The 70,455-nt window shown below is 47.3% G+C and overlaps 4 protein-coding genes across 8 annotated transcripts in view; all 4 read left to right on the top strand.

The window, feature by feature from the left end:
* Positions 1-6,681, top strand: part of LOC115531538 (mitogen-activated protein kinase kinase kinase 14) — an 11,806-nt gene extending 5,125 nt beyond the window's left edge. The window contains exons 7-16 of the mRNA XM_030340884.1: positions 320-448; positions 901-1,005; positions 1,408-1,571; positions 1,828-1,978; positions 3,112-3,248; positions 3,391-3,736; positions 4,251-4,351; positions 4,655-4,775; positions 5,160-5,260; positions 5,448-6,681. Of these exons, the coding sequence (XP_030196744.1) occupies positions 320-448; positions 901-1,005; positions 1,408-1,571; positions 1,828-1,978; positions 3,112-3,248; positions 3,391-3,736; positions 4,251-4,351; positions 4,655-4,775; positions 5,160-5,260; positions 5,448-5,618 (1,526 nt within the window). The 3' untranslated portion in view covers positions 5,619-6,681. The remainder of the gene's footprint in view (positions 1-319; positions 449-900; positions 1,006-1,407; positions 1,572-1,827; positions 1,979-3,111; positions 3,249-3,390; positions 3,737-4,250; positions 4,352-4,654; positions 4,776-5,159; positions 5,261-5,447) is intronic.
* Positions 6,682-7,071: 390 nt separating this feature from the next.
* On the top strand, positions 7,072-12,812 carry LOC115531119 (ADP-ribosylation factor 2). 2 transcript variants are annotated; one of them, XM_030340178.1, is made up of 5 exons: positions 7,072-7,354; positions 8,236-8,393; positions 8,990-9,100; positions 10,270-10,394; positions 10,814-12,812. In XM_030340178.1, exons 2-5 carry the CDS (start codon positions 8,246-8,248, stop codon positions 10,973-10,975), a joined length of 546 nt encoding a protein of 181 aa, XP_030196038.1. In that variant the 5' UTR covers positions 7,072-7,354; positions 8,236-8,245; the 3' UTR covers positions 10,976-12,812. The 2 variants fall into 2 exon arrangements, with proteins under 2 accessions (XP_030196038.1, XP_030196039.1); XM_030340179.1 differs by having other exon boundaries at positions 7,268-7,430.
* Positions 12,813-13,179: 367 nt separating this feature from the next.
* Positions 13,180-23,460, top strand: grb7 (growth factor receptor bound protein 7). The gene is made up of 15 exons (XM_030340828.1): positions 13,180-13,345; positions 14,350-14,524; positions 14,976-15,105; positions 17,644-17,800; positions 18,504-18,625; positions 19,258-19,332; positions 20,019-20,156; positions 20,356-20,466; positions 20,734-20,832; positions 20,973-21,053; positions 21,455-21,565; positions 21,823-21,961; positions 22,153-22,240; positions 22,566-22,659; positions 22,907-23,460. The coding sequence occupies exons 1-15, from the start codon at positions 13,321-13,323 to the stop codon at positions 23,051-23,053; spliced, it is 1,692 nt and encodes a 563-aa protein (XP_030196688.1). The 5' UTR covers positions 13,180-13,320; the 3' UTR covers positions 23,054-23,460.
* Positions 23,461-35,489: 12,029 nt separating this feature from the next.
* LOC115531332 (SRC kinase signaling inhibitor 1) lies at positions 35,490-68,608 on the top strand. Of its 4 annotated transcripts, none has more exons than XM_030340526.1 (18): positions 35,490-35,785; positions 41,528-41,554; positions 49,108-49,309; positions 49,784-49,913; positions 50,737-50,902; positions 54,022-54,998; positions 55,231-55,320; positions 55,885-55,925; positions 56,214-56,237; positions 57,913-58,073; positions 58,427-58,602; positions 59,148-59,278; positions 60,598-60,745; positions 61,250-61,538; positions 61,793-62,132; positions 62,715-62,857; positions 63,246-63,389; positions 66,010-68,608. In XM_030340526.1, the coding sequence occupies exons 1-18, from the start codon at positions 35,510-35,512 to the stop codon at positions 66,172-66,174; spliced, it is 3,630 nt and encodes a 1,209-aa protein (XP_030196386.1). In that variant the 5' UTR covers positions 35,490-35,509; the 3' UTR covers positions 66,175-68,608. The 4 variants fall into 4 exon arrangements, with proteins under 4 accessions (XP_030196386.1, XP_030196384.1, XP_030196387.1 ...); XM_030340524.1 differs by having other exon boundaries at positions 61,223-61,538; XM_030340527.1 differs by lacking the exon at positions 66,010-68,608 and adding an exon at positions 63,871-64,529 and having other exon boundaries at positions 61,223-61,538.
* The last annotated feature ends 1,847 nt before the right edge of the window (positions 68,609-70,455 follow it).

Below are 70,455 nucleotides of genomic sequence, written 5' to 3'. Positions count from 1 at the left end.
TCCAGCCTTACAGTGTCAGAGTGTCCTAACGCCTAAGCACTACAATACAAGCCATTTCAGAATCCACGCCATTCCTGACATCACAAGTGGGAGTGTCCACCTATGATCCAATTGGATCACTCAAAACCCAGCCAAACAGTTGGCACAGTCCACTTGATATATACCCAGACACCAGCCTGGTTCCTTGATCTTATCTGTCATCAGGGGGGGGTGTACAGTCCCATTTGTGATGGCTTGTGAGGACGTACGCACATCTCACGCCTTGAGGTGATACAGGGTCCCTTTGACGTCTGGTTCCCCCTTGGTCTCTTACCTGCAGGGTGTCTGGCCCAGGTGTTGAAGGAGCGGGTGAAGCTCCCTGAAGACCTGGCCCTCCACTACCTGCGGCAGGTGCTCTGGGCTCTGGAGCACCTGCACCGGCGCCTCATCCTACACCTCGATATCAAAGGTCTGCCGTCAGACCTCCATGAACTACGCACTGGGTTTACTGGCATTTCTCATCGTTTATTTTCACTGTATCACCTGTTGATGTCAGACAGATAGGACAACTTGCTCAGAGGTGCCGGCAGGTTCTATCTCCTGTAGGCTACGCCCTCCAGGCTTCACCTTATGGGCTTGTCCCGTACACGCACCCGGGACAAGCCCATAAGGCGAAGCCTAGGCGGCTACGCCTACAATCATAGAACTAGAGTTATAATAATATAACTATCGTTATTATGAAGACACATTCTCCATTCGTATGCATTGTGAGGACTGATGCATGTAACGGTCAGAAAGCACCGTGGAGAAAATGCTGTCCACACCTCCCTCTAGTGTCAACACACCGGAACTATCACCTTCTGTAAGAAATGAACCAGTCCTCTGAAATGAATGCGTCTGTGTGTCCCGGTTTCGTTCCAGCGGACAACGTGCTGTTGTCAGCGGACGGCAGGAACACCTTCCTGTGTGATTTCGGTCTGTCAGAGAGGTGCGATCAGAACGGGAAGAGCACCAGGACCTACCGGGGTGAGCAGACCAAACCAGAACCAAACCAGAATCGCACAAAACCAGAACTAACTACTAGAACCAAACTAGAACCAGACCAGAAGCTTGACTTAACACTGGAAAACAGAGGACATGCATGTTATAAATAAAGCACACACAAAAACCGTCGGTAAGTCTAAAATAAAATAAAATATTTGATACTATTATTGTAGTGTATAATAGTACAGCAGAGTAAAATGTTACAGTATAGTAAAATACAGAAGAATAGGCTGGTAAATGATCTTATTGGATAACCTAGTAGGAATCACACATTGTATGAAACTCAGGTAATAAATGAATGAAATCCAAAGCTCAGGATGATGATGATGATGATGATGATGATGATGATGATGATGGTGTGTTGGGTTATGTTTGTGGCCCCAGGGCCCGCCTTCCCGGGGACCGAGACCCACATGGCCCCTGAGGTGGCCGGAGGGGACCAGCGATGCTGCAAGGCGGACGTGTGGAGCAGCTGCTGCATGCTACTGCACATGCTCAACGGATGCCCGCCCTGGGTCCGCTACTACGCCCCGCCCCTTTGTCTGAAGGTGAGCCACGCCCCTCACTCCTGATAGGACGACTGTGGTCTGTATGTGTGTCCTTCACCGACCAAACAAAATGTATTTTTGACAGGTGGTTGATGTTTGTGACCATTGACATGTTTGTTGTGATCTTTAAGATGGGTTTAGGATGTGATGTTTGCGATGTTCAAGATGCGTTTGTCACGCGTGTTTCGTTCATGCGATCTTCTGATGAGACGTCACAGAGTTGGTGGTGATGTCGTGTTGTCTGTTGTGATGTCAGATCTCCAGCGAGCCCCCGCCCCTGTGGGAGGTCCCGTCCCGCTGTAACCACTTCACCGCCCGGCTGCTGAGGGCGGGGCTCCGGAAGGATCCCGGGCGCCGGGCGTCGGCCCGCGAGCTGAGGAGGAAGACCACCAAGGCCCTCCGAGCAGGTCAGAGGCGCCGCTGGCTCTGCGGTCACTTTTCATTAGTTGGTCATTCAGTGACTTTGCATGTCATTAAAGGTGACATACTATACCACAAGGTGTGAGTGTGAATAGCCGCTACAAGCCGTTTTGAAAAACAGCCTCTTCTGACATCACAAGTGGGCGTGTCCACCTAGATGTGTGCTGAATAGATCAGTCTACCAGCCTACCCAGTTGACTGTAAAAAGCGTTGCTCATCTATCCGTCATACATCTATGTGGACGTACTCACACCTGGTGGTATAATATGTCACCTTTATAGCTGGGGAAGGCCACATATTTTAGAAGTCTTATTTGTTTAAATTCTCCCAACATCCTAACAGCAATCAATATATATATTAGTAAATTAAATACCTGATCACTAAAATATCTGTGGCTGAAGCAGGCCTGGAATAAGACCATCCAATAAATTTGTTCGGCCCGAATGAAATGATGGTATGGCCTACTTGTCTACCTACCTACCTACACAGGTACCTGCCCACACTGTGCTCTTGCACTCACGGGTCATGTGCAATCAGCTTTCTATAGCTCGCAAGCTAGTCACATGTTTTGGAGGAGTGGCTTTGGAGGGAAGCCTGACATTTTTCTCGCTCTGACACATTCAGAATCTAGCATATTCTGGTAGGTTTCTCCAAATGGACAAGGTTAAAGTAGTGTGTCGGGCTTAGGGTTCATCTTGCTCTAGAATGCCTAAGGGTAGACTGAGGACATTGAGGAATTGAGGAGCACCCTTCGACTTGGAGTCAAACAAATTTAACCCTTAGGCTAGACTTAACTGCTTCACTTTTGCACGCTTACAGGGACACTTGCATGAGCTAGTTTGTGTGTGTGTGTGTGTGTGTGTGTGTGTGTGTGTGTGTGTGTGTGTGTGTGTGTGTGTGTGTGTGTGTGTGTGTGTGTGTGTGTGTGTGTGTGCGTGCAAGGGTGTGTGTGTGTGTGTGTGTGTGTGTGTGCGTGCAAGGGTGTGTGTGTGTGTGTGTGTTCTAGTGTATATACTGAATATGACATGGCTATTACGTAAAGCCCTTCCTCTAGGCAGGTTTAGTCCTACCAAGGGTTTAGCAGATCCATCTCTTAACGGGGAACCCTTTGGATCCACAGTGGGGGGCCTAAATCCCTCATCTCTCCCCGGATCCGGCCCTCTCCCCACGGAGGCCCCGCCCCCCCAGGCCCCCATGTGTTGGATCAGCCCCTGGAGGGTTGCGGCGATACAGCAGGACAGCAGTGAATACGAGGAGGTAGTGAAGATAATAATAATATTGTTACTCATTACGTATGTGTTTGCCTGTCTCCTGTCATTCTTGTTGCCCATGTGTCATTCATGCATGCTGTGGGCTCCAGCTTCCCTTCGAGGGTTTAATAAAGTGTATTTTATCTCAGGCTGTGTCGGGACTGGATTCTGATGAGGATCAGGAGGAGGATCGGGACCCCCACCCTAGATCCCTCCGGGTCCTTGGGTGGGGGTCGGACTGTGACCCTGAGGTGGACATCTACATGGGAGAGGAGGAGTTTTGGGAGAGGAGGGGAGTGCTGACTCAGAGAGACAGGAATTATGAGGGAGACTGGGAGGAGGAGGAGGAGGAGGAAGAGGAGGAGGAGTGGGAGTCTTCCTCTTCTCCAGGAATGTTCTGTGCGTTGAGGGAACACTTCCCGCTGTTGAGGAGCGGTGTGCAGAGGACCCGAGCATCGTGGGGATCTGAACCGGAGCTCACACACCTCAGAGAAGGTGAGACAGACGTTATACATACATGCGCACACGTTGACGAACATCTTCACTCAGTTAGTGGGACAAACAGTATAAAGGATTTAATGTTGAGGATAATGCCTTTCCTGCTTTGGAAGCATAATAATAAGAAAAATATAGATTAATATCGATGGTATATGAAAGGAAAACGTGATGTAGTTTGTGAGCTAATGCTATGGATTGATCCTGGTCAAAAGTTTGAATTAAATGCCAAAAGTTTTAAAAACGTAGGATAAGATGTGTTGACTTTGGGTCAACCGAATCAGTTGGTTGCGAGTGGAGACAATGAAAGCCTGAACGGCAAGATAGCTCCTCCCCTAAATTACAAAAGATGTTCTATCTCTCGTTCACTAGATTATATATCTCTAGATAATTTTCTAGTTTATATCTTTTGTTGACCAGATATTATACTGTTGACCATATGTTCTAGTGGTGAGTAAATGTTTTTATGGTTACTAGATCTAGTTCTAGTGATGTTCTATTTTGTGCCGACTAGATGTTGCTCCAGACAACCCAGTGGTCAACCTCTCGCCAGAACCTCGGGACTATCCTCCATCCTGTCTGAGCTGCACCGACTCGTCACAGATGTCCGACCAGGTATTCATGGAAGCAAACACTAATGTAATTTTTGAAATGGGCCTTATCACCTATAGTGGCCATCTTTTTTTTTAACCGACATTTTTACAGGTGAGTACCATTGAGGCCTTTAGCCACTTTTCAAGGGAGCCTTGCAGCCATATAGATATTGCACAAAAAACATGACGAAACATAGAAACAGAGCACCTAGACATTGCACAAAAATAAGATGATACAAAGAACCTTCTTGGTTCTAACCATTGGCTGGGTGGTAGAACTTAATGCAAAAGATGGTACCAACATTAAACTGGTTCTGCTTGGCAGGACTCGGACCGCTGGTCTGATGATCTGAGCTCCGGAGTGTTCTCCTCCTACAACAGCCAGAACGATGGACATATGGAATGGATGCTGTCAGCCAATCAGCCGTCCAGTCACTGCTTTGAAGGTACACACACACACACACACACACACACACACACACACACACACACACACACACACACACACACACACACACACACACACACACACACACACACACACACACACACACACACACACACACACACACACACACACACACACACACAAATATTATTCAGTATGTTAATGATGGTTGCACTGGTGCATGTAGGAACTAGCTAATACAAAGCTCACAACACAGGACTGGCTAATACAGAGATAGCAACACAGGTCCTGCTTAAACAGAGCTGGCCACACAAAGACAGCAACACAGGGCTAGCTTACACAAGGTTAGCCATTAAGGGCTAGCAACCCAGGGGTAGCTAACACAGGGCTACCATCATGGCTAAGTGCTCTATCTCTCCAGGTGTCGACATCTGGATCGAGGACGTTCACGGAGCATGCCTGAGGATCCGGGAACGCCGGCGGGTCAACGTGGGCCATGTTGCCATAGGGATCAGTGACCAGGTCAGAGGTCAAAGTGATCATGATCATTCCAGTATTGTTTATGTACCTAATCGTTAATTCATCATTATTCATTTATACCTGCATTTTTAATTCATGAATGCAAACACGCGAGCACCTTGAGTCAAATTCACAACGCATGAAACTGTGTTGCGCTGGGGTTGATATTAACACTATGTCCTACAATCAGATCTCAGTGAAGGCCTTTACCCTGGAGACGCTGGACAGGAAGTTGGTGTCCTTCCAACAGGAAGTGCAGGAGTCAGGGTTGTGGCTGCGCTGTGTGCCGGCGCCCGACCGATGTCCTCGCTGGTATTGGAGGATCAATGATGGGAAGCTGGACCTTCGAGGCGCACTTTAACAACTTCCAACACCTGACCCATATGCAGTGCCCGTCCGTCCATAGAGCTGCTCCTGGCCGTGACCCAGGCGACCATTATGATGAACGGACAATTGTGCATATTCCTGTCTGACCATTTTTGAAACCAGGGTGCTACACATTGGTGCTAGATCGCTACAGCACTGTAGTGCCCGCCTTTAAACATTAAGAAAGATTCATAAAAACAAGCTGACTAAAGTGCCACAAGGGGATCGTTAAGTAAACCGAAGTATCTGAATGAGCGGTGTTTGGTACTTGCTATCTTGTTTTGTATGTGACTGACTATGATGTTTGTATTGTATATGTTGGGGGTAGACTCGCGAGACCGGCCTGATCTTGCAAGTTCACATTCTCTGGCCACAAGCTTGTTGAAAGCCTCTCCCAGAAATACCCCAAATAATAGAGCAATGAACAACGTTTTATTTGATATAGACTGAATAACGATGTTAAATGACAAACATACGGTTGCACAGAAGGCTATTCTACGCGGTGAAGATGTTTTTGGTTTACTTTAAGTGGTATTCGGCAAGGGCGATGAGAGCAAGAGCATTTCAGACAAAATAGAAGCATTCGCCCCTATGCAGAGATCAATTGCTGGCAAGCTAAGGCCATGCTGATATTGATGATATTGATCTAGTTTGCGATATGCAAACTTGAATAACTTTATGGTCTCGTGAGCCTAGTTTGGTTAATTATGCTCAGGGAGTCATAAATTCCCGAACCGTTCCTGCCCATATGTCAAGTAGCTCAAAATTAGAGTGTTGAATTGTACATAGTTGATTACATTGTAAAATTAAATTTGCAGATATTTTGTACTTTTAGAAATCGCCTGTGTGCATGGATTTTATAATAAAATACCATGTCCTGGAATGTCCAGGTAATTATCATTATGAGCATTATAATGTTGTCAACATATAGACCTAAGCAAGTCTTAAAATGTGTTTGTTGGGGATAAAAGCATTAAAATACTTTTAACTTCCTGTTGTTCATCACATGAAGGCCAGTGTTTCTTTATGCAATATTAAAGATAAGAGGTAAAACGTTATTGATTGATTTTTTTTATTTGATCATTTAAATCGAATTCCCAAATTTGCAGCCAAATACTATTAAGTATCAAGAGTAACACACAAAAATAATTTGTGTTGTGGAGTGCTTTATCTGTTCGTAGATGTGGTTTACGATTACAACAGCAACGAAGAACCCGAATGACCAAAGAGGTATTCTTGTCTCTTTAGTGGGCTGATCTGCATAGCCACAACCGCCACTCTGGCCTCGATTTCCAGTATCACTGTCGTTGAGATGCTGGAGGAGGACCCTACCCATTGGGGCAGGCCAATCGGGTGGCGCTAGACCTGTGATTGGGCGTGACATCCTAACCCCTTTATAGTAGAAATATAAAATGAATAGAGGGGCCTACTGAAATTATAACTAAAACAAATAATCTTGTTTTACAAGCCAACTGAAACCTGAAACTTCCTAACTGAGATGTAGGACTTCACTTATTCATCGACATCGTGGACAACCTGCAGTCAACCCCAGTGATAGGCCACACGGGAAAAAGAGGCGTTTCTTTTTTCTACGATGCTTGACATGATTGGGCAGGACTGTTCATAGTGGGAAGTGCGATACGCCGGTGTAGTGTCCGTAGGTTGCGCCAAACGCCATTTTGAGCTAACTGGTGAACGAAGAGAAAGATCCAGAAGCTGTCTTTCTGAAAGGTAAACCGATCCTCCCGTTCAAAACGACACGGACTTATCGTCGAGGAACCACCGATATACGTAGATTTAGCAGAGGGTGAGAACACATCGCCGTGCGTTTATTTCACGTATCGTGGCTGTTATCGAAATGACGTCACCGTTTCCCCTTATATTTTTACACTGACGCGGCATTCGGCCAACCGTACCTTAGCCGCTAGCCCGCAGAGCTAACGATGCTAGGTGGCTAACTGACGGCTTACTTGATAAACAGATGTGTGGGCGATAACCGAATGAAAGGATTATATGCTACCGACACTATCTTTGACGGCTTCGTGTGACGTCATATACGAAAAACATTATTTTTCGCTCTTTCGTTCGTCGGTGCGGATTGGTTGCCGGTGTTTCGGCTAGTAGCCTCAAGCTACGGTGGAAGGCTACTGACGCTAAATGAGCATCCGCCCTAACCAACACTAAGCTCCTCTAAGCTGGCTAAACATGAGCTAAGGTTGATTACTTAAAAAAAAAAGGCTGCTCCAGGTTTTCCCCTACGTGTACATGTACCCATCGCCAGGTCGGGTTGACCATTAATGGTGTGGCGTCGGATTGCGCCAGGTGCTAACGTTAGCCATCTTTTTCTCCGTCGGCCTTTAAAAGTCGGCGTCTGGTTAGCAAGCTAGCAAGGGTCGAGTGACAGCTACACGGAAACACCCCTACGGACACCTGAGACACACGGCCTGATGGTCCATTAGGCCCTAGTTTTTGTCCGTAATTGACGTTTATAAGTGACTGCGTGCGTTATTTTGTGCTAGTACGTCGACGGACGTAACTGGACGACGTAGTTGTTTCGGTTTGCTGTCGCGTCTCTTATACAGTCTTTTTTTTTCGCCTACTTCTCTCGCCAGGTCTGTCACCATGGGGAGTGCAATCGGAAAATTATTCAATGGCCTGTTCGGCAAGCGTGAGATGCGGATTCTTATGGTCGGGCTCGATGCTGCTGGAAAAACCACCATCCTGTACAAGCTCAAACTCGGCGAAATCGTCACAACCATCCCCACCATCGGTAAGGGCCTTTTGGTATATCCACTCACTTGGTAGTATATAACGACGTAGTATATAACGATATAGTTATCTAACCCTTTCATGCACTGTATTATTTCTCACGTTCATCCCATTGCATGTTAGCAGTAGGTACTATTTTGGGTTGCCTGATTTCCATGGTCACAACAGGTCATAGAAGATGTACTGATTATCGTTATACATGTCCTTAGCTCACCCAACGGGGTAGTTTTATAATTTGTGGTAAAACAAAGAATAAAATCCCCGATATCTTTAAACTCCCCTGGATGTCTAAGAAAATCATACCCACTGGGTGAGATGAAGACACGAATGTGCACCATCTCCATATTTTCCTTTTTCTGGGACCACATCAAATAAATAAATCATGTTTACTTGCTAGTCATGCTTTCGATGAGTTCAACCTGGGACCCACTGCAGAGGGTTATAATGCAGCGTTGGGTAGAAAATGGCACTAGTTCCTGCCAAGTAGCTTGGCATCGCTTTTGAAACATGAAGGTGCATTTAGTGATTGGTATATTATTGGGATTTCAGTAGGAAGGATGGTTTGGAGTGTGCTTATTCTCCCGTGTATGTATCCAGGCTTCAACGTTGAGACGGTAGAATACAAGAACATCAGTTTCACTGTGTGGGATGTCGGCGGGCAGGATAAGATCCGGCCCCTGTGGCGCCACTACTTCCAGAACACTCAAGGTGAGAAACACTTGGCCATCCATGGTAATACACCTGTTCTTTTGTCCTTTTTTATTATAAAGGAGGATATGCCTTCAAATGCTCTGTTGCCTTTCCATGTCCTAACATGGATGTCGCGAGTAGCATTTGGTACCTTTTTTATTTATAGTTTTATACCCCCATTTTATTTGAATGTTAATGCAGGTTGCGCAATGTTTGCAAATGGTCGTTGATTTACCTTCTTTTTTTTTGCCATCAAATCAGCCATGGTCAGCTTTCGTTGACAACGATAATGGTCGAGCTATATGAGATAGCTCGACCATTAGAAAGCCCATATCAGCTATCATTAGCACCAATAGTCATCATATATCAGCTAGTATTAGCAGCAGTCATGTCACCTCGACGTAGCATCATAAAAGCCATAAACTAGCATTAGTATCATTACAAAAATGTTGCCAAACAATTGTTGCCATATATAGCCTGCCCTTGTACACCTAAACGGCATCGTACACAAAACATTGGAATAGATAATGAATGGCGTAGACAATGCAGGGTGCAGTTCATTGTGTTGCAGTCTTCTGGCTTGAACTACATGATAGCTGAGGAGGCCATAGAGTAAATAACCCTTAATTTTACTAGTCAATTACCAAAATACAATTTATTATCAATAGCTGATTCATGTTTTTATTGTGGGCCTGAACTAGTGGCTAAAGATTCAGTCATATTATGACACTGTTGGTCACTTCCTGTTTGAATTCCTGGTTGTTTAGCCCTGCCCACTGCTAGTTCAAACACAGGTGTGTTCTGTCCTACGAGGAAATACTACTCTCATCGGCTATTAGTCCTGTCAGCCATTATCTATGTTAGCTTTTCATTAGCTTTATATTAAAAGAAGTATATTGTCTGGTCAGCATACCGATACCTTTTTTTATTTATCAAAATTAATTCAACAAGAGGACATGCCTCAAGATGATCAAAATGTTAATACATTTTAAATACAGTTTGTTCTCTACCCTGTAGTCGTCTATTATGGAAGATTTTCCCTTCCAAAGAGTACCCTGGCTGCTGGCTTGTAGTTTAAGATCCACTGGAGTCCAAATATGCACGCGTGTGTGTGTAGCATTAACAATGTGTAACCGTAATCATGTGTTAAACATGAACTGCTTGTAACCCTAACTGTGTGTGCACAGGGCTTATCTTTGTGGTGGACAGCAACGACAGGGAGAGGGTGAACGAGGCGAGAGAAGAGCTCGCTAGAATGCTTGCAGAGGACGAGCTGCGGGACGCCGTGCTGCTGATCTTCGCTAACAAACAGGTGAGGACTTAGTGTACAGGTGAGGGCACAATTCATGTCCAGGTGAGGCCTCTAGCTTCAGGTGGGTTCTTAACATGCAGATAAGGCCCTCCCCCCTCTTACCGTACAAGTCAGTCCTCCTTAACGTACCATTGACACTTTTGATTCTAACTTGTGATTGCATTTGCTATTTTATCTTTAACATGAAGCGTTTTAGAATCAATTATTAATCTAAGGGGGTGAGATCTTGTAAGCCTACAGGCGAGGCCTTAACGTACTTGTAAGGGGTGGCGGTAGAACCACCAGTATAGGTGAGAAGATACATTTACAGATTAGCCCCACTAACATGCAGGTTAGGCCCTCAGACGTCCTTAGCATCCCTAGTCCTGGTGAGCAGAGCATTGACGTGTGAAATGATCATGACCGTGGTGTGTCTCCAGGATCTCCCCAATGCCATGAACGCTGCAGAGATCACCGACAAGCTGGGGCTGCACTCTCTGCGCCAGCGCAACTGGTACATCCAGGCCACCTGCGCAACCAGCGGGGACGGCCTGTACGAGGGCCTGGACTGGCTCTCCACTCAGCTCAAGAACCAGAAATGATCCATTCCACCACCTCTGACTTTGTTTGTTGTTTGTTTTTTCTGTTGATTTATTTCCTGTTTTAACACAGTGGCAGCACTGGATCAGCCCCCCCCCCCCCCACTCCCTGACGTCCTCCCCCTTTTCCCCACCCCCCCCCCAAACGGCTCTCACTTCCTGTCATTCCCCCACCCGTCCCCGTCCCCCTAAACGACGTGTCACTTCCTGTCATTCCCCCCTCCTCCTGGGGCCTATACCCTCTGCTGCTCCTGTCCTGGGAGTCTGAGAGAGTGTTCATTCAGTGTGTGTGGTGTGTGTGTTTGTGTGTTGGCTGGTACTGGGACAAAGCCAGGCGTGCCTTCTACACACCTCGCTGTGAAAACAGTGCTCTGGCCTCCCCAAGCCCCTCCCCCTCCCCTCCCTCACAGGACGCATGGTTTTCAGAAGGCATAGAAGGAGCGAGGGGGTGCTCTCTCTCTCTCCTCCTGTGTTATTGACCTCAAAGCTAACCTGTCGCCCCAGTCTAGACGCTACGCTAGCATGTTCATTTGACCCGCCTTGGTTTAGAAACCCTCAAAGTTCTGGAAAAATTGCATCATAACCTGTATCAGGTTGAAGCAAATAAAAAAAACGCAAAAAAAACTAGACAGCCGATCCTCGACCGTTCTTGTGTCATTTGAAAATCATGCAGTTTCTTTTACTATCAGAGTGTATGTTAAGCAACGGTTCTTAGTCACAACCCTCCCCCCATCCCTCCCCCCAGCTCAACCATGAAGCACAAGGCAGACAAACAATCCATAGCTAGCTTACTTCAAACCAGAGGTCCCTAGCTAGGGTACCCTGACGTTAGAATACCTAGCTACCGTGCCCCCATGTTGGAATACCTAGCTAACTAGCATGCTCCAATGTTAAAACTGCTAGCTAGCTAACCAACATACTCCAAAGTTGGAATACCTTCCTGGCGTACTCTTAACATTTGAATGCCTTCCTAGCTAGTGTACTCCAATGTTGGAATACCTAGCTAGCTCCTATACGCCAATGTTCAAATGTCTAGATAAGATTCTCAAACGTTGAAATGGCTCGCTAGCACATTCCAATGTTGGACTACCTATCTGGCTTACACCTATGTTTGGAGTACCTTACTACACGGCGTTCCCTAACGTCGCAATACCTAGCTAGCACACTGTAACGTTGTAATGGCTAGCTAGCAGTGGGTTGCTAGTAGATCATTAGCCACACGGTCTCCCTTGGTATGTGACGTGGTTCCGGGCGCGCTGGCTCATCCCTCCACGGTGTTGGGCATTTCAAAAAAAGCATGGCGCGTTCGACCGTCTTGAGTTATCAGCATTTTCCATGTAAAGCTTGAAACGTTGTTCCTCTCTGAAATGTTACCCGTGTTTTTGTTTTTCCTTTCCTTTTTGAGTGTTTCCATTTGTACGGGACTGCTAAATGATATGCTTCAGAGCAGTTAGACGGCCTGCATATGAAGTTAGGAGTCCTGGAACGCTTTCCCACGGTTTCTAACGTCCCTGGTGGGGTGACGCAGGCCCCCTGAGCGGTTGAGCTCGCTGGTGAAGAAGCGCCAAGGTTGTAGACGCTAACCGCTTCAGACTAATGAAGGAAGCAACCCTGGGCCAGCTGTCTGGTTGCTGATAATAGAACATGTCCCGGTCCTGGCTGTGGAGGACACCCCTGCCCCAGGGGCGGAGCGGGGGTGCAGACTGCTTGTCTGACACCCAGGGCCCCACCCAGCAACCTCTGGTCAAAGATTGTAAATCTGTAAGTCTCTCTCCCCTCCTCAAACTGCTTCGATGGGGGTTTTCCTCAATACATTAATAAACATGATTCGATCCTACTATTCTGCTGTCGATGTTTTTATTGTTGTTGCCTCTTTTATTATGATTTTGGTAGTCCATGATGTATTCTATCTTTATAAAAGACCGCTTAATAAAAGCGTTATAGAAATCCGCCGACTGTAATCTGGAAATTAGTGTCAACTGGTGAAGGCTACACCAGCCACACGGGTAGTAGGCTAGTGTTCCGGTAAGTCAATATAACTGATAAAATGAAAAAAGCGTATGTTTATTACCTTAATTCTATTATCAGCCTGTATTATAGAATGCATTCAGAATTGAGCATACTGTCTTACCGAATATCTAGAGCTGCTATTCCATACGCTGTTGTTGCCAAACATGAGACGGCGAACCGCATACGTCACGTTGCACACCTTCACCTGTCCTGTCGAAAGTTGTCCGCTGCACACGACGCTCCTCCCCGCAGGTTTTTTTTAGCCTCCAATAAAACCGAACTCTAGCTATCCACTTAAGAGGAATTCTACTCGTCCTGTGGCTACAAACATTGGAGAAATGTTGATGGTCCAAACAACCACAGGTACGTTTTCACCTCCGCTCTGTCCAACATGTACGAGGCGAACAGGTGTAGGGAAATACGTGCCAACTCGCCGGGTGATACTATGGCCTGTATAGAGTATAACTAACTAGCTTCCCGATCACAACGTTTTCATCGTCTAGTACGACTCGGACCACGAAAGCGTAGTATTCGACCGTAAAAACATGGGCAAGGTTTGAGGCCCCTGGCCCGTACCAGCTCCAGGACGTAGGTTGAGGACAGGGGATGTTAAGTTTCGGGGATTTCTTTCATTAATCACTGATACAATAGACGTGCTATAAATAAAAAGTGTTTTGTACAATAACTTAACAATTTGCCGGCATTGATCAAGCAACTTAATTCCGGTAGAGCTTTGATATTATGACCATTGGGAATGACGTTGACGCTGTGATCAGGCACGCCTAAAGCGATGTGCCATATGTCGTCATTTTAAGGACACGTTTTGGCGTTTTGTCACTTACTTATTCTCACGAAGTCATCCAAGGGGCACATATTGACTTTTCAATTGTTAAGAAGTTGTCTTTCAGGTGTGCTGCTATTTCTCTTTGGTTGTTGTGTCCACACGGGGCGATGGGAGTGTGACGTCACACACCTTAACTTGTCAAACAACCCCGGCCTTCCTCCTGTTTATTTCTTTGGTCTGAACAAAAAGTTTGATCGGAAATTGAAGTTAATTGGTAACATTGATTTTATTTGATTGATAGGGTGGCATGGGGTGTGGATATTGATTGAACATTTTATTTCTACTTTGTACTTTGTTACAATGGACACCCAATGGCGCCTTCTTACAAGGTGAAATGTTGGAGTTGGTATCTTGGCAGTATTATGCTTGGCAACATGCTGGAGTAGTAAGCATGGTGTCCTTCCAGGTGATATTAAAGAGTTGTAACCATAGCAACCTGTTTCTAGGCGATGTGGTGGGGTTGTAAAAATGGCAGCATTTTGCTAGGCGACGTACAGTTGTAACCATGACGGGTGGTTGCTAGGCGACATGACGGCGGTGGCCGGGCCCTGGGAGGAGTTGATGGAGGGGGAAGACGACAGCTACCTGTCCGGCTCCACCATGACCCTTGACCTCCTGGACGATGAACCCCCTGCCTTACGTCACCTCGAGCCACGCCACCTGACCCACTCCCAGCCAATCACCATCAGCCCTGCCAGGTGGGGAAGCACACACACACACACACACACACACACACACACACACACACACACACACACACACACACACACACACACACACACACACACACACACACACACACACACACACATACACACACACACTCATTTTGCTGATCAGAGAGGAAGTGACTCAGTGATATTGTTCCATTTTTATCCCTTGACACGCACAATCATGATTTGATGCAATATGGAACTTATGTTTCATTTTCTCCATGATGCATTCTAGCTTTAATCTCTTCTTCCCCTCTGACTTAAGATACGAAGAAAGTACAGGACATTAGTAGAAGTAGAAATGTGTGTGTGTGTGTGTCTCTCTCTCTCTCTCTCTCTCTCTCTCTCTCTCTCTCTCTCTCTCTCTCTCTCTCTCTCTCTCTCTCTCTCTCTCTCTCTCTCTACACTGATCATGTATACCGTCACTGATTTTCAGGGTCAAAGCTGATGAGGGCCGGTGGTCCTCCTCCTTGCCCACCATACCCAATCCCTTCCCAGAGCTGTGTAGCCCCCCCCAATCCCCTGTGGTGATTGGCTCAGTCCCACCATCGGCAAGCGACAAACATGTATGTTTATTTATATTCTGTTGAGCGGGATGTCACTGTTAATATTACGCAGCAATAACATCAAATTAAACTTTTCTTCCATAGTGCCTTTGGGAAGAACAGCAATACAAAATGCCAAACAAGGGAAACTCCATGACATGAATGGGTTTAAAATAATAGAATTACCTCAATGTGATTATTATTGAGGTAAATGTCAGTGCTATTGTAATTAATATCAGTACTATTGTAATATATCCTTTTTTTAATTTGTTAACAGTTTTTATCTTATATTTTTACAATTTATATTGATATCAGGATTAAGTATCAGTATTTATAATAGTAACTGTATAATTATTTATATCTATATTTGTATCAATCACCATATAATTATGAATAACCACATTGATGTAATTATGAGTAACCGTGTTAATAGCATTATTAATATAATATTATTGCGTACTTGACTCGACTGCAGTAGCGCGACATGTTGAGGTTTGATTGACATAAACATGTGCGTACATGTGTATGTCAATCAAACCTCAACATGTACGCACACACACGTACGCACACATGCACTCACGCTGTCTTCATTTTGGCTCACAACACGAGACTGGTATTGATTCAATCTGCAGCCCGAAGCACACAGTTTATTAAACTCGACCACAAATACACTGAGATGAACTCTTCAGTCTGATGCCTGAAGCACACAGTTGATTAAAATCTCATACAAATGAAGCGAGTCCATTTAAGTCTTGTTATCCGGCACTGTGCCAGCTAAATATGGGACATGTGGTGAGGCGATACGGCGCGATAAAGAAGGCATGTATGAAGCCATCTGTGTGTTGCAGGTATTATCATAGAATGGCTTTTGTTGGATTTCTCCGTCACAGTAGAAGGTCTACAGAAGCTGTCCAGCCTGATTATGAAGAGCAGAATGCTGTATTTACTTCTAGCATCTGTTCTCTCTCAGCTTGTGTATGGCTGTGGCTCCCACCAAAGGAGGAGTTTCCCCTCCTGATTGACACTTTCAACACCCCCTCTGTAGCTACAACATTGGTTTCTTTCTCCAGTGTGCCGGTTTCAGGTCAGGTCAGTCTCTTTCCCTGAGTGGTGATTGGCTGCCATCAGTTCTGATGTCATACACCGTGTCTGACACCTGGCCCACCTCAGGGCATTGTGTTTGTGTCTTCAAGTGTACAAAAGGCTGCTGTTGACAGACTGACTCCGTAGCTTCTGATTCACATCTAGAACCAGTTAGTCGGTAGGCTGGAAAATCCCTCCCAGGCGGTCTTCCCTGTCTACCTGTTGTGTCTGGTTGCTGGTTGAGAGGATTCTCGGCCACATCACTACGCGTTGTTGACGGTTGAGGACGCCTTGAACCATCAAGGCATACCATGGACATGAGTGATGGCCGCTCATTGTTCTGTTCACGTGTCATTCTGCGGAACCGTATCCTAGAAACACAGTGTTCCCATCCACTACCGGAGTGTGACTGGGAGGTGTTGGGCTCAGTGCATTCGGGTCTTGTCTGGGTGGTTTAGTGAGGCTGTCATACAGGGCAGCCTAGGGGTTGATCTGAGGCCTCACAGTGAAGTTCCTGGATTTGTACATGGAGTTTACCGGCTGCTGTTGTTGGTTCCCTAATATTTCACCAAATGGACTCACTGTATGTGCTCTCCTCCTCAAGTTCGATCCTTGATTGTCCCAGCTCGGTCTCTTCCCCTGTGGTTGAATAATCTCAGATCCAGCAGCCCTGTTTTATAGCAGAAATTGTCGGGGGGGAACGGAAACCAAGAACTGCATGTTTCGTTAGAGATAATCAACAGAAGAAAGCACATTTGCGTGTGGATGAAAGTGTTTCTCCAGTGGAAAGATACGCTGTTGATTTAAAACCTTTACGGACCGGTTTTTACAGTTTATTGGCCGATTATATGTTGCAGTTTTTCATTGGACTCTGTTGTACTTCCTGTACATTTTTATGTAGTCACAAAGCATCCCGTCCTTATGATTCCATGATAACAATCACCTCATCTGTGTGTTTCTATGATGACAAGGAGAAAATTGGTTTCATTGGTTTACTCCCTTAGTTACTTCCTCATCAGAGGACTGTCAGAAAATACAGTTAGATTGGGCATAAAAGACAATATTTTTTCACCTACGTATGACATACTGCTAATCAAATCTGTAGGAAGTGATACAGGTTAACTATGTTTAAAGAAACTGCAGTATGAAAAGTTATCACACAACAATTAGGTAGTTCAAAATAATGGTCTTCAGTCTTATAGGCCAATCTTTGTATAGATATGTATCGATGTATATAGATATAAAAAAGCATAGAAAAATAATAATCTTCTGATAGTTAAAAATAAGTCTTCAGTCCTTTAAGTAAATCTTTCTAACGATATGTATCTATGTATATAGATATAAAAAAGCATACCAGAATTTTTTTTTATTCTAATCAAGTTGATATAATGAATGTTAATTTAAATATGCAACATGAACAATCTGAGTATTATCATGAATGTATATCACATAATATGACCTATCTCATGATTGCAGCTGATCAGGGTGTTTGGGGAGGACAGCTACAGCCGGTCTCTGTGGGTGTCTCGTGGGGCTACAGCCAAGGAGGTGTGCCATCTGCTGGTACAGACAGCTCACTGCAGCGACCAGGAGAGCTGGGCCCTCATCGAGTTCCACCCCTCACGTGGCCTTGGTAACAATGGAAGCCATCCCCATTACCCCACTCTTTGTGTGTGTGTGTGTGTGTGTGTGTGTGTGTGTGTGTGTGTGTGTGTGTGTGTGTGTGTGTGTGTGTGTGTGTGTGTGTGTGTGTGTGTGTGTGTGTGTGTGTGTGTGTGTGTGTGTGTGTGTGTGTGTGTGTGTGCGTCTGACAAGTAATAACGGTTCTAATGAGTTTCTGAAAACCTGAAGATTTTAGAAAACATTTCTTTGTTTTTGTGGTATTGCGGTCAAAATGATTTATCTTCCTCTTTGATCCTCTTTTATGACTATCTGTTAATATACAGTATATTTATGAGTTGTTGACTGTAGACTGATAGGGAAGTGGGCAGTGAGAGTGAGACTTGAGACTAGGTTGAGACTTAACACTGCATACATTTCAGATATATTTCGTAATTTAGCGAAAGCAAATGAAAGCCACTTGCAGTGAGGTTAGGCTGCATACATGGAAGCAGATTTGGTGACCCAATTTACAATTGGAAGAATTATTTGAAGAAATAATTAAAATTGATATTTGACATAATCAGAGCAGCGAGTGTAGGGGCTTGGTGTAGCCCACAACGTTTGGGCTGGGAGTGGAACACCCTAATCAATAGAGAGTCCCCTGATGTAGAATTTGAATCCTGTGTGATAATGTACCATGGAGTCTGTAGTGAGCCACTCTCCCTCTCATCTAGAGCGATGTCTGGAGGACCATGAGATGGTTCTGCAAGTCCAGACCTCCTGGTCCATCAAGGCTGACGCCAAGCTGCTGTTTCGGAAGAACTACGCCAAGTACGAGTTCTTCAGAACCCCCGCTGTGAGTCCTGGCACGTCCTGTTCTGTGGTCCCGGGTCTAGGACCAGGCGTTTATGTGTTAAATCTCTTTCTCTGCTGTTGTGTTGGAATGCACGTTTTTGCTTGTATTGACTTGCGGTGCTGTGTAAATACATGCATTTATTGGAATGATCCTTTGTAATACTAATATTTAGTCCTTTAGCAGAACGTCTTATAGTACATATTTTTGGATGCATTCCCTTAGGAAGCAGGTAAGGCTTAGGGACATCCTGTTCTAGGATGGTTACAGTTAGACTGGTGAGAAGTTGTGCGGAGAAACCTCCTAGAATCTTTGGGAACCATGTCCGCCCAGTGCATTACTCTGTTCTGCATTCCATTATCCCACAAAGGTACCATTTAGAATGCATTTCTATTTAGTCGTGTTTCCCCAAGGCTTTGGACAGATTCCCCACCCAACTACCCAGTTGAATAAGATATTTTGCAACAATGCAATAGGAAGGAAGTGTCCACTTCCTCAACCACGCCCACACACACAAACTCCACCAACCACACATGAATCATGATGAACTGTGTCAGTCCACGGCGTCCCCTGGCAGAACATTGTAGCGTGCTAACAAACAGCGTGTTTACACGCCATTGTCCTATGGTCTGCAGCTCTTCTTCCCAGAGGCCATGATCTCTGACAGCGCAGACGCCTCCCACGGCATCAAGTCCTCCGAACTCATCGAGGTAAACCCTTACTCCACCGGGTAAACCAATGGCATTCATCCCTTGACCTGGTTAACCAATAGCATTCATCCTACGACCTGGTTAACCAATAGGATTCTTCCTACGACATGGTTAACCCATAGAATTCATCGTACAACCTTGTTAACCAATAGCATTCATCCTATGACCATGCTATCCAATAGCATTCATGCTGCGACTTTGTTAACCAATAGCATTCATCATACATTCTACAAAACAATGTGCCTAGATTACATATATATACATTTAATAGGGATTTTATTTTATTTTATGTTAATCCGCCAAAATATGGCAGATTATCGTCAACAAAAAGTTTATAGCCCTATAGCATCCATCCATGTAAGGAAACCTGCCTCGCGTGTTAAAGGAGACATATTATACCACCAGGTGTGAGTGTGATTAGCCTTACAAGCCGTTTCGAAAATCCGCCCCATATGACATCACTAGTGGGCGTGTCCACCTAGATCGGTGCTGTATAGCTCAGTCTAACAGCCTACCCAGTGGACTGAAGTCAACCTTGCTCATCTATGCAGCACAGAGCTAGGTGGACACGCCCCCTAGTGATGTCATATCGGGCAGATATTCAAAACGGCTTGTAAGGCTAACCACACTCACACCTGGTGGTGTAATATGTCCCCTTTGAGTGACGATGCCCCTCTCCCTCCTAGACCCTGCTGCGGTCGGGTTCGTGTCCGGAGATCCAGGGCTTCCTGCAGGTGAAGGAGCCCAGCCGCCGCGCCTGGAAGAGGGTCTACTTCCTGCTGCGTCGCTCCGGCCTCTACTCCTCCACCAAGGGATCCTCCAAGGTCAGCTGACCTCTCTGTGTAGAGCTTCCCAGGGATGGCTGACGGCTGCCTCATGTTTTTAACCCTTGTGTGTGTGTGTGTGTGTGTGTGTGTGTGTGTGTGTGTGTGTGTGTGTGTGTGTGTGTGTGTGTGTGTGTGTGTGTGTGTGTGTGTGTGTGTGTGTGTGTGTGTGTGTGTGTGTGTGTGTGTGTCTGTCTAGGAGCCTCGCCACCTCCAGTGTGTAGCAGACCTGGGCCAGCTCAGTGTCTTCCAGGTGGTGAACGGTCGTCGGCTGTACGGAGCGCCCAGCAACTACACCTTTTGTATCAAGGTACACGCACGCACGCACGCACACACGCACACACAAATGCACACACCATACACAAGCATGCATGCAGTCACTCACTCACTCGTAATTTCTGTAGAACCTGTCTTTTCTATAGATCCTTAATATGTAGAGCTTAATATGAGTGGTTAATTGTGTGTGTGTGGGTTTGTGTCCGTGCGTGCGTGCCTGTGTGTGTGTGTGTGCGCGCGCGCGCGCGTGTGTGTGTGTGTGTGTGTGTGTGTGTGTGTGTGTGTGTCTGTGTGTCTCCAGCCTGCCAGAGAGCCTGTGCACACTCGTGGTCTGAAGCTGCTCTGTGCCGAGACTGAAGAGGCTCGCACCTGCTGGACCTCCGCCTTCAGGCTCTTCAAGGTGTGACCTCATGACCCCTGAACCTACGACACCTTAGGTTCCACACACTGTCAAACCTGACGACGTTCTCTCTTTTCTGTGTTTGTGTGTGCGCCTGTGTCTGTCTATGTGTGTATGTGCGTGTGTATGGCGGGATTCAGTATGGGAAACAGCTTCATTCTAACTTCCAGTTCTCAAAGTCAGCTGCTCAGTGGTCCAACGACCGGACAGAAACCAGACTGGTAAGAACCCATCTTACACACTATATGCCCTCATCTATAAATTATACCGAGTATGTGCGCGCCATACCCAGTATACCAAGTATACCCAGTGAACACACTATACAAACTATAACCAGTTTTTATACTGGTATAGTGCCCAGTATATGCCCACTATACTGAGGTATTCTGAGTGAGTATTGAGATAAGCCCACTATACCCACTATACGCAGTATAAGCCCTCTAGATCGACCATTCCCATTATATTCCCACTATACCCACTATACACACTTTACCCAGCATACCCAGTACAAAACCACTATACATAGTATCCACACTATAGCTAGTTACACACTATAACTAGTTTACCGAAATGTACAGTATTTAATAGTTTCCGTGTGTGTGTGTGGGTGTGTGTGTTTCAGAGGGGCTCCGACGCCAGCCTGGTTGCCATGGATTTCTCGGGCAGCGCGGGGCGAGTGATCAGCGCCAGCGAAGCCAAGAGTGTTGAGCGAGAGGAGGGGCAGAGCTGGAGGGTGAGAGACATCGACACATATAGACACTGAGGCATGGAGAGAGAGAGAGACAGAGACAGGCAGGCAGACAGGAGAGAAAAAGTATGATTTACATTCTTGTGTTTCATTTACGCTTTTTGTGCTTACATTAAATATTTTTCGTATAAATTGTCATGTTTTTGTCGTGCAGATGTAATGGAAATTGATAGCGACCGAGAGTGGTTCAACACAGACAGGCTGTAACACAATGTCTACCCCTGTAACTTTCTCTGACCCAGAGAAGAGAAGCCCTCCTGGGCAACCTGGCCGGCCGGGCCCCAGGCCTCAGACCAGACTCTGGGGCTCCAGGGGCCGGCGGAGCCAGAGGGGCTGGAGGAACCAAAGGGACCTCAGCCAGCCAAGGGGCCCGGCCCTCTTGTGAGTGTTTTCATCAGCAACTACTGAAAATAACGGGCATTAACATGATTAAAGTGTGTATTGATGTGTGTGTGTGTGTGTGTGTGTGTGTGTGTGTGTGTGTGTGTGTGTGTGTGTGTGTGTGTGTGTGTGTGTGTGTGTGTGTGTGTGTGTGTGTGTGTGTGTGTGTGTGTGTGTGTGTGTGTGTGCAGCCATCCACAGGGGTCACCCATGGTTCCATGGGGGTGTCTCCAGAAGGGAGGCCGAAAGGCTGGTGGAGGAGCAGGGTCTGGTGGATGGGTGAGACCCCCCCCCTCCCCCCTAACCCTCGGTCTTCACCATCCACCACACTCTCCGAACTGTATTTCTAGTTTTGGGACATTGGCTCTGTCCCAAATGTGAACTTACATTCACAAATCAGAAACCCCAAAACGCATGTTTTGTCAATTCAGCTAAATGTCCCCAATGGAATGCTTTCTATGTATATGTTAAGCATGGCCTGCTAGCATTGTAGCTGGTTAGCCTTAGAAACAACACCCTCTTGTTTATATTAATATATGTATGTTTCCGTGTTTGTGTGTGTGTGTGTGTGTGTGTGTGTGTGTGTGTGTGTGTCTCTCTCTAGTATGTTCCTGATCCGGGATAGTCAGCAGCAAGCCCTTTGCTTTGTTCTCTCTCTGTGTCACAAACTCAAGACGAAACACTACTTGGTCATACCGGTCAGTCCCAGCTCTATTATGAAATGATGTATATTCCTTATGAAGGTATATTCTATATACATTCTATATATTTGTGTGTAAATGTGGGGGGTAAATAAATATATATCTGTAATTTATATATATTTATATTTAATAATCTATACATAATATTTATTTATATGTATGGAGTACTGTGTCAGTACTACAGTGTACTTATATTAGGTTAATTAATGTATATTGATATACTTCTCTATGTTTAACTCTAAAGTGTGAGGAAGGAGGCCGCCAGTACTACTCCATGGACGACGGGGTGACGGTGTTTGCTGACCTGCTGCAGCTGGTGGAGTTCCACCAGATCAACCGCGGAATCCTCCCCGTCTGCCTCAAACACCCCTGTGTGGGTGTAGCACTTTGACCTCTACCCCGCCCTCTAGCTTAACCTCCACCCTCCAGCACCACCTCCAGCCTGTAACACCACCTCCACCATCGGTTCCAAACTCAAGCTCCATCTCTGCCTTCACCACCACACCTCCACCCTCCAGCTCCACCTCCAGCATTGGTTCCAAACTCAATCTCCACCTATACTACCACCATCACACCTCCACCCTCTAACCTTTAACTCCATTTCAACCTCCAACCTTTAGCTCCATCTCCAACCCAACCCCCACCCTCTAGATCCAGCTCCACACTCACTCCACTGCCACCCCAATATTTACCAGAATCACTGTCACTATCTCCAGGGATATGTATAAATGTGTGTATATATGATCCTCTTCGACCAGAAACCTGGAACAGGAAGTAACCCAAACACTTTTTTACACGAGATAAGAGCGTCTGGATTTTCGTTGTGACGAAAACGTAGACGTTAATGTTGGCCACCTGGTGTCGCTGTTGACTTAATTTAACCGTTTCTTGACATTGTGAGAGATGCGCAATATTTCGCCGGTAGCGTATTTTAAATTATATATTTAATAAAACTGTCTGATTACTTACGTCTCTGTTGGTGGCTAACTGGTGTAGTCTAACAGCCTGTTGTTCTGTCGTTCTTTTGTTCGCACATTCTATGTGAATGCTGCATCCTTAATGTTTTTTAATTGGATTGGTCATTATCATTAGTTCTACGATGTTGGCATTAGTCGCAGATTTTCATTAAAGTTAATATGAAGGTTAACATTATTGTTTATTAAATACATTTTGGGTTTTGTTTCATGTTTACCTTCCAATATTGGCTGAATAAATTATTTCAAATGTTAACATCGTTCTGATTATCTCATCAAAGCTTAAAGGACACAAAATAAAATATTTAGCATTTATGTATTTACGTGTTTACAATTTGCTTCTATCGGTGTGTGTGTGTGTGTGTGTGTGTGTGTGTGTGTGTGTGTGTGTGTGTGTGTGTGTGTGTGTGTGTGTGTGTGTGTGTGTGTGTGTGTGTGTGTGTGTGTGTCTCCGTCTCCGTGTCTCCGTGTCTCCGGGAAAAAAACTCTTAAATCGAGCCTCCCCAGCGCATCCAGGGTTGCCATGGTAACAACCCCCCAGGCAGGTAAAGTAGGGCCGGGACATCTTTCTTTCCTCTGAAACCAACTTCCTAACTTCCTCCCATGATAGAGAACCCAGAACACAGAGACACGCAAACACACAGGACTGAATCGTGAACACACTGAACCTAACACGCACACACACTAAAGTCTAAAGGATATGATCTGGATTTTTTTATTCGATTTTTCCTGCCTGACACATTCCCCACCCCACCCCCTCACCCATACCCCCCCTCTACATCTCCCCTTTCCCCTCCCATCCCTCCATCTCCTCTATCTCCCTCCTCTCTCCAGCTCCTCCTTCCTCCACCTTCTCTCCCCTCCTCCGTCCATCCCTCGCCTCCTCTCCTCCTCCTCCCCACACCTCCTCCTCAACTCCCCCTCCTCCCCACCCCTTCCTCGTCCTCGTCCTCCTCCTCGTCCTCCTCCTCCTCCCTCCGTCTACCCACCTCCTGATCCATTCTCTCCTCCCACTCCTGCTCCTCAACCTCCCTCCCTCATATCCTCCACTTTCGGCCTCCTCCCCTTTCCCAACATCCCCCTACTCCTACTCCCCCCCCCCCACAGCTCCTCCTGCCCTGCCCCCCCCCCCCCCCCCCCCACCACCACTCAAACCCAACCCACACTCCCCCTCTCCTCTCCTCTCCTCTCCTCCGAATAGTGCAGCAGATCTGTCGCCCTGTGATGTATGTGCCGTTGCATTGTGGGTCGGCAGCCTCCCTGGCATGCCCATCCATTTGAGTTCATCTCTCTCTCTCTCTCTCTCTCTCTCTCTCTCTCTCTCTCTCTCTCTCTCTCTCTCTCTTTCTCGCTCAGCCTGTCTGCTTATCTTTCCCCTTTCATCCTTAATCTCTCCCTTCCTCTTCTCTCTCAGGCACTATCACGGTGTGTGTGTGTGTGTGTGTGTGTGTGTGTGTGTGTGGGGGGGGGGTCTGGGGGTGTGTGTGTTGTGTGCGTGGGGTCCAGCATAGAAGCTGCTAGTGATATAAAGTACCATACTGTAGACTTACTGCCATGTGTTCAACTCTGTGTTTATCACAAACAACTAGCAACTAAAAACAGATGTCAAGTAGTACAACAGCAGAAACCGTGGCCTAGGGAAACCTTTTATTGTAGCACATCATAATATTTAATGATACCTCAACATCAAAATATATGTTAAGATATTATATCACAATATGATATTATATAGCGCATATTGTAATCGTATTTAGGCCTTATCCTTTCTCTTTCATCTATGCTTTGAAGGGTCCCATATTTCAGGTGGGATGTTAATTAAACATTACGAGCCAATCAAAGCTCACTATTATTACCCATTAATGACGTGACAAGTGGAAGTGTGACGTCAGCCCGAGGTATGATAGATAGGTCAGCCTAGCAGGTTCTGCAGTACCCTGGGTTCGCTAGTGGGAAGCACCATGCTAATGGTATCAGGACTACTGGAATGGGTCTAACAGCATCGGGAAATAATATCATGGAGCTAGTAGCATGGGGCTTCTAGCATAACACCTTTAATTTCGACAGATGTTTATTTTCCTCCAGAGAGCTGCAGAGGTATGTCTCCCTTTTGATTTACGCATTTAAAGACTTCATGTTTTTTTTTCCAAGTTGACATAAACACATCAAAACTCAATCACGTACACACACACAGACACTCACTCACACACACACACACACACACACACACACACACACACACACACACACACACACACACACACACACACACACACACACACACACACACACACACACACACACCCCAACACCTGCAGGGACCTAAATATTAAATCTACTCCCGTATTATGTGCTAGCGTCATTGTGCTGATATACAGCTCACCTGACCCTGAAAACGAAAAAGCACTCGTGTGCACACACACACACACACACACACACACACACACACACACACACACACTCTCTCTCTCTCTCGTACACACATACACACGCACCGGCTCACTCATTAATTCATGGCCTTCAACTCAAGATTACATTACAGCTTGTTCCAAACTAGAATTTTGTACGAGCACACACGCACACACAGACACACACACAGACACACACACACACACACACACACAAACACACACACACACACACACACACACACACACACACACACACACACACACACACACACACACACAAACACTCAAACACACACATGCACAGTCACACCCATCCAGGATTACCTGCAAGTGCACACACACCTAATGGACAGGATGATTTTCCTGCCAAATGATTCCTCACAGCCTTTGATTGGTCATGGACAAAATGTCAAATACTCATGCACGCATTCACGCATTCACACACGCACACGCACACGCACACACGCACACACACATGCAGAACGATTAGGCGATTACGTTTTCAGATTTTACAATATTTTATTAATGTGGAAACGGTATGATTGTGTGTGCGTGTACACGTGTTTTAAGGTGCGAGTATGCGTGTGTTAGTGCGTGTGTATGCGTATGCTCAAATTCATCGGGAGCTGCAGCTCGCCACATCAAAGGCAGAGGGCTCTTTAAAATTGGCCAGTTGGGCGGGGCTTCAATATGCATAAAACATGAGTTTGCTCATTGTCCAATCAGAAGACTCGCCAAGGAGAACCCCCCATCCACACCGACCCAACACCAGACAGACAATTAGACGTAGTGCTGCACACATACATACAGACACACACACACACTCACACAGACATACACACACACACACACACACACACACACACACACACACCGAGCACCCCCGAACCGCACAAACACACACACACACACACACACACACACACACACACACACACACACACACACACACACACACACACACACACACACACACACACACACACACACACACGTGCTGACACTGCTCCGCACCTTCAGAAGTCCGTACGCGGACAAGTAGAGAAGGAATAAAAGCGAAAGTGGCGCACGGTAGCAAAATCTTACGGCTCGAAGGTGATGAAACCATGAAGGAGGAAGATAAGGAAGAGTAGAGAGCGGGAGATACCGGGAGACACCGGGAACGGCGTTCCGGTAACGGACCTTCTAGGAGAGCGTCGAAGCGGACGATGGGCAACTCTTCCTTCCCAGGCAGGTCTCCCCATCACTCTCCCCCCTATCTCTGTCCGGAGGCATGTGTGTGTGCATGTGTGTGTTTTAGAGAAACTGGTTCTGTGGTCTTATCGCTCTCCACGGAGGAGTTAAAATGATGCTAATATGGTTTTAGTTAGGACGGTTACCCCAATTTCCTATTTGGCCGTCATTACACTAAACTTTTATTCGTAATATTTGTATTTATTTAGGCTTTATATAACAGTTTGTGTCTTATTATTTTATAACAAATGATGCACCAAAATCCAGAAACACACTACTATTGTGGCCTGGCCCGAGAAGGTCTGGGCGCTAGATAGATGAGTTGGAGGTTTTTATCAGAGTGGAAGGACTGCGGTTCGCTTCTGCTCGCTGCGGCTCCAGCTGAAAGAGATGGATTCATAATCCTACAGTGGCTGCACTGTGTGTGTGTGTGTGTGTGTGTGTGTGTGTGTGTGTGTGTGTGTGTGTGTGTGTGTGTGTGTGTGTGTGTGTGTGTGTGTGTGTGTGTGTGTGACACTGATTGGGAGGGGGGGGGGGGTGGTGGTGGTGGTGGTAGAGAGTAATAAGAAACAATCACAGTGATTCACAAGCTGTAGTCATTTATGTGTTCCAGTTGATGATATGGAAATATGAAAAAATATGGAAATCTCTCTCCCTCCCAAAACTGAGCTTTCTCAGTCCAGATCATGCGACTGTCTGTGGAAGAGGATTTGGGAATACATATCTTCATATATCGATGAATATTCCATATTTCCATGAAATATTCAACATTCTATCTTGCCGCCGTATTTTCACATGCTGTCTGATACTGATTCCCCTAAACGAGAGAGAGAGAGGAGAAATAGAGAGAGAGAGAGAGAGAGAGAGAGAGAGAGAGAGAGAGAGAGAGAGATCAAGGTGTTTGTGAATCTTTTGATCAGAACAGAGTTGTCCCAGCTGTCTGAGCAAGACAACAGGCTGATCAAACCTGTTGTGGAGGAGGACATAGGAAGGAGAGAGCGAGATCAAGGGGGAGGAGGATGAGCAGATGGAGGGAGGAGAGCAGAGGAGGGCAATGTGTTGTGGGTAGGCGGTTTAAAGCCTGCATGGTGATTCAGGACAAGGTGACTCAGGTCATATTCAGACCAGGGGAAGCCTCGTAACTAGAGAGCTGCCCAAAGCTCTTTTAGATGTATCATTTATTCATCCACCACAGTCCGATCTTCAACTCCCAACCCGTGGCACAGTGACAACACAAAACTGCAGCCGCCTCACCGACCTACAGTACAGTGACATCACTAATTATAGTTAGCTAATTAAACTATAATGACATCACTGTACAGTGACCCCACCGAGCTACAGTGACCTCAGCACAGATAGCCTATTCTCCAGAACAAAACCGTTTGGCGGTGATTCCAAGTGACAGGCACACAGTGACAGTAAAGAGGCGTAGCTGTCCCAGTATGGTGAATAAGATGTCTGTTCAAGGCGGTTTGACTGTGGAAAGATGTCATCTTGTCTGACCTGGTGATCACAGCAAACTGGAGTTTGCAGAGAAGCCAGAGGGAACTCTGCTGAAGAGCAATACTGGCTCCCCATTACGGCCGAAATGCTTAACGCCCTGGTCAGCATCTGAGCACGTGAACCAGCTTAGGCACCATCGGGCTTGACGAATACTGACGACATGCTCCAGCTTGGGGACCACTCTCTGTACGTCTCCGAGAGAGAGAGAGAGAGAGAGAGAGAGAGAGAGAGAGAGAGAGAGAGAGAGAGAGAGAGAGAGAGAGAGAGAGAGAGAGAGAGAGAGAGAGAGAGAGAGAGAGAGAGAGAGAGAGAGAGAGAGAGAGAGAGAGAGAGAGAGAGAGAGAGAGAGATGTGCTGGACATCTGCCAAGGACATTAAGATCACCCAGACTGAGCCTCTCTGGAACGGGTTGCCCTTTGCAGTATGGCTTGCAGATGGCCCAGGTCTGCTGCTCAGATTTGCGCTGGGATGTTGCCGCTCAGTGTGTAACTGGGCATGTCGGTGGGACAGGCTCCTGTGGGGTACCTGGTCGAAAACATGCGGTGGCCCAGGTGGGTACACGACAGCATCACATGCACCGAGACGCTGTGTTCTCGTACAGACTGGGCAGAGTTCTGCTCTTCTAGACCAGCAGTCTTGGTATGAAGGTCGTAATAAACACTGCACTGGACAGTTTAATCACTTTAAGGTGCAGTGGGTAAGATTTAAGAGCTATTAGTGGACTTTAATTTGTTAGGGGTTCCATAGGCATCCATCAACTATTAGTGAGTGACAAGCTCTGCGGGGTAGCCGTTACGCGCTGACTGAACCTGCCTCAGTGGGAGATATTTCAACTTAGACCGCTCCAGGCGTATGTGGGGAAGAAACGTTCAAAGTATTTGAAATTATTTGAGTCTTGGTATCACCGCTAGATGTCAAACTTCTGTCAAAAAGATGTGGTAGGTTGGGGTGATCTTCTCCACATTGTGATTAGAGTCACAACGTGGAGAGCGTTGGACCTGAAGACCGATGAGCTGGAAAACAGAAATGCCTTGTAATATTTGATGTCCCAGGGAATGCAAGCTGTAGAAAACCAAGTCTGCCACGGAAATAACTAATTCATGTTTAATCCCAAGGCGCGACGCTGTAGTCTTTGCGGCTCTACTTCCCATCCATTGCAGGGGAGCAGTATTGACACTTTTTGAAATGACAGACAGGTCTTAATATAACTATAAGGAGAAAGAGGCTCCATGTGTGTGTGTGTGTGTGTGTGTGTGTGTGTGTGTGTGTGTGTGTGTGTGTGTGTGTGTGTGTGTGTGTGTGTGTGTGTGTGTGTGTGTGTGTGTGTGTGTGTGTGTGTGTGTGTGTGTGTTTATCTATTCTCGGAGCTCGGGGAGTTGCAGGATATCCCTTTAATAACATTTTCTGAAAGATGTTTGCGTGGTACTGATCTAAAGCAGTCCTCGCAACCTCAGGCCTGTCCCTGAAGCAGAGTGATAGTGTTCAGATGTGTTGGCTCACGTCTACATCCATCAGAGGACATTACTGCGGTCAGCCAATCACGGGACAGATCTCGTGTGTGTGTGTGTGTGTGTGTGTGTGTGTGTGTGTGTGTGTGTGTGTGTGTGTGTGTGTGTGTGTGTGTGTGTGTGTGTTTTAAGCTATTCTTCCAGTGTCCACATTGTGTCGGCGTGTGACTTGCTGTTGTTGCGTTTTTTTTCTCCATTACCAAGGCCTTCTCTCTCTCTCTCTCTCTCTCTCTCTCTCTCTCTCTCTCTCTCTCTCTCTCTCTCTCTCTCTCTCTCTCTCTCTCTCTCTCTCTCTCTCTCTCTCTCTCTCTCTCTCTGTGTTTGTGTTTGTGTAAATGTGTTGTAATATCTGTCAACCACATCACTATAAGCACAGGGGAATGATTGTCAGGTGTGTGGTTTGATGTAGTACACTGTTGCATTGTGGGTAAACACTTGTGTGTGGGCGAGAGAATCACAGAGGGATGGAGAGAGTAGTGAAAGACACATGGCTACGGCAAGCTGGTCAGGACACGCATACATACATTCATAGAACAAACAAACACACACACACACACACATACACACACACACTCCAATTAAAACAAATGCAAACAATACAACCCGCAGCATTCCACATCTTACGCCTCATGTGCTAAACAGGGAGGAAGGAGTGGATGAGAGAGGGAAGGAGGGAGGGAGAGAGAGAGCAGCAAAGAGACACTGCGAGCTGATTCATTCTCCGCTCATCCCTAGAGTAGACTGGAGAGGATTATGAGAGAGTAAGAGAGAGAGAGAGAGAGAGAGAGAGAGAGGGAGAGGGAGAGGGAGAGAGAGAGAGAGAGAGAGAGAGAGAGAGAGAGAGAGAGAGCGCGGCTGTCTTGGCACAAAGTACAGATACACTCATCTTCAATACGATGCTCTCTCTCTCTCCGTCTCTTCCTGCCACTCTGCCATTCACAGTACACGGTGCCAGCCAAACACACACACACACACACACACACACACACACACACACACACACACACACACACACACACACACACACACACACACACACACACACACACACACACGGTCCAGATCAATGCAGAACCTTCCTCGCGGTGGATGCATGGAGCTCAGGAGCACGCGTCAGGTGCCGTGCGTCCGCATGGGGCACCAGAGCACCGTAGACCTCTACACAGCAGCTGTGTCTCTGCAGACCACCTCAGCCCGCATGCACCTCTGCATGCAGCTCTGCATGCCCCTCTCTCCTAACCCTAACCAGCCTGTCATCGCCGCGAGGAGGAGGAGGAGAGGAAGTATTTTCATTTCATTTTGTTTACTGGTTTATTTGACAGGGACGGGGGAACACATTGTTGTAGATGCGCTAGAATTATCCAAAAAGGCTACTTTTTCATCCGCAGTCGCTGGGATCGTTGGAGTGGTGAGATGGAGTGGCTTATTTTAAGAGTGGAGTCAGATGGAATTATTTATTTTGAGTGAGAGCGGGGCGTGAGACGGAGTGATTCATAATGAGTGAGTGAGGATTGAGGAGAGATGAGAGGGAGTGAACTATTCAGAGTGATTGAAAGTGGAGTGAGATTAAAGAGTGATAGGACTGAGCTGGAGCAATTATTTTGCATAGAGTGAAATAGGGTAGGCGAGAGAGTGAGGGGGAGTCCGATGAAGGAGTGATGTATTCAGAGTGAGATGAAGCAGTGCTTAATTCAGCCTGAGAGGATTGCGGTGATCTGATATGGTTACCAGGTCACCGTGAAAAGTATTGCAGCGTTAAAATAAACCATTTACTTGATACGGAAATAGTACTAGGTCTGTTGCAGATTTCCAGGAATATCGATCCCTGTTCCTATTCACACATAACCCCATGCAGGAAATCTTCCGGAATTTGGCAGGGTAAGACCACATGTGTGAAAGGGGCTTGAATTTGTCCTAAACAAAAGTTTTACCACATGTTAATGTTTCAGAGCGGTAATTTTCCTTTTAGTGTGTTGAAATATGTTAGTGCGTTCTGAGTACATTAGGGTTTGTTAGAGTGCTTTTCGTATTGGTTTTTCAATGCGCTGAGAAGACCTTTCATATCTACTATCCTCTCCTTGCTGGCTCATCAAATCTCCCCTCATCTGTGAGGATGAAGTTAGAGTCAAGGGTTAAGGGCCAGAGGGTAGGGTTAAGGTTATAGTCATTGTATTAGCTATTCTCTGCTTGAGGCTATTTCTGGATTTGTGGAATCGTTGTTATGCACTTGAGGACACTGGAGGGATTCCTTCATCAGCAAAACACACACATGCACACGCACACACACACACACACACACACCATTTCCCTTGTTAAACTCAGAGCGCATCACTCTTGTTAATTTGCTTATCCACTTCATGTTCTCCGTAGCGGCTGACTTATGACCAGCGTTGAATATTTATGTTACATTTTTCCAATTATGAGTCACTTGCTGTGCGAGGCGTATTTTTTCAGCTGACAGCTGGTCAAACCACCAATTTCAATAATTTATCTTAGCACGCCGAGGCGGGCTGACAATGTCGTGAAGCACGCCCAGCTCTCGCCCTTACTTACCTTGACGTCCAGACTACGTTGTTCCCCACAGCTGGATGCAGAGTCAACAACACCACACACACCTGGAAGCACCAAAATCGGAATGCTAATTTCCCTTTTCAACCTTCTCGCCTTAATTATATTCCTGATTTACTCTGTGGAACCTTTCAATCATCCAGATGTTTGAAGAAGCTTGATATCTAGTGGGTTGAAGTTGAACACTGGAAAGCACAGCAGGTGCAGCTGTGGTACCACGTCAGCCTGTCCAGGGAGATGTGAGACATTACCAGAGTCCCGTCATCACCTTTGATGATTTCATCACCCTGGTCCGCGTGTATCTATATATCTATATATCTATATATCTATATATCTATATCTCTATATATATATATATATATATATATATATATATATATATATATATCTTAGCCTCAAGGGGCCAGTTCGGTCTAGAATCCTTCCTTCTCATCGTAAAACATGACAGCCACATAAACACCATAAATCCAGTTCCACTTTTTATTGAAGTTCAGGAAACCCGAGCAAGCCTAGGGCTCGTTCAGCTCCGGTCACACCGTATGTGTATGTTTCTCCTCACGTTAAGGGGTCCGGTCAAACCCCTCTTCATGGTTAATTGAATAGTGTGTGTGTGACGTGTGTGTGTGTGTGTGTGTGTGTGTGTGTGCGTGTGCGTGTGCGTGTGTGTGTGTGTGTCAGGTGTTTTTTAGTGGAGCCGGTGCAGCTACAGGACAGAGCGCCTTGGGCGTAAGGGAACCTTCATTGCCTACCTATTACCAAGATACCTCAGGTTCAGTTTGGTTCGTTGTTCTGCGTCTGCCGTTGCATTACAGAAATGAGTCCAACTGTCATTCTGTCTGAAATAATGATTTATTTTATCGACCTGCTCCATACTTATTCACACATGAATATTCTGGCTATTTAGAGGTGTTTTAAAGGTGTGTGTGTGTGTGTGTGTGTGTGTGTGTGTGTGTGTGTGTGTGTGTGTGCGTGTGCACCTGTGTGTGGGTGTGTGTTTGGTAATCGCTTCATGGGTTTTTAACCTGTAGCAACATTTTCAGAATATCTCCAGGATGTTATTTATACTTGCTGTAAATATGATGGAGCTCACCTCAAAGAAGGTGGTTGTTATTGGATCTGGCATTGCATGCTGCCCCAACAACCCCCTCAGATGACCCCCGTCCAGCCAAGCTACCACTTAGAGATGCTGGGTGTGTCGGCGTGCTGAGTCCGATCAACAGCTTTCATGACATGTTGTTAAACTGTAGAAGAAGCACCTGACACAGTCTAGCAGCTTCACAGGCAGGCTGCACCTCTCTCTCTCTCAGGACCACAGATTACAGGTCTCTGCTACTTTACCGGATTACGTTACGGTGCCTCCACTGGACTGAGGCACAACACAGCACACGATGTATCCGAGCAGAAAGGACGTTTAAGCCAAAGGCATTAATGCTAGGGTTAGGTGTTTGATTCCCTGTCAAACTCAACCCGTAGAGCATGGCATTACCACGGCCAGTGTTGGGGGTTCATTTGCAACTTAGTCATCCATTTAGGAAATTGTAAAGGCATCCACTAAACTGTGCATTTAATAACCCAGTGTGCTACTGGGGCTCAGCCAGCAGGGGGTGCTGGGCAGATTAGACAGAGTCATGGTTACGGGCGCCATGGTTACGGGCTCGACAACTGGAACAATGTTGCTGACACCATCACAAGCGGAGCAGTCACTAGGGGGGCTGCACCATCACCCCCCTGGGTAGCCAAGACAACCACGGTTGTTAGTGTTGACACATTCTGCAGCTGTTCGGACGGGTTGCGTGTGTGTGCACGCGTTTGTGCGTGCGTGCGTATATGTGTGTGGGTCCACCGATGTGTGTGCAAATACTGCAGTGAAGGCTGAGAAAGAGGGGGGGAAAGAGAGAAAAGAAGCGAGGCGAACAGGGAAGACATCTTGAAGACTGCTTAATATTCCTCTTCCTTATCAACACTGAGTACTCTGAGGCCTGAATAATACCTCTGTGTGGGGGCGCCGCTGGGTGCACAGCATGGGGCTCCACACCAGCACCCAGATCTAGGGCTCTGCGTCTGTCTGAACGTTCATTCTCAAAAAGCGACATATTCAGTGACATCTTGTGTTCTTATAAGGTGAAGGTTGCCAGCTATTACACGATATACGTTCAGGCTGGATAAATGGCTGATCTAAAATGAACACATTGGTACTGAGCCTTATCACGTGTTTGTACTGAGCCTGATCATGTGGTGATACTGAACCTGAGCATGAGCTGATACTGAACCTGATCATGTATTGATACTGAACCTGATCATGTATTGATACTGAACCTGAGCATGAGCTGATACTGAACCGGATCATGTATTGATACTGAACCTGATCATGTATTGATACTGAACCTGATCATGTATTGATAATGAACCTGATCATGTATTGATACTGAACCTGATCATGTGTTGATACTGAACCTGATTATGAACTGATACTGAACCTGATCATGTGTTGATACTGAGCCTGATCATGTGTTGATACTGATCCTGATCATGTTTTGATACTGATCCTGATCAGGTATTGATACTGAACCTGATCATGGAATGATTATGAACTTGATCATGTATTGATCAGTGAATTGTCCCCCCCGCAGGGCGTGAGAAGAGAAAAGGTCACATGATTTCAGCGGGTGATGTCGAGTTCCCGCGGGAGTACCACACGCTGGCGGACCGCGGCCGCGGCGCCCGGCGTTTCAACGACAACGCCGCCAACGGGGGCTTCTCCTGCTCGTCTCTGGACCGGCGAGGCAACGCCCGGAGTCTGGAGGCCCTAAGCACCTCCCACACGGCCGAGGCGGAGCGCCAACGCCATGGCCTCCTGGACAAGCACAAAGTACCCAGCAGCCCTTGCAGTGCGCCCGCCTCCCAGCTCTCCACCCCTGCCAGACAGCAGGTAACCCCTCTCCCGACCGCCCCCACTCTGCCCACCCCCATCTCTCCTCCCTTCTCTCCTCCCCTCTCTCCAGCCATGACCCCAACCTCCCTCTGCTAACTCCACCACCACCCCAACCTCTACCTGGTAGCTCCACCCCTAAGCTACCTCCTCCGCTCACCCCACCCTCCACCTGCTAGCTCCACCCCTCACTTAACCTGCTAGCTCCGCCCCTCACTTAACCTGCTAGCTCCGCCCCTCACTCCGCCCTCCAGATGCCTGCTAGTTCCACCCCGTCCAGCAGTACTGCTCTGAGATACGATTGATCTCCTGTAAAACAGGATACGATCAACTCCTGTAGTTAAACGGGTGTATTGCAGTTGTTGCTTCCGTCTGAGATTCATGGAAGTTGCTTAGACTTTTTGCAGATCGTACCCTCGGTACTACAACTAGAGAACAGGACGTGGTGTTCCACGGGAAGCCATTGACGGAAAGCGATTGTTTTTATAAGTGGGCGGTGATTATAGCGGAGAACAGGACTGCAGAGAGGCATTCTGAGAAAGCTTTTAAAGGATAAAGATCAATGAGTCCAAGTGAGTGGAACTCTACCGCCTCCACCACCTCCTCTTCCTCCTCCTCTTCCTCCTCCTCATCTGCCTCCTCCTCTATCTTTCCCTCCCTTCTGTCGATGTCTCTCTCCTCTCCTCTCACCACATCGGCTTTCATTTGAGCACCCAAAGGTGCAAAAATAAAGCTACACCAGGAGAGAGTGAGAGGAGAGGCAGGTGGAGTCCACTGTCGCTATGGAAACCAGGGGCTTTCCATATAAGGCAACTGAGTGATATCATATAGTTGGCGGTGGCTTAACCAGAGGTAGAGCAAGCAGCACATACTGTTCAGAGAGAGACAGAGAGAGAGAGAGAGAAAGAGAGAGAGAGAGAGACAGAGACAGGGAGAGAGAGAGACTGTTTGACTGGGAGGCAGATAGAGAGTAACAGAGAGAGAGAGAGGGAGAGACAGAGGGGTGAGCAGACATCTAAGCTGCAGCATTTTGGCAGCAAAGCAGGAGAGAGAGAGAGAGAGAGAGAGAGAGAGAGAGAGAGAGAGAGAGAGAGAGAGAGAGAGAGAGAGAGAGAGAGAGAGAGAGAGAGAGAGAGAGAGAGAGAGAGAGAGAGAGAGAGAGAGAGAGAGAGATTGGGTGAGACATTGAGAGAGAGAGAGAGAGAAAGAGAGAGAGAGAGAGAAAGAGAGAGAGAGAGAGAGCGGGTGAGACAGTGAGAGAGAGAGAGACAGAGAAAGAGAGAGAGAGAGAGAGAGAGAGAGAGAGAGAGAGAGAGAGAGAGAGAGAGAGAGAGAGCGGGTGAGACAGTGAGAGAGAGAGAGAGTGAGAGAGGGATAGACTTTGGGGAGGAGGGGGGAGGGAGGGGCTCGCGGGTAGAGCGAGGTGCTAGTCGCCTGCCGTTACTACGGTAGCCGAGGCGCGCTAGCCGTTACTACGGTAGCCGCGGCGCGCTAGGGAGATCCTCAGAGCTCTGCAGCGGAGAGAGAGACAACATGGAGAAGGAGGAGGAGGAGGGAGGCGCGAGAAGGACCAGGCAGGAGACTCCTTGAGGAGTGACGGTAAAAACATGCATCCTTTACTCCTCTAAAGACGCCACGATGGTGACAGGATATCCTGCTAGGAGGGAGAGAGGGAGAGAGCGGGAGAGAGCGGGAGAGAGAAATAGAGAGAGAGCGAGAGGGGGGGGGGGGGGGGGGGGGTTAGAGAGGAGGGTGAGGGGATGAGATGGAGAGAGAGAGAGGATGGAAGAGGGGGGGGAGAGAGAGGGGGTGGGAGAGGGACAGAGGGGGCAGAGAGGGGGGGGGGCGTGATAATGGGGGAGAGAGGGAGTGAGAGAGGGAGAGAGAAGGGAAAGGGTGACATAGAGAGGGAAGGGGAGGGGTTGGGGGGCACCAGGGAGGGAGAGAGAGCGAGCAAGAGAGAGGGGAGAGTTGGAGAGAGAGGGGGGGGGGGGGAAAGGGAGATTGAGAGACATGAAGCTAAATGAGGGAATGCTGCTAAACTATCTGACCAGCATGTATGTGCATCTTCGCTTCTAATACTGGCAGAGATGCATTGTGTTTTCTTCACATGCACATGCCTTGGTCCTCCATATATGTGTGTGTGTGTGTGTGTGTGTGTGTGTGTGTGTGTGCGTGTGCGTGTGTGTGCGTGAGTGTGTGTGTGCTGGAGCTGCAGCATTAGGTAGGGGAAGGTATCAGGTGCGATGCTGTTGTGGAGTATGGAGTGAAGTCTTTTATGGGCTGAAAGATGACGTATATATTTATATATATATATATATATATATATATAGAGAGAGAGGTAAATATTAATACTAATATTAATATATAATACTGTCCTGTATGAATCAGTGTGTATTTTCCTGGCTGCGTCACGTGCGGGTTAATATTGTGTAGTGTGTATTCAAATGTGTTGGTAGTGTGTTGTGTGTTCATACACGTGTGAGGAAGACGTGTGTTGGTTTTATATTGTGCGAGAACGGCACAAATACTTGACATGCAAATCACTCATATCTCTCTCTCTCATGTCCCCCTTTCTCTTTCTCCACTCTCTAACTCCGTCTCCTTCTCTCCATCACTCTCTGACTCTTCTCTCCCCCTTTCTCTCTCTCCCACTTCCTCACTCTCTCTTCTCCTTCTCTCTCTCACTCTCCCTCCCTCTCACTCTCTTCCCTCTCTCCTCTCCCTCTCCCTCCCCCTCTCCCAACTAATCTCTCTCCTCCTGTTGGCCTGTGTGTGTTTGTGTATGTGTTTATATACATACAGCATATACATATGAGTAGTGTAAGGGGTATATCCGTTTTTTTTCTATATAGTGCGTGCGTCTCTCCGTCTATCAATTTCAAGGCGGTTTATTGGCATAACAAAATCTCATGATAATGATGCCGAGGCAAAGATTAATATTCTTTAAAACGTCGTAATTTCAGCATGGTATCAAACAAGCAATTAAAAATGTAGAAATAAAATAATGAATGTGTTGTCATAGTAACAACACATGTGCCACCCATGTGTTTCACACACACACACACACACACACACACACACACACACACACACACACACACACACACACACACACACACACACACACACACACACACACACACACACACACACACACACACACACACACACAAACACAAACACAGATGATGGTGAATAAGCTGGAGTAACATCCAGGCACTCTGTGGAACTTTGACATTTATGAAAGATAAAATCATGTTGTATTATTCTTGAATCCTGTCTTTATATAATAACAACAAAATTACCCTTTAGCTTGTTGGTTTTAACAAGGCTGTCTGGGCTTTGTTAAGGCTTGCTAAACCAAGCTAATGCTAGCTTAAAATTACTAAGCTTAGCTTAAGTTAGTTGAGCCTCGCTGAGGGTACCTTAGGAAGGCTATGCCCATAGACAGAGCAGGAGCTATCTTAGGCCAACTATGGCTCGCTGAGGCTAACAGGAGCTGAGGATAACCGGGGCTAGCTGATTCTAACTGAGGCTAGATGACTCTAGCAGAGCCTAGGACTGGGCCAAGCTGAGAGCCAGTCCTCCAGACCGCACTGAGCTCTGTATCTGGGTCAGGGCGGCCACAAGCCCCCTGGTCTTCAACACGCCCTGCGCCTGTCTTCTCTCTCTTTCTCCAATCCAAATGGTAACTGGAATCGACTGTAGTGCAGAGAGCTGCAGAAACAGTGCAGTCACAAAAAACAATTCTTAGATATGTGGTCTTCGAAGGGCTGCTTAATGCACACAAGCCGCTATAAAGCTATGGTGGTCACTAGGAGCTATAGGGCATGTTAGTCCTGTTAATAACAACAATTCACTTTTAAGTAGCTTTGGACAAAAGTCTTTGCTAAATAACTAAATCCTTTTCATTAGTACCTCTACGATATGCGGGACATGTGTCACAGAATTGGAGGTCAGGGGAAGTGTGTAGGCTACTTAGCCCATCATTAGATTCAGTACTTCCGTAATTAAGTTGAAGAACTACAGCCGTAGCCTCTAGCGCATTTCAGACCCCCCAGATGGGTTAATTGAAATGATTCCTGGGTTGATTGTATTATCCTTGTGAGTTTGGTGAAACAGCAAATAATGGAGTCTCCTTTGGCTAAGGAAGCTAGCGCTCTTGCTGGTTTGGCAGTTTGCGGCATTCATACATCCGTTGACAGTCCTTCACTAGGATTGATTCAATCTAAACGGCTTCAAACTTTTCCAAGTCCCTTATGGAAAAATCTTGTTTTCTGCAGCTTTTAGCCTTTAACTTTAAGCTTCTTCTTAGCTGGTTAACTACATTATGGTGCCATCAACTGTGTAATTAGCTGCTTCAGGGGTCCGTTAGCTGCTGGATGGCTAGGATCAATCCTAGATTGAGCATGATTGGCCGGATAAGAGCATGATAGCTAGCTGGCTAGCTATCTGGCTGCCACCCAGATGGAGTCCAAATCCAGTGACTGAACATTTATGTAATCCCTCGCCGGGAAACCATTAAACTGGTGTCAGTAAGAGAGAGGGGGAGGAAGGAAGAAAGAGGGAGGGTGAGAGAGAGATTTCTTTAACTTATTTAACTTTTTTGAGAGAGAGAGAGAGAGAGAGAGAGAGAGAGAGAGAGAGAGAGAGAGAGAGAGAGAGAGAGAGAGAGAGAGAGAGAGAGAGAGAGAGAGAGAGAGAGAGAGAGAGAGAGAGGACTTGAATCGCAATGTTTCCTGGGAGTTGGGCCTCGTCAGCTCACTGTAAACATTTGATTAATTGGTTGATTAACAGGAAAGCAATTACAAGCAATTAATAGCCTGTTAGCCAGAGATAGGAGCCTCTGGCCATCACCAACATAATATGCATGTCACAGTGTAGCACAATATTATTATTTTATTTATTTAATTCATATACTATTCTGACGCTTTACTGGTTGATTGATTTACAAACGTATTGAGTTAATTTCTGTCATTCAATACAGTATGTCTACGATGTCTATTAGTTTTTTCATATCTGTTTTTTTCAGGCGGTATTCACGGGAAAGTGTTGTTTTGTTACTGGAGCTTTAAAACAGACACCCTTCTAAGGCTCTACTAAAATAATAATATTTGCATAATAATTTTGAATGATTCATGCAGCAAGACTTATCCCACTCACTCCTGCTGCTCCGCTCCTCCTCCTCCCACCTCCCCCTTCCCCCCTGCTCACCCTTCCCCTGTTACCCCTCTTCCCCTACACTTCCGCTCTTGCCCTGTCCTCCTCCCCCCTCATTCCCTCCTCAACTCTCCCTTCGCTTCCCCCCCCCCCCCCCCTCCCTCTACCCCCTACTCAAACCTCCGCCCTCGCACCTCTCCCCCTCACTCCTTCCCCTCCCCTCTCCTCCTCCAGCTCTTGCCCTCACCCTGTCTCCCCCCTCCTCACCTGTTACAGTGAGATGGATGTGCAATGGAATGCTGGGAAAATGTCTTAACACCTCTCTCTCCCTCTCTCTCTCTCTCTCTCTCTCGCTCTCGCTCTTGCTCTCGCTCTCTCTCTCTCTCTCTCTCTCTCTCTCTCTCTCTCTCTCTCTCTCTCTCCCTCTCATCTCTCTCTCTCGCTCTCGCTCTCGCTCTCTCTCTCTCTCTCTCTCTCTCTCTCTCTCTCTCTCTCTCTCTCTCTCTCTCTCTCTCTCTCTCTCTCTCTCTCTCTCTCTCTCTCTCCTCATTCTTCTGTGCTCTGTCGTTCCTCCCTTAGCAACAACCAAACTACTGGAGTTTCAAGGTCAGTAGGAGTCATGTGTGTTTAACTGTTACTTGTGTATTTTGTTTGTGAAGTGTTTCTATCGTTTCTATGTCATTGTTGTACTGTGGGTATAATATATTTATCTGTGTTCAAGCATTGCTTTAGTCTGTGTATCTGGTTTAAGCCTTTCTATATTCTGTATCTATGTTAGAGTGTTGCTTCAGTCTGTTTATCTGTGTTTGAGTGTTGCTTTAGTCTTTGTATCTGTGTCTGAGTGAAAGTTTAGTCTGTTTATCTGTGTTTGAGTGTTGCTTCTGTTTATCAATGTTTGTTGCTTTAATCTCTACTATCTATTTTTAATTGTTGGATTAGTCTGTTTATTTGTGTTTGTTGCTTTAGTCTTTACAACTGTGTTTGAGTGTTGCTGTAGTTTGTCTACCTGTGTTTGAGTGTTGCTTAAATACGTTTTTGTGGGTTTAAAAAGTCTTCTTTTGTCAGGTAATAGCCGTTTGAGTCTTGCTTTAGTCTGTATATCTGTGTTTGTTGCTTTAGTCTGTACATCTGTGTTTAAGTTTTGCTGTAGTTTGTTTACCTGTAAAGTGTTGCTTTACTCTGTGTATCTGTTAATGAGTGTTGCTTTTATCTGTATTCTGTGTTTTACTGTGGCTTTATTCTGTGTGTCTGCGTTTCAGTGTGGCTTTCGTCTACTTATCTGTGTTTGTTACTTCAGTCTGTGTGTCTCTATTTGAGTCCAATCCATCGCAGCAATGGTCCAACCTTTTCGGGAAAGAACTGTTGTTGTGGAAACAGTGATGATGTTGCGGGCCGCAATTTTTCTCTGCATGCATGTGAGGCAGTGCTGCTTGTGTTAGAAAACAACCAAGCTTCAAGGTTCCCCTTGTTAGTCTCTATGATCTTCATGCCCGCTGATCTCTGTGTGGTGTCCATGTTGCTCCGCACTATCAGGCCTTGTGTCGCTCAGAACTGGTCAAGGGTTGGCCTAAGGCTGTGTGTTGGGGGTGTTCACTGCAAATTATAATACCACTTCTTAATACATTGGAGGGTTTTTGAAGCAGATTTAAGTTGGGGATACCGTTCCCGGCAGTGACGGGCGGGCTGGCACTGATGCTGGCAGAGTATTGCTGGCAAATGTTGCTTCCTTCCGAGATCGTCACCACGCGACTGGAACTCTGCTCCTCTTTCATTCCACCAGCAATTCTGCTGTGTCTTAGCCCATTGGACTATAGGGAAAGGCGACCAATTCACAAGGATTCCCAAGTCAAGCGGGCATATTTATCTTTCCGTGTTGTGTTTTCTTGCTGGCGTTCATGAGTTGTGTGTCAAACATGCCAGAGGAGTGTGTTATGTACGTGTGGTTATACACGCACCAGAAGAAACATGTTAGCATAATTAGCTCAGAGGGTCACCTACTCTAAGCTGCCTACAGCATCATGCTATAAACTAGCACTTAGCGTGGCACATCACTCCAGCGGACAATATCAGCATGACTGCTACTGCTAATGCTGTCAGCGCTAATGTTAGGTTAAGATGATTAATCGATCAGATTAAAGCAAGCATTAATTAAATGTCAAATACGTGTAACGACAGATAGCACCGTATTTTCAGCTCTATTTTGTTGAAGTTTGGCTGATATTTGGTTGCAGTGTGATTGATATTTATTGTTCCAGTACAGCAGGGGATCGTTATAGCACTATCAGCTCTCATAGCTGACCGTAAGTAGTCAGATAGCGGCTGACATCCATCCCTCAGTATTTATTCTCTTAGCATATCCATCGATCCCGTAACGTGGACTAGCTTTAGCCTGCGCTTGCTTCATATCTGCTTTGCTAGTGTCACATTTACACCCCCCCATCTCCTCTCCAACTCTACCCCCCCTCCCTCCCTTCACCTCCGTCTCCCCACCGTCCTTCACCTCCTGCCCACCTCAATCACTGTAGGTAATAATAAATAATAATACATTTAATTTAGAGGCGCCTTTCAAGACACCCAAGGTCACCTTACAGAGCATATAGTCATCATACATTATTTAAAAAAAAAAACAAAAAAAACAAGACATTGTGTAAAAATAAATAAACATAAGCAATAAGAAATAAATAAAACAAAAACAAAAAAAAAAGGTGTGTGTGTGTGTGTTCGCTGTATGCGTGTGTGTGATTTATGTCTGTATCACTGTACATGTGTGTATGTGTGTGTCGGTCTCTGTATGCATGTACATGTGTCACTGTGTGTACTGTATGTGTATGTGTGTACCACTGAATGTGTGTGTGCGTGTGCGTGTGTCACTGGGTGAATGGCAGATTAGCATGAAAACCTAATGGCTGTACACACTGCCATGGAAACCCTGTCTATACCGTGTGGGTGTTTAGTATGTAAACACAGACCAACAACACACACACACACACACACACACACACACACACACACACACACACACACACACACACACACACACACACACACACACACACACACACACACACACACACACACACACACACACACACACACACTCCAGGACACCCCACATCCTACCATCTTCAAACACAGCTTTGTCTGCGTGTTTCAACCGTTTTCTGGGGAAGCTGTGTGGTTTCAAGTGCTAGCTCCATCTTACCGTCCCCACTCTCTCCTACCATATCTTTTTCTCTCTTCTCTCTCTCTCTCTCTCTCTCTCTCTCTCTCTCTCTCTCTCTCTCTCTCTCTCTCTCTCTCTCTCTCTCTCTCTCTCTCTCTCTCTCTCTCTCTTCTTCCTTCTCTCTTCTCTCTTCTCTCTCTCTCCACACTTTCCACACTCCCTCACTTCTTCAGTTCTTCGGACTGGCTTATGTAGATAAAATAATGTCTGTATTTGGCGTATCTCGGTTCTTTGCAGCAAAATAATAACGGGTCTTTATCTTTCGCCGTTTTGCCTCTCTCGCTCTTTCTGTACAGTAAGACATTGGCAGGGAGCCTGCCTCAGAGATTACGCCATTATGCCCCCGATATTCACATTATTTTCTGCTCATTGACATTTAAAAAGTCAGCCATTATTCTTGATGGACAAAACACAGCAGATCTCAGATTTGGGTAGCTTGTTGGCTTAGTGGTTGGCGAAGCAGGAACACAACGTTATCCACTAGTTAGGGTGTTTGACTCCAAGCCGAAAGGTTCAGGGTTCGAACCCTGAATGTCGAAAGCCTACCTTCAATAAGACGCCCCCTGCCCGCTACCTGTCCCGATGTATCTCAAAGTCTCTTTAAATATAAGCATCTAAATAATAAATGGTAGTGAATGGTTAACCAGCTGGGTATTTGTGCACCTCAAGACAGCAGGATGCAAGTTAAAAGGTTTCAAATGAGTTGAGTTAGTGCTTGGAGTATGAAACAGATCTCTGGTTTGTCACAAGCGGGCAGTTCTCCATTTCAAACAGAATCCCCCCCGGTTCTGTGCACTGTGTGCCATATCCCGCTGAGCTAGCTCAACGATAAACCGCGGAGACGTCTGCTTTTGTTGTGGAAGTGCTGGCTGGCAGGTGATAGGGAAATCTCTATTCCCTAAACCTCAGCTGCAGAACACAGAGTATAGAATATGCCCTGCAGCTCTGTCCTGGCCTTGCCAACCATGGTTGGACTGGGGCGTGCATCCAGAACCACTTACTGGCACCAGGGTGCTTTTATTTGGCAGCGATCTTTCGCCTAGCGGGCTACAAATTAGCCCCCAGGACCTTCTCAGACAGAAAGACATTTATTATACAGTCCTATGTAGATACGCACAAATGCGTGCACAAACACACGTATACACGCTGTCACGCACACACGCTGACACACACACACACACGCACATGGACACGCACAAGCACACGCACACGCACACACCGCAAAAACATATGAACACACACACACACAAGGGCAAGCCTGCTGTAATTGCCTTGTTGTGTGGTTGTAATTGCGTTTAATAATAAAAAAAAAAAAATCCCCCTTAACATAGTGGTCACATGATCCAGCATTCACTAGCGGTTATTGTGTTAATGCCATTATTATCGTAACTTAACGTTTACAAAAATCAAACGTGTAGAATGGAGGAACGGATTAGCTAGCTGGGAATGCAGCTAATCTGAGGATTACCGTTCTCACCGGAATGGAATGTGGCAACTGGACCACAGCTGTCTTATCAATCACTAGCAGTCCTGTCCGCCGACCGCGGCGATCCAGACGGGGTTTTACATTTAAATCTGGACGACCGCTGGGCAGCTCAATGAGAGGGGCCAGAGCAGCCAGCTAGCCTTAGAGCGGTTTGGTTGACCTAGCTAAGAAACTGAATTATTCATAATGATGAAATCAGGATCAAAGCTGGTTAGGGAGTAGTCAAACGAACCAGAAGAGTAAATGAGAAGGAGTTTCTTCTGGGTCCAGATGTTGGAACTACAGGTATGGTGATTCATCATAAAAAATTATAATGCCTTTATTTTAACACAAGGTGTGTCTCACCTTGGGCTCCCAGCTGTAAGCCTAACAAGGAGTAATTCAGAACCACTCTCCCCTCTCTTATATATATAAATATTTTTTTTCATAGTTTCATATTTTTCTGGGTTGTTTAAGGTATTATTTTCCCTGGATATTTCTGTGGATATTAGTTCATAAGAACACGCCGATGCAGCTCTGTTTAAAAAAGAGAATACTTACACCAAAAGGATTTTAGGAATTTATGTTTTATGCATCAAGTGTCTTTCCTTCCAAAGGACGAATAATGTTTAACAGGATTAGTGGAGCGTCTCAGAGGTGGAAAACACAAACCACCACCATTCTGAATAAATTGTCCACAAGCAAATAATTCCTTCCACCCAAAACGTCTCAGCTGTTTAATCAGCGGTGTCGAAAACCACCTTGAAAACCCAGGATGCTTCCCGTTAAACTTTACAGAAATAGAGTCAGGCTATCTCCTGCCAGTTACTCTCTTCAGAAAGCCGGGGGTAATACTGTTTTATCAGTCGTCATATGCAAGGATGAATAGAAGTAAACACCAAGGTATACCGTCCCTATTCGGTATATGGATTTAAACCAAGGCTATTCATCAGAAGGTTATATAGGTAGTGAATGTGTTCTATATTACCGTCATATATGTATATATTACATTACCATTATATTAGTGTTTATAGGCCGGCTTTGGCCAAGTCTCTGGTGCCTGGTGGAATGCTAAATGACTCCAGCTACGACCAGCCCTGGGACACGGTGTTAGAGTTAGTGGAGGATGAACGGGAGGGAGGAGGAGGAGGAGAGGAAGGGTTTATTGGGCGTTACGATGAGGAAATAGCTTGGCCGCCTCTAGACAGCGGCTATAAAACACTTCTGTTAGGAGGAAGAGACACCGATAGGAGAGAGATAAGACTTAATCTGTCACACGCTCCTCCGTTTACCCTCACCACAGTGGCTCTATCACCATCGGTATGGCAACAACACTATCAATATGACAATCAACGCGTCCCTATGGCAGCACTGTCACCGTCACGTCCCCATAGCAACAGCATTGTCACTATGATAACCCTCGTGTCCCCATAGCAACAGTTCTGTCACTATGATAACCTCAACTTCTCCATCGCGACAGCAACATCACTCTGTAGTCCACCACCACTTCTAAGATGGGGTGTTCACATGTGTTCTCTGTTGGACAGCTGTCAGTCGGACTGTTGTCTCACTTGGATTAGAGACAGAGGGATGTTTAGACGGTGTTAGTGTGTGTGACAGTGTCTTGGGTTTGGGTGTTTGCTTCTGTGTATGTGTGTGTGTTGTGCCAGGTGAAACACTGCTGGGCCAGGCTAGGCAAGGCAAGCCAGCATCAGGCTGGACTAGGCTAGGCTAGGAATGGTTAGCCTGTCCTAGGCTAAACTAGGCTAGGTGAGTCGGCGCTAATCTAGGGAACGTTAGGCTGAACTAACCTGGGTGTGCCAGTGCTAGGCAAAGAAAGTAGGCGCTAAGCTATGCTACCTGAGGCTAGTATAGACAAGGTGAGTCAGCTCTAGCCTAGGCTAACTTAGGCTACATGAGCCAGCGCTGGGCAGTGAGAACGGCTCACACAGAGAGCTTCTTGCACGAGTCGTTGGAAAATATCAGTTCATCGAGTTCATTAGCTTCCTGGAGACTCTGGGCTCAAGTTAGGTCCCCATTACAGCCACAGTAGGTGACTATCACATGTGAGATATGACTGGCCTTCTGCGTTTCACAGAGAGCCTGGAATGGCTGATGCTAAGCCAGTCCATTTGTCTTGTTTAGTTTGTTCTTTAGTCACCTGATGGCCACTAGCAGGCTCTGGCGGGCTCTAAACACACACCCAGCTGTAATTTACAAGATGAACAGTTCCGTGTTACAAGCACATAACACTTCAGAACTCCATTATCTACCACCTGAGGAAGCATTATGTGCTTATTTAACCTTGGGATGCGTTTTATTGGATGACTTGTCCATATTTCTGTGTCTTCAAACAAAATCTCAAGACATAACTTTCTTTTGTTTCTTCTTCTTTTAGTCCAGAGGTGTGTCATCATTTTAAACATTTGAACTTTTTAGTGTCTCTGTATGTCAGCTTTTGTGTTGTCATTTTACACCAGTTTCATTTATTTTTCAGCTTTTTAAAGGACTGAGCGGGTAGATAAAACTATCCTAACGAGCTCTGCTGGTTTCACAATAACTATTTTTCGCAAATAAAATGTGTCAGAATTACAGTTGCCAACCGCAGGAGCACTTCAGAGTCTGCGATGGCACATTTTTTATAAAGGGCTACGACGACTCCAATTGTCTTTGTCTACATATTTTCACAATCTCCGTGCTGCCGGGACGTGCCTTGATTCACAAAGATGAAAGCCTTTGAAAGTATTTTTCCCTGAATCTTAAGGTAGAGAGAAACCTTGCGGGTCTGTTCCCCGTCTAACAACTGAGTCGTGTCGCAGGATAGCGCTCCCTCTCTCTCTCTCTCTCTCTCTCTCTCTCTCTCTCTCTCTCTCTCTCTCTCTCTGTCTCTCTCTCTCTCTCTGTCTCTCTCTCTCTCTCTCTCTCTCTCTCTCTCTCTCTCTTTCTCTCTCTCTCTCTCTCTCTCTCTCTCTCTCTCTCTCTCTCTCTCTCTCTCTCTCTCTCTCTCTCTCTCTCTCTCTCTCTCTCTCTCTCCCTCTCTCAGTCTTCACCAGCCGACTCTCTCTCTCTCTGGCGTCCTGCCAATGCTAATCATTTCTCCGTCCAACACTTCAGCGGGACTCAGGGAGGGTAGCTGTGTAGTGCTGTAGTGTGATGGGTGTAGGAGGATTTATCCATGTACATATCATTTCGCCGGTGTCTGGCGTTATTTTAGGCGCTTCATCTCCCTGTTCGCCCGCCCTTGAGGTGTGAGCGTTGGAGGTGAGTGCGGATAAACTTTTCACTTCCTACTCTTCTATGAGTCTCTGCCTGGAATCCCCGTTGAAAATGTTTTGTCGTTGGTGGTCACTTACTCTTAATAATACATGACTCTCTCTCTCTCTCTCTCTCTCTCTCTCTCTCTCTCTCTCTCTCTCTCTCTCTCTCTCTCTCTCTCTCTCTCTCTCTCTCCTCCTCTTATGTGTTCCACAGTCCCGCACGCCCCGCCTCGCGCGCCCCAACACCGCCCAGCCCACGCCGGGCCACCAGGCCAGCCGGACGCCCCTAGTGACGGCCAGGAGCCAGGAGACCATGTCGGAGGGGGACGTCCCCCTGGGGTTCAACCGCATGAACCGCCTGAGGCAGAGCCTGCCCCTGGCCCGCTCCTCCAGCCAGGCCAAGCTCCGGGCCCCAGGTAAGACCCACCTAGAGGCCCCTAGAGGCCCCTATCCCGCTCCTCCAGCCAGGCCAAGCTCCGGGCCCCAGGTAAGAGCCAGACCAGTTGCTGGCCGGGCTGGACTAGGACTATCCTAGTACTAGTTCAATTACTGCTAAATCCTAGTAGTAGTTAAATACTCCTATATCCTAGAGGTCAACTACTCTGTGTGTCGCTCTCTCTCTCACTCTCTGTATACAGGTATTCTAGTTCTATATTCCTCATAGTACTAGTGAGCTGCTCTCTGTCTGCAGGTTTCCTGGTTAAACAGTCTTCATAGTACTAGTGAGCTGCTCTCTCTCTGCAGGTTTCCTAGTTAATCAGTCCTCCTAGTACTATTGAGCTGCTCTCTGTCTGCAGGCGTCCTGGTTTAACAGCCCTCCTCGTCCTAGTGAACTGCTCTCTTTCTGCAGGTAACCCTCCTAGTCCTAGTGAACTGCTCTCTGTCTGCAGGCGTCCTGTTCCTCCAGCTGGGGGAGGAGACCCGGCGGGTCCACCTGACCCATGAGCTCACCTCCCTGGACACACTGAGGGCTCTCATCGTGCACATGTTCCCCCAGAGGCTCACTATGGCCATGCTGAGGTAATGCTTACACTGCTGTACTACTACTCTACCACTAATAGGACTGATGCTATAACAGTGCACATGTTCCCCCACTGACCCAGTGACCACGTTTACAATAATAATTGTTTTATTTCTACTAATACTAGTACTAATGCTAATACACCTCTCTGGACTGTCCTGCAGTAGTCAGTACTATATGTAACGCTACATTATGGTCTGTCCTACATTATTCACTACTACATGTAATGCTACATTATGGTCTGTCCTGCATTATTCACTACTACATGTAATGCTACATTATGGTCTGTCCTACATTATTCACTACTACGTGTAATGCTACATTATGGTCTGTCCTGCATTATTCACTACTACGTGTAATGCTACATTATGGTCTGTCCTACATTATTCACTACTACGTGTAATGCTACATTATGATCTGTCCTGCATTATTCACTACTACATGTAATGCTACATTATGGTCTGTCCTACATTATTCCCTACTACTACATGTAATGCTAAATTATGGTCTGTCCTACATTATTCACTACTACATGTAATGCTACATTATGGTCTGTCCTACATTATTCACTACTACGTGTAATGCTACATTATGGTCTGTCCTACATTATTCACTACTACGTGTAATGCTACATTATGGTCTGTCCTACATTATTCACTACTACGTGTAATGCTCCAGTACCGTCCGTCCTGCATTATAGAGGCAGCTCTCTCTGTACTACCACAGTACTGCAATACTACTGTGCTCTACTGTCTGTGTACTGCCACGGTACTGCAGTACTACTGTGCTCCACTGACGTACGGCGTGTACGTTGGTGTCCAGGTGTCCCAGCACGGCGCTGCTCATCAAGGACGAGACGCGGAACGTGTTCTACGAGCTGGAGGACCCGCGCGACGTCCAGGACCGCTGCGTCATCAAGATCTACTGCAAGGAGCCCGTCTACGGCTCCTACCAGGCCAGCCCCCACATCTCCAACGGGGACATAAGGGTACTACGCGCATCACTTCCTGTTTCCTGTCCCTGGGGAGACTCTCCCAGATGCTACTCGCTTATCTGACCCAGGGGATCGACCCTTGCAGTCTGCATATATAATGACAAATAATAGATAATAGAATAGATATATAGATTTTTTTTTAAATTGTAATGTCACAGCCCTTAGTTTGAAGACCACACAATACTCAATCAATACCTTCTTTTGTTTAAAACTTGTATTGTTGATGGTAATGCTATGATGTCATATAAGTGTCGAGGATTCCACTCAGACCTCCTTCTGATTTAAAAACCAAACAAACAATTATGGAAATCATTATTCCCCAGATACCAAGAGCTTAAATGTGTGTCTTATGCTTATGAGTTATGACATCACTTATTGACTTTCTTACAACCTAATTTTACTTAAACAGTTTTGCTTGTTATTTAAACAGTTGTGCTTGGTACCCATTGCACTCATACTTGTCCTCGGAAAGAGGGATCCCTCTTCTGTGTCCCTTCTCAAGGTTTCTTCCTCGATAATTACAGGAGGTTGTCAGACCGCTGAGGGTTGGGAGGGGGGGGGGGGGGGTTGTATAATGTGTTGTGTGTTGAGGCCCTATGAGACCGGGACTGGGATTCAGGGGAAACGCAAACAGCACTCACTTGACTTTGCTGGTAACTAGACGTGATCCAAGCTGACACGGACGCCAACTGGGACAGCCCCCCGGCTCAGCTCATCATAAGCTGCTGCTCGCTTCACATCACCGTCAGGCCACAGGATCCCTGCTGTGTCACCTCCTTCCATACAAACTGCATCCATGTGTCTCCGGCCATACTAACCTGCGTCCATGCTAACCTCCATCCATACGTCTCTGTTCCATACTAACCTCCATCCATACGTCTCTGTTCCATACTAACCTCCATCCATACGTCTCTGTTCCATACTAACCTCCATCCATACGTCTCTGTTCCATACTAACCTCCATCCATACGTCTCTGTTCCATACTAACCTCCATCCATACGTCTCTGTTCCATACTAACCTCCATCCATACGTCTCTGTTCCATACTAACCTCCATCCATACGTCTCTGTTCCATACTAACCTCCATCCATACGTCTCTGTTCCATACTAACCTCCATCCATACTAACCTCCATCCATACATCTCTGTTCCATACTAACCTCCATCCATACGTCTCTGTTCCATACTAACCTCCATCCATACGTCTCCTTCCATTCTGACCTCCGTACGTACGTCTCTGTTTATGCCTCTAGCGTCGACTGGGTTTGTGTTTACCCTGCCCTGGTTTGTCTCACTCACCTATTGGGCTGTGTTGTAGCTGTGTTGTAGCTGTGTTGTAGCTGTGTTGTAGCTGTGTTGTAGCTGTGTTGTAGCTGTGTCGTCTTCTTTATTTCGTTGTGATGCTTCATAGTGGAGATGGATGGAGGGATCAGTGGAGGTATAGAAGCCCTCACTGTCTTCCTGTGGCCATTGTGTGTGTGTGTGTGTGTGTGTGTGTGTGTGTGTGTGTGTGTGTGTGTGTGTGTGTGTGTGTGTGTGTGTGTGTGTGTGTGTGTGTGTGTGTGTGTTTGTGTGTGTGTTTGCATCTGTGCATCTGTGTTTTCAGTATGTGTGTGTGTGCATGTGTTTGTCTGCATGTCTGTGCATTTATCTGTGTTTGTGTGTGCATTATTGATGTGTGTGTCTGTGTCTGTGTTTGTTTTTCAGTGTGTGTGATTGTATGTGTATGGGTTTGTCTGTGTGTGTGTATGTGTGTGTGTTCATCAGTCTTTGTGTGTATGGAATTGTGTGTGTGTGTGTGTGTGTGTGTGTGTGTGTGTGTGTGTGTGTGTGTGTGTGTGTGTGTGTGTGTGTGTGTGTGTGTGTGTGTGTGTGTGTGTGTGTGTGTATGATTTGCAGCTGTCTACTGAGCTCTGGAGGTCATCTATCTCATCTCTGTCTCTGTGCACATCTGGTGCAGGTGTCACGAGCGGCCGTCAGCTTGTGTTTTACTGCCTCATCAACGGCTTACCTTGACACACACCCGTCACATGTGGCGGTCAGGTCACACACACTCATGTACACAGGCCTTCACATGTGGCAGTGTGTGTGTACAATAATTTGTGCGTGTGTGTGTTCAGATTGATATATATTATATATAAATTGTCTCCTGACAGTGGTAGCATCAGTTCGTCCTGGCTTCTAATTTAATGAGAGGAGGGGCTGGTGTGTTGTGATTGGCTGAGATGAGGGGCTGGTGCGTTGGGATTGGCTGAGAGGAGAGGGTGAAGGGTCTCTTGAGAGGGATATTAATTCAGCAGCATCAGGACCAGAACTACCTGGAAAGGACATCCTCTGACTACACAGACAGGAGATGCTGCTGTAGGCCCCCGGCGACGGTTGCTAAGAGACAAGCCGGCAGATGATGTCATGAGTGTATAAGGGGCTTTTGTAAAAGACTGGAGGGTGATTATGGAGAAATAGCCGCTTATCTTGCCAGAGGGGGTTACAGTCTTCTGTATCTCTGCCTTCTCTAGTATTTTCTCTTCTATCTCGCTCTGTTTTCTCTCATTCTCTTTTCTCTTCCTCTGTCTCTCTCCCTCGGTCTCCCTCTCCTTTCTGTATATCTTCTCTCTCTTTCTCTACCTCTATCTATCTATTCTCTTCATCATATCACATTTCTTTACCCTTCAGGGTCAAATGTTAAGTACTTTTTATTGATTCTGGGTTAATCCTGGGAAGTAATTGGAGAGTTGTAGATTACACTACTCAGTTAAAGGTTTACATAATCAGAGTTAAACTCTGCTCTAGTGTTGAGCAAGCAGGACGGCAATCAGTTAACTCCCAAACAAACACAATAATCTCTGCCAATTTCCTAGAATGGAGCCAAAGCGGTCAAGGTTAAACTCTTCTAGCCGTCTGGCTAGCATCGCGCTAAAGCAGCATCAAGCATGAACCAGGAATAGAACCAGGGGGTTGAGTGTAGCGTCATGCTGACCTGTGTGTGTGTGTGTGTGTGTGTGTGTGTGTGTGTGTGTGTGTGTGTGTGTGTGTGTGTGTGTGTGTGTGTGTGTGTGTGTGTGTGTGTGTGTGTGTGTGTGTGTGTGTGTGTGTGCTTCCTCCTCCCCCCACAGAGGGAGATGGTGTACGCCCCTCAAGACTCTCCGCCCGGCCGCCGGCTAAGCACCGCCCCCATCTCCGCCCCACACACTAACCCCGCCTCCGCCTCCCCCCCGCAGGGCTCCCCGGCCCGGGCCCGCCTCCTGTACAGCAGCGGGGGAGGGGGAGGGGGGAACCGCCCCTCCTCCTACGCGGGCCCCGCCCACCACCACACCCACTCGCTGCCTCACCCCCACGCCCCCCACTCCCACTCCCACCACGCCTCCCCCCTCCACCCCCAGCCCGCCTTCTGCCCCTCCCCCAGCGCCATCCTGGAGCGCCGCGACGTCAAGCCCGACGAGGAGGTGGGCGGCGGCTCCCGGGGCATGATGCTCCTGCGGGGGGAGGAGCGAGGAGGAGGAGGGGGCGGAGCCATCTACGCAGACCCCTACTCCCTGGGGCCCGACCCTGGCCGCCTCGGCCACGCAGGGAACCCGCACTCGCAACTTCCTGTGGTGCGGGCCGACCCGTACGGCTCGCTGTACCGCCGGGGGGGAGGGGGAGGGGGGGGCGGCCCCCCCGCCGGCTCGGTGCGCTCCCTCACCTCCTACTCGGCGGCGGCGCTGCAGGGGGAGCTGATGGAGAGCGCCCTCTACAGGCCGGGAGGCCCGCTGTACGGCGACACCTACGCCGCCTCCATGCTGGCGGCGGGCTTCCGGGTCCCGCCCCCCGCCTCGCCGCAGAAGATGCCCGACCTCAGGGAGCCGTACGGGGGGGGCACGCTGCCGGGCCGGGGGTCCCCGGGCCGCCAGGGTCTGCGGAGGGGGGAGGCCCCGCCCAGCTCGGGCGGCGTGTTCGACCAGGGCTCCAAGGTCAGGGGCCCGGGGCTGAGCCTGGGGCCCGGGTTGAGTCTGGGACCCGAGCAGCTGTGTCTGATGGGGGGCCCCGGGGGAGACGCGGGGGGGCCCGGCGCCTTCAGCTCCCCGCTGCTGCGCACCGAGACGGAGACCAGGTCAGCTTCTACGCGTTTTGTCTACACGTTGTCTACATGTTGTAGCTCTGTGTCCATAATTAGGTATACATATCATATACATAATATATGATACATGTATCATGTATACACATCACGTATATATACATAATACATGATGGTGACATACTGTATGTGTGTGTGTGTGTGTGTGTGCGCGTGTGTGTGTGTGTGTGTGTGTGTGTGTGTGTGTGTGTGTGTGTGTGTTTGTCAGGGAGCGTATGGAGGTGATGGAGAAGCAGATTGCCAGCCTGACTGGACTGTTGAAGAGCGTTCTGAGCAGAGGACCCGATCAGGAGAGCAAGTAAGACACACACACACACACACACACACACAGACACACACACACACACGTACACACACACACAGACACACACAAACGCACACACACAGACACACACACACAGACACACACACACACACATACACACACACACACACACAAACGCACACACATACACACACACACACATACACACACACACACACACACACACACACACACACACACACACACACACACACACACACACACACACACACACACACACACAGACACACACAAACGCACACACACAGACACACACACACACAGACACACACACACACATACACACACACACACACACACACAAAACGCACACACATACACACACAGACACACACACACACATACACACACAGACACACACACACACACACACAGACACACAGACACACAGACACACAGACACACACACACACACACACACACACACACATACACACACACACACACACACACACACACACAGACACACCCAAAAACACACTGATATCGTCAATTCTTGTTAGCTCTTTAATATCGTATAATATTTGTCTGTTTCAGGGAGAAGGTGGAGACGGCCAGCGAGGACTCTGCGGCTGACGGTAAATATTTACCCAAAACTCACTGCTTTTAGCCATGTAGCTACAGGGCTGTGTAACAAGTGGCTAGGTAACATGTAGCAGATAACCCGATAGCTAAGTAGCGACATTACCTGTAGCAACTTAGCATACATATCTTGGTAGCCACGTAGCACATAGCCACGTAGCTACGTAGCATGGAGATCAGCTCACCTGCTCTGGCGCAGTGCTACTCAGTGTACTTCCTGCTTTGCGTGTTTGCTGCTTCCTGCTTCGCTGCTGTGTAACTGGTCACCGTGCTTCTCGTTTTAGCTGGACGATCAAAAATAAAGAAAGGTAGCTATGAAGTCTCCTAGTGTCTGAAGTCTGCCCCCTGTTTCCCCTCTTCCTCTTCCTGGTATGTGTGTGCTTCTGTGAAGGAACCCCCCTCCCCGACCCCGTTCCACCATTCTCTAGTGTCCTACACTTTGTAACCCTAACCCTTACCCTAACCCTAACCCTAACCCTAACCCTAACCCTGTTCGACCAATCGAAACTTCAAACATCTTAACCATACCAACTCCTTAAACGTCTCATTCTCCTTGTCTCTGTCCAGTGTGGTGGATGTGTCTCACACTGATATATTCTGGTGGTTTTCAAACACAAACGATGAAGCAAATAATGCTTCTGGTTGTGGTTATAGTAATGGTAAGTTGCGGTTAGTGGCAGTTGGGGTGAATGCTTAAAAACTCAACATGAACCTGAACTAAATTCCTGAGCCTAATCTAAAGCCTCGGGCCAATTCACCTGCATCCTTCTTAAGTGGGCTGACAGACTCTTTTGGTCCCCAGATATTACTTAAAACACCGTGCCCAAATAGGCGGTGTGAACGAGGGTTTGGGCAGGAGCGTGTGCTAACAGGGGTTTAGCAAGCCCCGCCGTACCCTGGAGCTAATGCCAGCCTCGGGCTGAAGGCGGCGAACATGTGTGAGCTGTTACTCTGGAGCAGGTCGGGTACGGGGTGTCATCTGATCTCATCTGAATGTGAAGCGCTGCGAGGGTGCAGCTGTGACGGGGAGGTAAACATCGGGCGGAGAGACTGCATACTCGGAGTGACTGCTGAGCAGCTCTCCTCCTCGGTAGAAGTTTCTCAGAAGTCGTAAACCAAGAGAGATGAAGCAGCTCCGGGGGCTGTTATGATGCTCGTTTACCACCTGCTGTGTCCGGAACGCAGCCCCGGAGAAAACTTGAATCCCTGGGTCCTCTTTTTTTCGACGGTGGAAACGGCTTGTTGGAAGTTATCTGTGATGGGTATCTGCTCTCTGTCAGACAGACGGGCTTAAATTGACATGATGCCGCGCTGCAACATAATCCATAGCGCACTAGATCCCGCCGTGCCTGTAAACACTTAGCGGTCGATCTCCCCGAAGGAACCGGGAGACGATCCATCAGACCACTACCGGCCATTGACTGACCTCTGGTCTCGACACTCCTTATGTCTGTTTGTGTTCTGTTGCACGGTGCGTGTGTGTGTCTGAGTGCGGACATGCGCGTGCGTGTGTTTGTGACTCTGCGGCCCTCGTTCTGTCTCTGTGTCTCTGTGTGTGTCTCTCTCTCTCTCTCTGCCTCTCTCTCTGTGTGTGTGTCTCTCTCTCTCTCTCTCTCCCTCTCCCTCTCCCTCTCCCTCTCCCTCTCTCTCTCTCTCTCTCTCTCTCTCTCTCTCTCTCTCTCTCTCTCTCTCTCTCTCTCTCTCTCTGCGTCACTGTAGTCCCTCTCCCCTGCTGCTGCAGTCGTCCTAAACGTCTTGTCCCAAACCTAAAAATGTAAATAGCCAAGTCTGAATTATTAACACCAGTTTGATTATGATAGAAAACCCACTCGATATCAAGTGTAACGAATTGTGAACCAGAAGTGTGGGACGACTGCTGCCATGCGTAACGCTATAGATAAAAACAAAATAGATACTATATAATCATCCCTTCTGAACCAGCCCATAAAACACTGAGTCATGATTCTGCCGTTTGACTGACAGCTCAGACACCCTCGGCTCCCCTGGCCCTGATGCCGCCCCCACCCTCCGGAGCCAACCAGCCAATCACTGTGTCCCGGCTGCAAATGCAGCTCCACCTGCAGGGCCTGCAGCAGAACACCAGCTCCCTGCGCAAGCAGCTCTCCCAGCTGCGCCACATCCAGGTGAGGCGCCGCCATGTGTGGGTGCGTGGACAGATGTGTGGACAGGACTGTGTGTGTGTGTGTGTGTGTGTGTGTGTGTGTGTGTGTGTGTGTGTGTGTGCGTGTGTGTGTGTGTGTGTGTGTGTGTGTGTGTGTGTGTGTCTATAGACACGTGCGTTGACCTGTCTGTGCGTTTGTACGTGTGTGTGTGTGTGTAGTAAGTTGTGTACAAGGTGTGCGAACTGGTGCGTGGCGAGGTTTTGTTGGACCGAGTGTGTGGCCGGCCTAGTCCACATGCTACCCCAGGAGGCGTCACAAGCCACTAACCACGTGGCCCGTGTCCCCCCCCCCCCCCCCCCCCCCGTGCCCCAAAGCTGGAGAACCAGGACGAGGTTCTGTCCTTGCTGAGGCAGACGGAGTCGGAGCTGAGCCTCATGATGCTGGAGGCCATGCGCACCCAGGAGGACCCGCTGCAGAGACAGCGCCTCCTGGTGGAGGAGGAAAGGCTCAAGTACCTCAACCAGCAAGAGCTCCTCATCCAGCAGCTGCAGTGAGTCGCCCCCCCCCCCCCCCCCCCCCCCGCCCCAGCCCCGAGGCCAACGCTGGCTCAGCGGATCTGTTGAACAAACTACCATAATAACCGCGGTCCCGTCTCAACTCTTTCACTGCGCCTCAATACTGATACTTTTTATACTTTTAAATGAGGCCTCAAAATGTATCCCTGCACTGTTTTCTCTTTTCGTGCTTGTACCTTCCAATGCTTTTATTTTGGAAGGTTACCGGGGTCTGTCTCAACCCTTCCACTGCTCCTCAATGATGATACTTTTTATACTTTTAAATGAGGCCTCGAAATGTGTCACGGCACTGTATTCTTTTCAATGCTACCTTCCAATACTTTTATTTAGAATTCGAAGTGACTACCCTCACAGATTTGCAGAACCATTAGTGCAAGCCCAGACGTAGAAACCCACAGGGTAACGTGAGGTGTTTCCACCCTTTATAACTCAGGCTCCACAGCTTGTGTCTCGGACAGGAGGCAATACGGTACACTGTGTGTGTATGTAATCCATCTGTGTGTGTGTGTCTCCCTGCCAGTGATCTGGAACGGTCCGTAGAGGGGCTCCAGAAGAACCTGTCTGTGAACAAGGGCCTGGTGACGGAGCAGGAGGTGGAGAAGAAGAGCATGGAGCTCCGGAGGCTGGGCGAGACCCTCACAGAGCTCAAGAGTCAGTGCATCCCTGTCTTATTACCGTCACCAAGTCTGCATGGAGGGCACTTGGACGGTATTCAGGTCACTATGGCGCAGGTAGGGGTGCGAGAGTAGCTCTCGCTCAAGGGGACCTGCAGGCATCGGGGGTTCGAACCCGGAACCATTCGGATCACCCGAATGTCCGCGTTCTACCTGTAGGTTACCTTGAGCGAGATGCCTCTACCACTGCCGGCTTCTCGTGACTTGTATCTGAACTCACTCCAAGTTGCTCTGGATAAAAGCATCTGCTCAAATAAAGTAGTGATGAGATACTGTAGGATGGGGTAGAAACAGGAGGAGGGACTAAGACTGGATGTGTATCGTCCCTCTGGATTTGATCTGATGGTAGTATGTAGAGATGGTATCAATGTTTGCATTTCACATTAACATTCTGATATTAATTAGTCTTTTCATCCGAAGAGCCCGGCACGTGACGATGAGAATTACAGCACACAACTTAAAAAGTGTAATCATTTTTGTTTGTTTTTAAAGTGGTTAAAAATTCATGTTATTCATGGTGTGAATATTACACCCACTGGCGACTGTGTCAAACCTCTTTAAAATCACACCCTAAACTGCAGTTCACCCTTGCACATGAATAAATCATACACATACCCACAATGCAACAGGGCCGGGGAAAGGGATGCCACTGTGTTTTCCAGGTGAGGCTGAAGTCGCTCATTCATATTCATGAGTGACACCTTTAATTGTGGCAGGTTACAGCGTTGTTTAGGCCTCCTGTCTGTCAGTGACTGCAAGCGCATCCTCAGATCATGAATATTCATGAGCTGAGGTCTTTTATTAGAATACCGTCTGCCATTTGTCCACTCCTGTCTGCTTGGTGTCTGTCAGACTCCTCCCTCTCCCTCTGAACTCTTCTTCCTCTCATCCGATGAACGTCAGAACGTTCTACTTCACCTTTAACTCAGCCAGCACACGTCCTCCTTACCTGTCTGCTCGTCTCTCCTCGTCTGTCCTCCTCTCTCCCCCTTCCCTTATCCGTTGTTAAGTCCCCGTTTCACGAGGCTCTACTGTGTCACTTTATATTCTATTTCTCTTGGTTCTCCTGTGTTTCCATAGGTGCCACTATACAGTATTTCTGTCCGTTTCATTCTTTGTTCTGATGTGTGTCCATTGGTCGTACTACAAGGTATTTACGACATATTCATTTCGCTAAGGAGCGGGTAGAGCTCAGAGCATCTTGTTCCAGGATGCCTACAGGTACACTGAACTCAGCGCCTTCCCAGTAGACGACCCTGCCCCTTACCGCTGTCTTCTGCTCCGTACCCACTATAGACCAGTTCCCCAGCCTGCAGAGCAAGATGCGGGTGGTGCTTCGAGTGGAGGTGGAGGCGGTGAAGTTCCTGAAGGAGGAGCCTCACAGGCTGGACGCGCTGCTGAAGAGATGTAGCAGCATGACCGATACACTGTCCTCGCTGCGCAGGTACCCCCCCCCCGCCCCCCCACCCAAACACACACACACACACACACACACACACACACACACACACACACACACACACACACACACACACACACACACACACACACACACACACACACACACACACACACACACACACACACACACACACAGCTACACTCACACAACCACAGTCACCCTTACGCAACCACAACGAACCCCCCACACACAACCACACCAAAAGAAGTACACACACACACACACACCACAACCCCAGCGAAAACACATCACAGAAACACACCAGCTATTGATAACAATTAAGGGTGAATGATTCTGCTGCTTAGGACTATACGTCACTCCGGCTAGCACTAGCGCCAACTAGCATTAGCTCTGTGGCTACTGGCTCCGGCTAGCAATAGCTCTGGCTAGCACTAGCTTTATCCTTGCGGATAAAGCGGTAGCTCCAGCTAGCTCTGATGGCGTGCTGTGTGGGGTCAGTGTGTTGTATCCCCACTGTACGTACAGACAGGTGAGCGACGGCGTGTGGAAGGGTCCCGACAGCCTCTCCAAGAGGTCGGAGGTCGCGGGCCAGGGTCCTGACCTGGACATCCTCAACAGCCCGCCCCTGAGCCTGAGCGACCTGAGCGGCGGCGGCGGTGTCGGGGGGCTGGCCAACTGGATGCCCGGGCTGGGGGGCGAGGCGGACAGGTCCGGTCCGGACCAGGACCCCCTGATGAGCTTCAGGGCCCGGGTCCTGGAAGAGCTGCCCACCCGCCGGCCGGGGGACAAGAGCGTCTCGGCCGAAGTCCGTCTGGTAAACACCCTGTCTGTCCGTCTTGAGCTGTGTTATAGTCTTTTATATTTCTGTGTTTTCTGTGTTTATAAATCTATATTTAACTTATATGTGTATACTGGGGGAGAAGCCGGCCAGTCTATATTCATATATGTTAATGTTATTTATGTTATGTATATATTGCATAAATATGTAAAATGTTATATATGTTATGATATACATGTTATAATATATGTGTATTATATATATGTGTGTGTATATGTGTGTGTGTGTAGGCAGCAGAGCGTGACTGGGAGGAGAAGCGGGCCAGCCTCACCCAGTTCAGCGCCCAGGACATCAACCGGCTGCTGGAGGAGACCCAGGCCGAGCTGCTCAAGGCCCTGCCCGACCTGGAGCTGGCCGCCAGGCACGTCTCCAAGCCCGTGGTGCCCCCCAAGCCCCACATCACCATGGCGATGACCTCCAACTCGGCCACGCCCACGGCTCAGGCCCCGCCCCCCAATGCACAGGCGGCGTCCCCCGGCGGCGGGGGCGGGGACTCCGGGCCCGGCAAGGTGCAGCTCGCCGCCCAGAAGCTCAACAACATGGAGGGCACGGGCTCCCGCCGCGGCTCCAGTGAGTGGTCCGCGTCACGCTCACACGTTGTTAAAGGCTCCGACCGCTGGGGTCACAGGGGCCAGTCTGGGCCAAGAGAGAACCCTAAATGGTGCTTTTCGGTTTGACATTAATGAATGTAAATGAATTGATCAAAATGTGATGGTTAACACTTAACTGGTGGAGCCAACCAGTAAGTGGCCCTGAAAAGACTCTTTTCCACTCATTCAGCTGTACCTCAAATTTCTGTCACAATGTCTGTGTGTTTATGTGTGTGTGTATTGATGTGTGTGTTTATGTGTGTGTGTTTATGTGTGTGTGACTGGATTTGTGTCTTTATGTTAGTGTGTCTTGATGTGTGTGTTTATGTGTGTTTGTCTGGAAGTGTGTGTTGATGTGTGTTTGTGTCTTGATGTGTGTGTTCATGTGTGTGTCTTGATGTGTGTGTTTATGTGTGTGTGTGTCTTGATGTTTATGTTCATGTGTGTCTTGATGTGTGTGCTTATGTGTGTGTGTCTTGAAGTGTGTGTTTATTTGTGGTTGTCTTGATGTTTGTGTTCATGTGTGTGTCTTGATGTGTGTGCTTATGTGTGTGTTTTCCAGCTGAGCTGACCGTAGGACGCTACCGAACAGAGAAGCCCTCCAAGTCTCCGCCCCCCCCCCCCCCTCGCCGCAGCTTCCCGTCGGCCCACGGGATAACAACCAATCGCACCGGAGAACTCATCCTCACCCCTAAGACGGCCAAGGTACCCTAACCCTGACCCTTGACCCCTAACCCTGTTCTTAAATCTGACCCTTGACCCTGAAAAGACAAGATAGAGGGAAGGATTCCGGAGGGAGGGATGTGAGTTTCAGTAAAATGTTCCGGATATCGCTTTGTCAATTTCCTCATCAAAAATCTCATGTCTATGTTCTTCTGCTTCTTGCTCTGGAGACTGTGAACTGATGCACACAGCTCGCAGGAAGAAAGATATCGGAAAATATGTTTGGGTAGTAGGAGGGAACAAAGCAGACGGGATTTAGCCGATATTAATCCATCTTGTAGACTAGTCTTTACTTGGTCTTTATTAGTAGCACTTCTACGGTTAGTATTTGGGATTCAATGCTTCTTGTCGGCCATCTTGACACCAACAGGAAGAGGAGGAGCCTATCAAAGCGGTGGTGAAGCTACGGCGAGCGCCCTCCGACGCCCCTCGCCCAGCCTCCACCCCGCCGGTCATCTCCGCCTCCGGAGTCCAAGACGAGGATGACGAGGAGAGGATCCTCGCTGAGCTGGAGGTAGGAGTTCCTCACTGGACCATATCTCCATATCTCTTGTTCTTTCACATTTGGATCATATTATTTTTCCCATTTTTGCCCTGGAGCACTATTCACTAAAGAGGTGTTTATGGTCTTAAAAAAATCCAACACGTTTGGATTATTAGTCTTCAATCAGTCATGTTTTATCTGAATTGATAAAGTTAAAGGTACACAAAAGTTAAAGTTTGACAACCATTCAACTTTCAGTTGAACCTAGAGTTGTATAGAGCAATGAAGCAACTGTGGATCAGTGAGAACCACCCTCCCAACATTTCATCACTGGACACCATATCCAGATGTTTAGAACGTATTTTGTTTGTTGTTTGTGGTGGCAGACTGGACCTGAAGGTATCAGCATGTAAACAAGCCAGTTTGCTTACATGTCAGCGTGCTACCATACCAGTATGCTAACATGTTGACATGCTAACATGCGCACCCAACTCCTCCCCTTCCCTCTCAGATATTTCAGAGAGCTCCTGTTCTGTGTAGTCCCAAACCCAAGGCCCCATTAAGGCCTTCCTGATCCCAGGACAGGTAACATCAACCAGCCTCCATCTATAGTCGGGAGTCTCCTCTTCCACTTCAGCCTAGCTCCTCCTCTTCTCCCACCTGGGACTAAACTCCTCCCCGTTCACCTACCTTGGACAATAACCCTTCCTCTACCTTCACCTGAGACTAAACTCCTCCCCTTCTCCTCCCTTGACTAATCTTCTGCCATTGGCTCACCCTTGGAATAACTCCTACCTTTCTTCTATGTGGGCCTAAACTCCTCCCCCTTCCCACCTGGGACAAAACGCCTTCCCTCTCCCATCTGGGTCTAAACACTAAAAGCGCATTCCTTTCGTACTTAACAGCCATTTTCACAAACTTTGATGGTTACCTTTAACAGACGTACCTAGAAGCTAACCCATTTCATTAGCATTAAAGTTGTACGCAGAATATGGTTTGTAAATGTACAGATTGGTAAGAGATATTAAGTGTATATTTAATGAGAAACAGTACAAATTTTGCATATTAGTAAGAAAGTTAGATAAGTATAGTTAGATAGATAGTTAGAGAGTTTTATACTGTGACGAATATAGATATCTAGTTGCAAAAAAACGGAAGGAATACATGGTAGATTGGAAAAAACAACAATACATAAATGTCAGCCAGCAAAACTCAGGGCCCCTGCCATATTATATCTTGCCACTTTAGTACCCCACACACACACACACACACACACACACACACACACACACACACACACACACACACACACACACACACACACACACACACACACACACACACACACACACACACACACACACACACACGCATAAAAACATCTATAAAACTTATACATACTCACACCTGTGCAGTTGCACACGAAAACTCACAGACGAGCGTACAAGGGTACAAGGACACACACACACACACACACACTCAGACACACACAGAGACACACACAGATACACACACAGACAAACACACAAACTCCAAGCCAAACTTCGCTCAGGCACAACATTCCAATCACAACAAATCAACTGTAAAATCAATATGTCACCCGGTAGAGAGAGTGAGAAAAAAGGGAGTGGGGGGGAGAGTGGGACGTGTGGAGGGGGGAGAGGGCGAGAGAGATAGAGTAGAGAGAGCGAGAGGGTCACACGGGGACACCTCTCCCCCTCCCCCCGCCAGCGTCGTGCCGCACACCCCCAGCCCTCGAAATACACCAGCCAATATTTAATATTTCATTCCCATGTGCTGTAGACTGGAGTAAAACCTACAACTGTGTAGGATTGGATAGGGGGGGGGTGGTGGTTTCATGGCCTAGTTTGTTATTTTTCAGCTATAAATGCTATTCCTCCTCCTCCTCTTCTTCTTTTTTCTCTTCTTCCCCTCAGAGGATAGCTTCTGACATGTCTAACTCTTTGTCTGCGGTAAAACCCAGGAGTAGATTGTAAACATTCGCTGTGATTCTGTTCCCTGTTTGGATGCGAACGCTCTCTCTGTGTCTCGCGTGGTGAGGCGTGATGCAGAGTAATGGTTCATGTTCTGATGGAGGCGGGCGGTATCGCTCTCCGCTGGTAAAGATAGAAGGTGTTCCGGGCGAGTGGTCGTGACCTCCCGGACCTCGCCTGTGGCAGAACGTTGCCTCAGCGATAAGGAGTCTCAGATGACAGGAAGGTCACTCCCAAGGAGCAGGGAAGATAGTTTCTCGCCGGACGACGTTTGTGCTATGTCAAAGTTTGATCTTATTACGGCTGCCTTTTGGCTCGGCCCTCGACTTATTAAAGAGGGCTAGGGGGTGATTCCCTGACTTACCAAGATTTGAGGGAACAAAGTGGATGTGTATCGTTAAATCGTCTTAAATATCTTAACCCTTAAGGTGAGCCAAAACCAAGACGTAATTGATGGACCAGTATGTGTGTGTTTCTTCAATTGTGTGCGTGTGTGTCCCTAAAATGACCTCTCAAAATGTTGTAAACCTTTGACCATGTTTGACCATTCGATTCTCTGAAGACACAAACTCTTCAATCTACCACCTCATCTTGGTGATCTTAGCGTTCAGGGTCTTACACTTGAAATAACTAGCTGCATGTCTTCCTGCTTCCAGAATGCTAGTATGGCCCCGGGGCCAGCAAAGGGCCCCCAGCCCACCGTGGCTGCCCGCCTCAAGAACCTCCAGCAGGGGAGCCTGGAGCGACCCAACAAGACCCGCAAGCAGAAGGAGGACTTCTCCTCAAAGAGCCCCGGGCAGCAGCAGGTATTCCACTTCTGAGACAACAGTACCACCGCCTGGACTTACCGTCTGGCCCGCCTCCTCCAGACTTCCCCAGGAAACAAGTGACAAAAACACACAGGAGACGCCTGCGGAAAATGGCGACGAGGTGAAAAAAAAGAAGAAAAAGATTCTCAAGAGCACTTATCGATGTGAGTTTTCGGTATTTCAGTTACTGGATCTAAAAACTAGCTTGCGTAGAGAACAAGTTTTGTTGTACAATAATGTCGGTGTCTTGCTTTTTCCCAGAGGAAGCTGTTGGTTGTGTTTGTGACAGATTAAGCTAGCTGTACCACAATAAGTAACTTTAGCGCATCGTTTAACCTCCAGCGTCAGCCTATAGCCTCTGAACTGGAAAACACAGCAAGTCAAACTAACGATTATCCATATCCACATAATACCTTCATCCTCCTCCTCCTCCTCCTCCTCCTCCTCCTCCTCCCCAATTATATCTAACACCAGTAGGTGGAATCAACGGTGCTCGATAGTTAAGATGGTGGGTTTATTTTCTACACATAAACCGTTTTGAGCCCTAATGGGGACTGGTTTAATGAGGACCACAGCCTGAAGACAGCCCTGATGTCTTTACCGTCTGTACATGGCCTCTATAGAAGGACTCCGAGAACACTCCACCATAGATTGTGTTATATCAAACAAAGTGTGTTTGATCGAAATCTATGTTAAGGCGAACACGTGTTAAACAACAATATTATACCAAATATTAGAGAAGATCCAACAGAGAGATGTGATGCTTGAATAGATGTTGAGAGAAGAATGAGGGATGGACGGTTGAGCTTCAAGCAACACCGATAGAAAGGGGGAGCGGTTCCAATCCATTCCAGGATATCAGCCAAAATAAGTTGTGGGTCAATAGTGGCAATAAGAGTTTACATCACGGCTTGATGGCCATCATTCCCCCCCCAAAGTCAACTTAATCATCTAACACCCAGACTACCTTCCCACTGTCGGATACATCCCCTGGAAAAACCCACGCACACTTGGCTCCGACGTCCGAGAAGCACAACATAACGCATGAAAGTAGCCAATGGGAACCCGTGACCTTGACGACCGACCCAATTTAGAATCCTATGTCCAACAGATGTTGCCATCTGGTGAGCTGACTGTGATCCGTAAAAGATCGACCTGCCCAGAGCTAGCCCTCTGCTGGGAACAGGCTGGAGACCAAATGAGACGGTACGAGCTTATAAAGCCCACTCAGACCCTGCTCTCCCAAAAACCTCCTCCCGACCTCCTCCTCAGCTCCCCTAACCTGGTATATCGGGACACCCACCACCCTTCCATCCATCTATCTATGCATCTTGGTTCCATCCACCCATGCATCCACCCATCCATCCACCCATGCATCAACCCTATCAAACCCATCCACCCATCTAGTGTATCTGTATTCTATGAAAGCTGACGCAGTCTGTCAGGTCTCAGTGTCACTGCGTCGCGACAAACCCGCACGCCCTCTGTTTCTGTCCCTAGAAGCGTCTTCAGTCTTTGTGAATCTCTCCGAGCATGTCGGCTGTAGAGGCTAACGCCCATGCCTAGCCAGTGTCCCCAGAGGCCGGATCACGGAGCAAAAACACAGCTGGAGAACGTTTGCTCTGTCTCTGCTGAGCCCTCTAAGCCCCTGAGACTCTTTCAGACACTGTTGTGTGGGTCTGACATCCTCGTGCAAATGACTGTGTAACTGAGATTAGCTGGTAGCACTGAGGCTACAAGTTAGAGCCTAGGTTGGCTGGAAAAACTGGGGCTAACTGTTAGCGCTGATGTTCGCTGGTAGCACTGAGTCTAGTTGTTTAGCGCTGAGGTTAGCTGGAAGCACCGATGATAGCTGAAAACAAGGAGGCTAGCCGTAAGCACTGAGGATAGCTGTCGGCTCTGAGGCTAGCTGTAAGCGCTGAGGCTAGCTGTTAGCTCTGAGGTTAGCTAGCACTGAGGTCAGTTATCTGGTAAATCTTAGCTGCAAATTCTTCTCATCTTCAACCCTCCCGCCCCTCCTCTCTGCACTGTCTAGCTTTCAATACTCTTCCTCCCCCTTTATCTTCCCTCCTCACCCTCTTCCTCTCCTCCTCCTCCTCCTCTGCTCTTCCTCCCTCTCTCTCTTCATCTTCTGCACATCCTCTCCTCCTCCTCCTCTCTATCCTCTACTCGGCTTCAGAACTCTACTCAGTTTTAACTATCCATCTCCCATACTCTTTCCTCCATTAGCTATAGAGAGGAAGAGAGAAGGGGGAGAGAGAGAGAGGTAGGGAGAGAGCTGAATCAGGACAGATAGCCTGTGGAAATACTTTTGACAGCAGAGTCCCAAACATAAAAGCATCACTACATTGTTCTGCTTATATAGTCTCTCTCTCCACAACGCACTTTCTCTCTCTCTCTTTTCTTTTTCTTTGTCTCGCTCTCTTTGTCGGTGTGTGTGTGTGTGTGTGTGTGTGTGTGTGTGTGTGTGTGTGTGTGTGTGTGTGTGTGTGTGTGTGTGTGTGTGTGTGTGTGTGTGTGTGTCTCTCTCTCTCTCTCTCTCTCTCTCTCTCTCTCTCTCTCTCTCTCTCTCTCTCTGTCTCTGTCTCTGTCTCTGTCTCTCCCTCCCTCTCGGCATCTCTCATTCTGATGCACCAAGCTTCCCCAGTGGCCAATAAGGAGACAGAAGCACAGAATTTTATCACACAAACAAACACACACACACACACACACACACACACACACACACACACACACACACACACACACACACACACACACACACACACACACACACTCCATGGTTTCTTGGTTTAGTGTTTGCGTCTCTTTTCTCTTTTCTCTTCCTCCTCGCTCACCTTCTGTTCCCCCTTGAAGCAGAGCTGAAATGTATTCTCTCCTACTCCTCCTCTTTTTCCTCCATCCCTTCTCTTCTTCACTTCCTTCTCCTCTGCTGCTCTTTCCCTCTTCTTCTCCTGTTCCCCTGATCCATTTCACCCCTCCTCTCCTTCACTCCTTCACTCCTCCTCCTCCTCCTCCTCCTCCTCCTCCTCCTCCTCCTCCTCCTCCTCCTCCTCCTCCTTTACCTTCTATTCAAAAACCAATGGGCAGCTATGTTGGGAAGCAACTACCATTCAGGGTTTGCTGTCTCATTGGAAGAGCAGTACTGACTATTGTTCTACTGGTAGTATTAGTCGCGTTAGTAGGAGGTGTAGTAGTAGTACTAGCACTAGCAGCATATGAAGGATCTATTATTGCTAAACCACCCAGCTACCTGCCTGAGGTCTGCCTGCAGCCCAATGCATTCTGGGACCAGCCTGGGGTTCGATCATTAAATATAAGACACATTAAAGTATAGTCTAAAAATAAATAAATATATATATATACTGTATGTATGTATGTATATATATATATATATATATATATATATATATATATATATATATATATATATATATATATATATATATAAATATCTATTCCATCTGTTCTTGTTTTAAAGAGATTACTTTATTAACATGTATACAAAATAAATGTCATCTATGTTTTATAAAATCAAGCATTTTTGTATTTTTATACTTACGAAGCAGAGGATTATTCGCGTGGGGCGTGTGCTGTATACATGGTTTAGTTTTTACAATGTTTTCAACCATAGACCACGAACCGTCCATACTTCAGCCAGAGGTTGCACTCTATATAACGTACACCAGTGGAAGCATGAGGACTAGCCTGCTCTCTGTCTGTCTGTAGTGACCACCCAAGAACCCTCCCCCCACCCACCCCCTCCTTCTCCACTTCGATATAAAACACACACTCAGGTGTGGTCGCTGGTTCAACAAACTGTTAGCTAACCCTTACGCAGTTAGGGATCGTCTACAATTACATCCTGGTAGTTATAATTAATGTTATGTTGATGGAAAACACAAGGACAAAAAAAGGAATGACAGGAGAAAAGCTTATTATATTTATTGATCCGGTGCGTTTGTAGTAAAATCAATAGAATATCGCGTTACATACATCAGTGCATTCGATCGAAACCTTGTTTTCTCGTCCAGATTAATAAAGTACATCTCAACTCGCCCGGACCTGGGTAACAGTTCATTGTTTATTTTAACTGTCAGTTTGTCTGAACCACGAACGCAGTATTCCTGAGAGTAGCCTGAACCTCTACTCATAACGTATCTGTCTTCCTCCCGTAGTACCTCTAGTTGCCGAGTATCCTCAGAATACTCTGCCCGAGCCTTTAACCAATGAGTATCAATGGTTAATCGATGAACGTGTGGTTGTTCCCTCTAGATGTTCCTGTACAGTATA

Source organism: Gadus morhua, chromosome 18 (genome assembly GCF_902167405.1).
Source record: "Gadus morhua chromosome 18, gadMor3.0, whole genome shotgun sequence".
NCBI lineage: Eukaryota > Metazoa > Chordata > Actinopteri > Gadiformes > Gadidae > Gadus > Gadus morhua.
This window is presented reverse-complemented; position numbering and strand designations above follow the sequence as displayed.

Coding starts and splice junctions, on each gene's coding strand:
- grb7 (XM_030340828.1), top strand. CDS start 13,321: ATGTTGATGGTCCAAACAACCACAG. Junction 18,626..19,257: donor AGTTCTTCAGAACCCCCGCT/GTGAGTCCTGGC, acceptor TATGGTCTGCAG/CTCTTCTTCCCAGAGGCCAT. Junction 19,333..20,018: donor AGTCCTCCGAACTCATCGAG/GTAAACCCTTAC, acceptor TCTCCCTCCTAG/ACCCTGCTGCGGTCGGGTTC.
- LOC115531332 (XM_030340524.1), top strand. CDS start 35,510: ATGATTTCAGCGGGTGATGTCGAGTTCCCGCGGGAGTACCACACGCTG. Junction 49,310..49,783: donor GGCCAAGCTCCGGGCCCCAG/GTAAGACCCACC, acceptor CTCTGTCTGCAG/GCGTCCTGTTCCTCCAGCTG. Junction 61,539..61,792: donor TCTCGGCCGAAGTCCGTCTG/GTAAACACCCTG, acceptor GTGTGTGTGTAG/GCAGCAGAGCGTGACTGGGA.
- LOC115531119 (XM_030340178.1), top strand. CDS start 8,246: ATGGGGAGTGCAATCGGAAAATTATTCAATGGCCTGTTCGGCAAGCGT. Junction 8,394..8,989: donor CACAACCATCCCCACCATCG/GTAAGGGCCTTT, acceptor GTATGTATCCAG/GCTTCAACGTTGAGACGGTA. Junction 9,101..10,269: donor CTACTTCCAGAACACTCAAG/GTGAGAAACACT, acceptor GTGTGTGCACAG/GGCTTATCTTTGTGGTGGAC.